General features: G+C 33.9%; 1 protein-coding gene and 2 long non-coding RNA genes across 7 annotated transcripts; 1 reads left to right on the forward strand and 2 right to left on the reverse strand.

Annotated features, from left to right (window-relative positions):
- Positions 1-5,245: 5,245 nt before the first annotated feature.
- Mf (myofilin) lies at positions 5,246-13,864 on the reverse strand. Of its 5 annotated transcripts, none has more exons than XR_011160198.1 (6): positions 13,704-13,864; positions 12,721-12,872; positions 11,194-11,445; positions 7,040-7,332; positions 6,559-6,950; positions 5,246-5,677 (listed from the first exon to the last, which is right to left on the reverse strand). XR_011160198.1 is itself a non-coding variant. In XM_069050521.1 (6 exons), exons 2-6 carry the CDS (start codon positions 12,809-12,811, stop codon positions 5,664-5,666), a joined length of 735 nt encoding a protein of 244 aa, XP_068906622.1. In that variant the 5' UTR covers positions 12,812-12,872; positions 13,704-13,864; the 3' UTR covers positions 5,246-5,663. The 5 variants fall into 5 exon arrangements, 2 of the variants coding, with proteins under 2 accessions (XP_068906622.1, XP_068906621.1); XR_011160199.1 differs by having other exon boundaries at positions 12,721-12,869; positions 13,704-13,862; XR_011160200.1 differs by having other exon boundaries at positions 13,630-13,751.
- Positions 13,865-18,087: 4,223 nt separating this feature from the next.
- Positions 18,088-33,360, reverse strand: LOC138132852 (uncharacterized). The gene is made up of 3 exons (XR_011160201.1): positions 33,224-33,360; positions 19,597-19,663; positions 18,088-19,544 (listed from the first exon to the last, which is right to left on the reverse strand). It is a non-coding gene; the product is annotated as an uncharacterized lncRNA (long non-coding RNA).
- An 85-nt stretch (positions 33,361-33,445) lies between these two features.
- LOC138132853 (uncharacterized) lies at positions 33,446-34,937 on the forward strand. The gene is made up of 2 exons (XR_011160202.1): positions 33,446-34,017; positions 34,073-34,937. It is a non-coding gene; the product is annotated as an uncharacterized lncRNA (long non-coding RNA).
- The last annotated feature ends 37,152 nt before the right edge of the window (positions 34,938-72,089 follow it).

Below are 72,089 nucleotides of genomic sequence, written 5' to 3' on the forward strand. Positions count from 1 at the left end.
AAAGGCACGACGCGATTTCCACATGTGACGCAGAAAGTTGCGCGGTTTAATCAAGGTAGTAGGTATTATTTACATTACCACACATGTTTCGAAGGTATGCTTTGTTTATTTATGTATTTCGATCATGCACGGTAAGGTAGTTGTGGGGAGCGGGAAAAACTCGTTTAAATTACCACACGTGGCATCAGGCATGTTTGTTTCTTTGTTAATTCCGATGATGTACGGCCAAATGAAGTAATAATCAGGGGGTTTCATATAAGCGGGTGAGATCTTGGGGCGTTGTGTAACACGTGGTCAGAGCGCGTGGGATGGTGAACGGTAGTCCATTTCGGGAACATTTGGCGCAAGGAAAAGCGTGTTTGGCCGAAAGTAGGCTGTAGACTCGGGGGCAGTTTGACCACGTTGCAATGAAAAACGAGAGCCTACCAAGGGGGCCTTCTGGGGTTGCCGGCATGGGGACCGCGAGGCTTCTCCATGAAGCGTGACCCTGGCCGTGGAGCTTCTCACCGCCTCGGTGGAAGGCCTCTGTTTCAACTGGTGTAGGGACCGCAAGGGTGTTTCGGAGGACACAAACCGGGGCACTGCACCCATAACGAGTTAGGTGTCGCAGGGACTTGGACGAATGCGTCGTAGTATAGTGCTTGTAACTTCCTAAGGAATTCTGACTTAAACCCTAAATAAACCGAACAAAGACCCTACTTAAAGAAATTTATTGTCATATTGTGCCTGTCAATCACTAGAGTGTCTCCGACAAATATTTTGAGTACTACCCCAGGTAATTTTTTTCTCCGAGGCCGGCTAGTGATTGACAGGTACAATATCACAATAAATTTCTTTAAGTAGGGTCTTTGTTCGGTTTATTTATGACTTAAGCCAAAATTCCTTAGGAAGATAAAAATACTATAGGTCAGAGACTCATAGATCGGGGGGCGAGAACTAGGTTAACTTCACGAGAGTAAACCACGTGTTACGCGAGGAGGTAGGAGAGCGAGAGCGTAGTATTCAGTTAGGGCCTTCATTATTGTTAATTTGAGTTTTGTTTATTCATTCTTATGTCCTGTTTGTATAAAAATTTAATGATTAGAAAAGATTATGGTGTGGCATCGTTTGTGAATGAGTTTTGGAGGTTTTACTCATCCCATTTACAGTGGTTGTTATTATTTTCATGTTTTTAGTTTCTCGATATCGTGTTGTTCATTCTTGTTGTATTTGTTGTGTTTTGTTCAATCTCATGGCTAGTGTTCATAAATTGTGTTATGTAGATATTTCTTTGTCTGCTTTACATCAAACATGAAAACGAGGTCGTATTTATTCGTATATTTGCAAATTAAATACAGGCGTCTTTCCACCAATTTATGTATTTTCATTTCGAAGTTTGTCCACCCTGCAGGTCCGCCATTTGCATCTCGAGCTAGTCTTCCGCCATTTTGTATAAAACACACAACATAGGGGTTTCCTAGGGTTTTTACCGTTTCTATGACGATCACGACTTGGCCGTTTGTTCATTTTCCCGGATTTTTATTTGATTTTTCGAATATTTGAATTTGCGCGGCAGGGTTGCTTCGACTACAAAATTCGACACTTTTAAAAATAATTAATCGTCTATCAAGTATCAAGCAGTTTTAATTTGGATATATTTTATAAGTCTGTTTTGCAATTATGTACAAGTTTCTTGATTAAATCTTATTTATTCACTTCAGCTTTCAAAATATGTCAGATTCATTTAATTAATTTTCCGTTGACCGCTTGTTAATTTCAATATTAATGAATTCTTTTGTCTAAATTATAGTGTATTAATGGACCTCATTAATACACTATTTTTCATTAATCAATAATTTTTGCGATTTTGACGTTTTGATTAAATTTTGATGTATAAACAACCTCGAACATGTATTGTTTGCACTTACCAACACTGCAGCAGGGTTTTCTATATTTTATAGCTCCACAACTGCACAATTACAAATTCACTTTTTCAAAAACCGACATTTTTGGTTATAATTCGCATGTCATATTTTTCAAAGGTAACTAGGTTTCCGTAGCAACCGTGATTTTTACGTGAAATTGAATGTGCATGGAGTTGACGTCTTCTGACACTCTTTCTGGAAAAGTGAATAGAAAGTGTTGAAAAATTTAAAAATGGCCTACCCTGAGGACAAAAAAAGAATGAAGGTATTTATAAAGTCTCATCTTTATGGAAAAAGATGAAATTGGTTTTGATTTGGCTTTAATTTCAAAATTTGTCACCAAAAAAAAAAAGTTTGCGGTCAACGAAAAATGTTTGTAATCAACTCTTTTGTTAATGGGCGATTAATAATCTCAACTATTAAAGCCACTCACTCGCTACACTCGTTCGTGCTTTAAACAGTTTCGATTATTAATCGCCTTCATTAACAAACTAGTTTATTAAATAACTATTAATAAATGATTTGTTAAAATTCGAGTTAGGAATTTCAAATGATTTCGCTAGTTCACTTTATCGTCAGCGAAGATAATAACTTTGCCGCTCGTCAGATGCCATGGCAATGAAATGACACAGCATTGTTACGATCCCCAATTGGGGGAAGGGAGGATCTCTCGCGGGAAGTCCCGGCATAGGGGTCCATCTTGCCGGAGTGAGACGAGGAGATCCGAGTAGGGGATCGTGTGGTAGACGGGAAAATGACTGCTGACTTGCCGAACAAAGTAAACCTGTGGTAAAGCTATTAACCGTTGCGATTTGTCTTTTTGGTGTCGGGCGCTAACAAGCATCATCAATCAAGTAGTATTATGTCATATTTTACTGATGTTTGACCAAAACAGTAGGGAGTAAAATAATAAGTCATAAAGCTCCACATAACAAAAACATGTTGCCAATTGTACATTAATCAAGTACCTACTCAAATTTTAACTTATAAACAATGGACAATAAAAAAAACTGTTATTATGCGTTTATTAAATCAATTTCGTTTATCGTCACAAAAATATGTATTATTTGTATAATTTGTTAAAAGTTTACACTTGAGGACATTTATGTTGAATATGTTTACAATTTCTTTTTACAATCTGGACAAATAAAATCATGATCCAAGTAAATTCGAACTTTGAATTTCGTTTTACATTTTTCGCATTCAATCTCAATAATGTCATAATCAGCTACATCACCAATTTCTCTTGTTATTGCAGAAACTGCCACGGATCCACCAATGCCTCCAGTTAATCCTCCAATGATTCCACCAACAATGGTGCCAACACCAGGAAAAATTACTGTCCCTAACGCTGCTCCGCCCGCAGCTCCTACGAGTATGTCAAATAGTTCAAGATAAGCATGCACGTTTTATAAGTGTAAAAAAAAAATAATACCACCGTAACCCCCAAGCCAGCCCCCTCCTATACCAGCTACTGTTTCCACTGTGTTACGAGTTGTTCCCATCTTATGATCTTCACGTACTGCCAATCCAGTTTGAACTGTATCAATAAACAAGGCCACAGGTAGTGCTACTTTATTAAGAAATTTACAAAATTTTGCCGTGCCTTTCGCTGCCTGCAAAAAAAATATTAAAAACAATTTAAACTGTTTAAAAAAATGGTTTGAAACCTACTGACAATCCACCAGGTGGTAGTGGAAGATGAGGATCTGTCACTCCAGAAATTTTTGAATTGATATTAATGTGATTAAAACCAACGTTTTTATGAGGTCCATCAAAACGAATTATCCAATTGTTCTTGCCCTTAACTGCCTTGTCAATAACGCTAATTGCACACGATTTGGACGGATTTAATTTAATTTTGTATGCATGACCTGCATTAGAAAGTTTGCTTCCTTTTAAGAAGTCGCTCCCAGCTTTGACACATTTTTCGGATGTTTTCTTCAGACTGTCCCCTTCTGTTGCTACAATTCCAAAATGTGGATAAGCAGACCTTTTTTACACAATTGATGACATTACAATTACATTACATTACAATTAAAATATCCAAATACAACTAATACATATTAAATAGAAAACAACAAAATGTTAACGAAAGTTGGTGTTAGTTCCAAAAAAATTCGCTCTCAAATTATCAATTTCAAATTAAATTTTACTTACAGTTATTTCCCATAATGTTGTAGTTAGTTTTCTTTTTGTACTTATTATTATTAATGCAACTTTCGGTAATGAAATCGACTATGGCATCAACCGTTTGTAACTGAAACAAAGCGTAGTGTCGTTGACGTTAATACGTACTCGTGGCAGTCTTTCCCACAGTTTCCTCGTAACTAAACCAGCAGAGGGGATTCCGGAATTCCAACCAAAAACGTTGATCCCGCGATTCATTTGGCATATTAATGTATTAATGTTAAAACAATTTTGTGGGAAATCATTTTGTAAACCTTAAAAAGGGTTGAATTATAAAATTATAAATAATTTAACAAAAAAAATAATTTCAAACAGATTCCTGTAAGTCCTAGATAGATTTCTACTATTATTCTGATGAAATGAAATATATACAATCTTTCGCCTAACTTTAGGCTTCTACTAAAAGGTAAATGACAAAATATATAGTCGTATAATTATATATAATAGATTTATAAAATACAATTTTCAAAACGAAAGGGTTCACAACCAGGCTGAAAAGGTTATGAAATATTATTACTTAGGTGTAATATTGGTTATATAATCTCGTTTTCAATTTCATGTTGCATTTTTCGTTTCAATTAAAAATTTTAAAGTCTTATCAGTAACAGCAGATAGAAGAAAATTTATTTATGTCCCATCTAGATGTACAGTCGCGGACAGAAGAAGGAGAACAAGTTAAGAAATTTAACCAAAAATTGATAGATACGTTTTCTCTGTTGTTCAAACCACATATTTCTGATACCAACTTTTGTCAGTCCTCAGAACTGACATTTTTTGCACATCTTACGTAGCAACAATAAATCACAAAAATAAAATTACTAAACAGCAAGAATACTTTCTAATGCATACCTAATACAGGGTCATTATAAATGATTGTCCCATCGCAGTTGGCATTGAAATCCACACAAATTTTGGATGTGCCGCTAGCCTCGCAATGTTAGACAAACTAGTAGACAGATTTTCGCTACCGCTGGTAGCGTCACCTACGGGCGTTACTAGTCTCATTCATGTTATGAGGCTTGCGGCACATTTAACTACGTTACCAACGCCTACTGCGATGAGATAATCGTTTACAACGACCCTGTACATACATATAAAGCTGAAGTAAGATTTATTTTTAGGAATAGGATTTAAAATACAAAAATCAACAGTGTTTTTGGTAGAATTTATTAATAACATGCCACATATAAGTAGACGATTAATTAAAATTTTAATCTGCATCTCTCGATGACCCATGTGGTTCGGTGGAATGCGAGACACGTTTTTGAAGTGACAATTGCGTGCAGTCATTACCAAGATGCAGTCGAATAAAACTATTTACAAAAATAACAATGTACTTTTTTTTTCGTTTTATGTTCGTTGTACAATTTAAGGCACATTGTGTTTGCAGAATATTTTTTTGTTTTCAAAATAAATTAAAATAAAATAAAACAAAATGAACACTTTGCAGAGACACCTGTTCATCAAAAAATAGACAAGCGCCTCAAAAGCTTTTTTGTTCAGTCAGTCGCATTTAATAGTGAGATTTTGCGATGTGCGATGGTGGCTCCGAATTAGCTTCCCTTCCTCTTAGTAGACAGCAGCTAAAAATAATTAAATCATAAAATTAGTCCGTGAAGGGTTGTTTCAATTTAAATTAAATAAACGCAACTTTACGGCCTTTAGTGTCGGCGTTTATTTCATTTAAATTGTGTTGAGCGAAGCAGTAGAAGTGCTCAAAGTGTGTCAAACATTTTCTGGATGTGTTTAATGGCGGCATTTTGCAAAATATTAGTGCAAACAATGACCAACTTGCAAAAGAAAAAATTCTAACTGGACAGCAAAAATGCCAATAGATTTAGGTTTTCAGGACGACGTAAAGTAGGTCCTTGAGATAATATGTTTAATTGGTGATTTACATATTCTCTAACTCTCTCTAGCCCATATCTGATGGAATTATGTACAAATAAAATATTTATTTTGAGAATATTTGCTATACCCAAAAAGTAAGAGCCACATGAGACATATTTTTGAATTTTGACAACTTCCATCAAAATATCCACAAACCGGAACCCATTTTCATAAGAAGTAAAGAAAATAAATGTTTTAATTTCATTTATGATATAAATTTCTGTTTTGTGTTTGAATGTGTATAATGTAAAGAATTGTTTAGTTCTTTTCTTTCATAAGAAACACATGCAAAGAATTCACTGTCTAAGCAAACCAATGAAATTTTGATTTCAAAATATTGTATTCGAAGAGAACTTTTTCTGTTAGACTTTTATTTGAAAACTGTCGATTTTGAAGTGCATTTCGTATCAGGTAAAAAGCACTTTGAATGTTCAGACATCTGTAACTGTTTAGATTTAAACACAAACATGGTTATTGGTCTAATGACACTACAATGTCTCGGACATAAGTCCAAGCAAAACGATTAGTTGAGAGAGTAAAAAATAAAAAAGGGAGAAAATGAGATTAAAGTTACCAAAAAAATTCGCTGTCCTGGTTCAAAAAGGGGAACTGTGGTCATCTGGGTCAGAGATAACGGAGCTGCTGGGGCGGGGGTTAGTTTTGGGACTTACCGAACGGCCTGATGGGGTGTTTGTCCCACAGGTACGTCCTCTTGACGGGAGATAGGTACGAGTCGCGGAGATAGAACGGGGACTTGCCCCAAGGGTTGTAGGTAGAGAAAGGCCGCAACAAAGGAGAATCCCACCAAAATGGATCACTGATAATCGAAGAAATCGGGAGGAAGGGAGAGGGATTCAGCAGGTCACGGAACAGTCTCTTACTTGGGAATAGCCCACCACGGTTGTAAATCGGCTGGCCGGCGTAGTTGAAGCCTACTTCAGACGGGCGGGGGCCCCATTCGCCAGCCTAAACAAATAAATCATACATTTGTGTGAAACTTCTTCTATTTAAGTTTGTGGTGCTTCTTCGATTTCTTGAAAGTTTTCTTTCCCTACCTTGACTGGTGTTGGAGAGAGGCTTCGTCCCCATCGAGGCCAGAGGGATGGGTAGAGTTTGTCGAGTTCAGCGAGACGGTCCAAATGGTCCAGCCAAGCGCGGTGAGGATCGTACTTTTCAGCAGCTGGTGAAGGTCTCTTGCTGTAGACCAAATAGAGAGGATAACGGCTAAAGGGATATGTGGTGTGGAAGATGCTGGGCCACTGGATGGGGTCGCGTCCTCTGACGCGGTCGATATGGTCCTGCCAGGCCTTGTCGGCATCGAATGGTCGTGGTTTCGTCACATGAAACACTACCATTAAAGTTAGGATTTCTGCATATAAGAGGTACTAAATGCGAAAACCAAACAGATGAAGCTCTAGTCATGCTTTTGGTTCTTCACACCGCTATACAGGGTTATTCACACGAGAGTACTAGCCTAACATGCATGTAACCCAACTTACATTACAGGAACCATGGTTTTTGTAATGTAATTTGGGTTGCACGTTAAGTTCGTACGGCTCGTACTCTTGTGTGAATAACCTTGCAATCTGCATAATCGTTTTAATTTATAATATTATAATAGCTGTTTGCTTTTTAAATTACACTATCCCACCTCCACCCGGCGGCACGGCAATTTTGCCGGAGTACATACACTATTACGGATATTACTATCAAGTAATAGTGCAGTGCTTATCAACATAATTACCGGCGTCTCGCCTCCGCATTTTGACTTTGTTGTGTATTATGTTCTTAAATTATAACACTATTAACAAAATAGAGATGACATTTTTCCTCACCTGTATTTACTTAAATTGATTGTTAACAATTTATGTTCGATTATTATTTTCTATTAATAACAAACAACTAGATGGGTATCTCTTTTTTTAATAACTATTCTGATCTACGTAATATCAACTTAATTAGTTAAACGTGCTAATTTTCATAAGTAAATCATTTGTTTTGTACTTTTACTTCTTATTGCTAAACAAAACAAAACTCTTTGATTTTTCTTTCATTATCGATTCAAACTTTCATCATTAATATGTGTAGAATACTTATTTAGTTGGTAGGTGTCATGTATTCATATAAGTATGTATATAAAATATATTTTATGTGAATAAAAAAATTAAAAATCAACACAATTGATTTCTTCGTCCTTGGGTATGCAACTAGATATACAGTTAATGTGTATAAAAGGACGTATATCAAGAGTCCTGTGGAACTCTATATCGAACCATTGTATCGAACTATCTCAAGTGCTGAAGCCGTCAAATCAGATGTCAACAGTCAAATGTCAAATTATTAAATCTCAGCGCCAGTTACTTGTTTTGCTTCTGATTTTGTTCGGTTTTTCTATATTCTAATTACTTTTTATGTTATAACAGGCTCTATTAGAAACGTGTCATAACCTCTGTTTTTCTATTTAGTACAACAATAAGCTACAGAGCGGCAAAAGTCAAATATATTCGAATTCCACAGGACTCTTGATCTACGTTGATCGACGTTGATCTACTTTGTGTAAAGCCGTTAAAAGGTCTTGTTTGAAAGATATTCAAGTCTTGTATAATTAATAAATCGTACTTTTGTTCCAAATGATTGTAATTTATCTTCTAAATTTAAAACGACATATGTACAATGTACATTCATAGACTATGTTGTAACATTTATTGTAACATTAATAACATTAATTGTTAATTATTTTACGAACCACGATGAATAATAATCTAAAATTAGATGGAGTTAGATTTTCTAGATAAAAAAAGCAAACGTCAAATCCTTTCAAACAATTTTTTTATGATACGTTTGCAACAAACAAAATATACTTTTTTATGTTCCGTTTTATGTTTTTAGATTTAAAAAAAATTATGTTTTAACAAATAAACCAACAAAATTAGATCAAACATTTTTTCAAATTCATACCCCATGCAAGTTAACATAGTACAATTGTTTCTATTTTAGTAAAAGAGACAAACCAGACGCATACAAACTAAAATACCTTCCATACACACTCATCTCAGTTTATTTAAAACTGTTCTTCAAATGTTTTAATGTTGTTTTTTTGAAGGACTGTGTTCAAGTAGGTAACCATTGTTATTTTATCATGTTGTTAGCACCAAACTATCTGTTAAAATTTTTGATGGTTATAAATATCTCTAGTGTAATTATTATAATGTAAATAAATCTCATTATAAAATCATGTTCGATTTTGTGAAAAACAGGATGTTTAGGCCATTACTTAAAACTTTTGTTTTCTTGAGAGATACATGATTATTGGACTAGTGGATGAATACTCGCTGTCAAGTGCTTCTCATTTATTAAATAATGCACTTTCGTATTAGTAAATTTATTTTTTTGATACTGAACCAAGAAATTCAACAAATAGTCTATCATTGTAAATTCGCGAATTTTAAAAATATTATTTTTCAAATATAATCCTTTTAAAAACTTGACTGTTTGTAGTTTACACCATTGTATCGGGTGTTCATTTAAATTTATCCTCAAAGTTGGCTCTGAAGAGTCGATTGTGAACGCACCACTCGTCACTTTGCACAGTAAAAACCATACACTGCGTTTTTTATTTCGCTGAACATACAATGTAAAATGGCTATGTTCAGTTCTAAAATGGACAAGTCAATTCATTTGAAATAGGCAACCAAACTTACAGATCCATGAATCCTATGTTCAGTAAAATAAAAAACTCACGGTATGTAAAAACACAAACAACGTAAAAAGTGATGTTAGATTTAAACAGCTGATCCGTGATCTGTAATGCGTGGTGCGTTCTGAATCGACTCTTCAACGCCAACTTTGGGGATAAATTTAAATGAACACCGATATAAATCAATGTCAATGTCACTCTAATAGTGTTTAAGTTTAAGTCTTTAAAATACGCTCTTGATTGTCAGAAATGAAAAGGAAAAGTTGCCACTCACTTGAATGTGGTAATTTACGTACAAAGAAAAATTTTGTGTAGGTATTCAATTCACTAAATGGTCCAAAAAGGGACCTTAGTACAATAGGAATATGGGTACGATTTCTATTAAGGTAAGTTCGTTCATTTTCATTTCTGAGGATTTCTTCTTAAATTTTTAAACATGTACAAAAACATGCTTGTAATACTTTTTGATGTACGATGGGAAAAAAAAACTGAAAAAATGACGTTAACAAACAACTACAAAAAAAAAAGAAAATACACATTAGGATGTTTAAATAAATTATGATTTACAAAATTAAACTGTTAATTAATCAATTATTTTTTATTTCCAAAAATCAATGTAAAGTAGATTTCATAATAGAAAAAAATTGAAATTTGGAATTGACCAGAGGCTTTGTAAATCTAATTCGGGTTTTGGTTTGGTACGACCAGTATGCAAAATGTACAAAATATTGTTAATACAATGCTGGCTAAGGCATCTAATAAGCATCAATATGTCCTTACCTCCAAGGCGACCGAGTACTTCGCGCCTCCCTCAAAAAAAGTACTTCACATATGAATCAACTTCTTTTTGTTAGCTTCCCATCGGAAAAATGACAGGTGCTTTATAAAAAAAAAATACAAAGAGAGGGAAGGTATCGAAAAAAAATAGACGTGGATCGCCCTGGCAAATGCTGGAGCGGCAGGAACGTTAAAAAGCCTTCAGCCTTGCTAAGGTGATAAAGCTATAATAAAAATTAACGTGATGTTTAGTTGATGAGAAATTCTCGAAACGAATCCGGAAATAAAAAGAAATGAAAAGGTTGTCGATTAAAGTTGACGAGCTCAAGCGTTTGCGGGGCGGCTTGGTTTTACGCTTTTTAAAACAATTTATTACTTATGTATCTTGTACATATTATAGAGACAGATTATCAAATAGTTACATAAAATAGAGTCGGTTTACATTGTTATGTACTGTGATGTACAAAAAGATCTATCTCTAGTGAAAAATCAACACAACAAGTGCGACTGCGCCGAATGGACAACAAAAATGGTTGGTGATTATTAATTTGTTTGTTTGTATTTTTGTGATAAGTGTGTTTATGTTAATTCACAATAAGTTTGAATAGTGGCGAAGCTATTTTGTATATAAGTTCATAGTTGAAGGGCACTTAGTATTAAACACAGACGATTGCATGAGGTCACAGCACAGAAGTGGGCCCTGATGGTGACGATCGGCCTACTGCTTTGACTTACCGGGCCGGTATCTGTCGAGGGAGCCATAGTTGTGGGGGTAGATGGCACGAGGAGAGTAACCGTATGTGTCCCGGTGCAAGGGGTCGTATCTGTAGCCCGGCACGTGGATGCGTTCAGCGGCATGGCTGGGGTCGTCGTAGATTGATTTGCCGAACGGCCAGCCGGATCCCAACTCCGGAAGATCGCTGATTGGGCGGAAGATGCCGCGAGGACGAGTATGGATTGGTTCGGTAGCTCTTATGTCTTGTGATCCTGGAAATTATTCAATGTCACTTATGGGAACGTGCGAAAATGTCGCATTCTTGCAGAGGATCAGCCCTAGTGCCGGCAATATTCAGAATTTTTACAAGAAATTCTGTTACGAATTCTAGGTCAAAAAATTCTGAAAGCTCCAGAAGCTCATATTTTTATTTGCAGTTGTCGGTTTTAATCAATAAACTACAATAACAACAAGCAACCTTCTTCATTGTTCCGCTAACCACACTTTCGGAACCATTGTTCTGTAGGTACATTGTACTAATTATTTATTATCTCTTTATTATTAATTATTTCCATTGTTGGTTTTATCTACTGATTCCAGCCAACAGTTATGTGACTTATGTTTTTCTTAGTGTTGCCAATTTCCAAATTTGTTTATGGGCTTGAGTCACAATGTGGAATTATTTTTAACTGATCATTTCTTAATTTTGTTTAATTTGATCTGTTTGTCGACACCGGTTGAGTCAGATTTTATTTTTGTTATACAAAAAGACAACAACCGCTTTTAACAACAGGATACATAAACAAATTCGATTTTCTATTTTTTAAATTTAAAAAACCAAAAAAAAAAATGGTTTCATTAACTTGGACCAAAATAATACTAACAATCGGCTAATAAAAGTTGTTCTTGTTCGAACTTTCCTGTTGAAAATAAACAGGTGTAAGGTGACTGGGCTATTTTTAGTTTTTTTTTTTTAATTTCAAAAATATCCTAAAAGTTTTGAAAGTATAGCAGAGTAATGATTTATTTTACTTTGAAAACTGGGTATTATGACGTAACTCAAAAATATGTATTCTACATCTGTAACCCCATTGGTAAAATTTACAAAAATCAAATATACACAGTGTTTTGTTAAAGCCACGAAACAAACAAGTTGTAGTAATTTTTAAAGCAGGCATTTTTGAAGTTGTTGATTCAGTCTCCTATGTTTCATTTGGCAATGGATACATTCATCATTAATCATTTTATGCTAAAAATAGTAAAAGAAGCTGTATTTTTAAGGCACTGGATCAAGGTTACATGTTTTAAAATATATATTTACAGTGTTGCGAATCTTTTTACTTTAAAGATTAAAATTTTAGATAAGTGTAGTTAAATAAGATTTTGAAAAATTTTTTGAAAATTATATCCGAAAATTTATTTTCGCCCAGTAACGATTAGAATTTGAGAAAGATATTAAATGTGTTAAAGAACGAGGTGTAGATGGTTTTAAACAATGGCAGCGTTCGAATGTTAGGACAGTACAAAATATATACGTGAAGGATTACCTTTGAGGGATCCGACAAAGGACTGCCAGAATTTAGCTTTTTTGGAGGCCGTCTCGTTACGGCCGATCATTTCTAAGTGATTCTTGAACATTTTGGCTGCTTTTTGGGTTCGCTGCTACCTCTACTATAGATGAAGCCTCGTCGTTCGTCTGCTGAAAAACCCAAATGGTCAAGTCGAAACCGTCCAAATAAGTGGTGTTAGCATTCGTATTAGTGCAGCGTTATTAGTAGAAGTGGTTCGTCGTTAGTTCTAAGTGATGACCGCGATGTACACGATCACGATCAGTATCCCGCAGAAGCAAGTGAAAAGCTCCACCATTTGGTGAGCTTTCGAGTCCATAGCCCACGCCATCCCGTACTAATTTGGCGAGGGCCCAGGCTCCGATCGCTTCTCCTTTACTATCTCGCGTGTGCTGATTCTATTTTTGGCCCTCGGATGCATTCTTGGAGTATGGCCTCATCGCCGTTTCGCAAACTATCCGTTTCACGAGTTTAATAATAAAAACGCGCCGGTCTCATTTGGCTCTGGTCCGGTACAGGTGGCCCAATTCGGAGACCTTGTGCGCCAAAATTGGGCCCAAAAGTGCCATCCTTGAACCCGCTATCCTCCACATTGGCCAGAACCGCGCTTACGTAATAGAAATTGAGCGTCTGGATGCGGTGTAAAATTCGCTGGTGCGTGCTCTTCCTATGTAGGGCATGGCATGCCAACGGGGGGACCAGAATAGAACGCCGAATTTAGAAACACCCCTCGTCCACTTGCCCGACGCACTACAATCGAAAATTTCAAAAATAATAAAATTTGAAAAGCTTCGACGATAGAGTTTTCGAAATTGGACCCACGAAGTCAAAATTTTGCAAAAATCGAGTTCGGACGCGACGGAAACGAGAAAAATCGCAAATACTTACTCAAACGGGTTAATAGGAGGGTTATTTATTAGGGATCACTGTGTATGGTGTGTTAGCTTCAGCACTGTACTAACCTAAGTGGCGTTATTGAACGAGTCGTGGTGAGCGACTGGTGGCGTTCGACACTGACTGCTGGTGGTTCGAGCTCGACGACGTCGTCCAGCACAGACGCCGACGTCACGACGACGGGGGCGGTGGCGTCCCGTCTCCCCCGCCTCTCGTCCGTCGCCATTCAGGGAGTATTTTGGAAAATCCGCACGTTCCGGTGGTCGATTGTTGTCGAGGTGTATTTATCGCGTTGGCCGTGTATGTTTGGCCATACGCAGGAATGGCCAGGAATAGAACATTCGGCCCACTTAAGCTAATGCCACTAATATGAGGCGAGGGAAGGTCACGTACGGATCCGCAGAAATCGGATGCGGCGGAAATGGGGTGACCGGTCAAGGGTGAGAGGGGCCGCACGTGACGGGGTTTTTTTAGTTTACCTGTTACGAGAGGTACAAATAAATGCAGTTACGTTAGATTTTTTGGCAAGGGTCGTCAAGGTTTCGCGCATTCTATTGCGGTATTTCAATGACGGGAAGCGGGGAGAAAAATTATTGTAACCGAAAATTGGGCGGATTCGTTGTTCACCGGTGATCTTTTTACAACATTTTATGCCCAATCATAAAGTACTAACGAGTGATGAGAACAGTACACTAATTTTATTTGTGTGATTACGTAGATCGTAATATGTATGAAGATTTAGGTATAAAAATGTTAAAAAATTGCACGTCCCATTATAAAGATACTAAAAAATATTAGCGTGCCGTAATGTTTGTCCCTCAAGGAGGCTAATGTTTTTGTGAGACGTTCATGTTACATAATAGAGGTTTGTTAAAAATACTCTACTTTGTAAATGCGATACATTACTTAAGTTGTGTAAATTCCATTAAAAAATAGAAAATGTGGGGAGTGTAAATGTTGAAAATAAACAAATTGAATGGTTAAAACAATTCACACAAGAATTGTTTCTGATAAATTTAGTTTTGTTCACAAAAAATACACTTTCAAATAGTACGAAAGTTTGGCTGTTTTTAGACATGTTTAAATTGAAAAAAAAAACTTTTTTAAAATGCGTTTTCAATATTAGACTATGCTCCATGGAGTCGTACTTAACAATAGAAATTATATATATTCACAAACAGAAAATTTATATCGGGTATTTTTTTAAATTTCACCTCAAAGTAGGCGTTGAAGAGTTGACTGTGAACGCACCACTCGTGTAAAAACGTAAGATTTAAACAGCTGATCCGTGATCCGTAATCCGTATAGCCCGTTCACAATCGACTCTTCAACGTCTACTTTGAGGTGAAATTAAAAAAAAACACCCGATACTTTAATCTATACAAATTTTTTATTTTCATTATGTAGATGTTAATTTTCACTTATAATATCCCTAGTGCATTGATTATTTCCGGAAATTTTTTCGAATGCAGTTCTAAAACGAGTGTTCCGCTAATTACGTTTTGGAAATGCATGAGAATAAAATTTCCGGATATTAATCAATGCACGAGGGCATATTCGGTAAGAAAATCGCAACGACACGGACATTATGCTTCTTCAATTATAAATTTTTAAATCGTACGACATTCATTAAAGACCAATAGAAAAATTAGTTCACGAGCCATAACCAAGACAACAACAAAATAAATGATTTTGATTGGCTGAAAAAATTTCCACTTATTAATTTCATGTTGGGTTAGCTAGGTGCAAAAAATTTCCAGGAAATCTCAATATTGTTATAGAAACGACACCGAATTCTGTTTTTCTATTGGCTATTTTAAGTGTCGTGCGATTTTCATATATAATATACCAAGGGACAGATATATTGCCGGAAATTTTTTCGAGCAGTCCTGACAGACGAGTGTTTGCCGCAAGAAAATTACACGAGGGCTTCAGCCCGAGGGTAATTTTGAGCGACAAACACGAGTGTTGGACTGCAAGAAAAAATTTCTGGTGATATATAGCTGTCCCGAGGTATATTCGGAAGAGAATCGCCCGAAAATTTTTTTCCCTAGGTCAATTATATCGGAAATTTTCCCTAGGGAAAATTTCCGCTTAATTAAATTGTGATTGGTTGCTATTCAAACAATTCGGAGTTGTGATTTGTCAATATAAATCATGTGACATTTGAGGGCGATTCTCTTTTAAATAATTTTAATTTCTTGAAACATTATTGTTTCAACTTAAACACTTTTAGAAATGGACGTCCAAAATTTGGGCGGGCCCCGCAGTCAGAAAAATCTACGCGTGGCCTTAATCCTACAGGAGAGTTGGGCGCGTAGGTCTAATAGGGTTTTGGTCAGTAGCGGGCGGCGGTCAGGTTACCTGCTAATTACACCTAGGAATAACAGATTTGAAAATATAGGAAACAGTGAAATGTTAGGGGGAAATATTTTATTTCTTGCTTATCTTTTCGGAGGCTATATTTATTGAAAGTAAAATAACAAAACCTAATTTATTTATCGGATAAATTTTTCAGTTTTACGAAAACTTTTTGCTTTGACAATTTTACGAGTTGAATTTGGGCATTTTTATTCTGGTTAGGCCTGAGAGCTTTAGCTCGAGGGTTTAATTTTTGAATAAAAATATCCAAATATCAACGAGTAAAATTGTCTAAAGCAATCCTTCAACTTTATTTTTCGGTGATCATTTAATTTCTTCTTCTGTTGGAGCCCAACAAGGAGATCCTTGTGCTCCTATGATTTTTAGTCTTGCCATTCAACCAATTATTTTATCTTTGGATTCTCAACTGAATATTTGGTATTTAGATGATGGAACTTTAGCTGATTACCCAGAAGTAGTTTTGCCCGACTTTAAGAAAATTTATCAAATTGGTCTTGAATTAAACTTTAACAAATGCGAGATCGTTTGCTGTTTTGGAGACACAGATTTAAAAGTCATAAAGGAATTTCAAAATTTAGCACCAGGTATTAAAATTTGTGACCAAGGAAGTTTATCTCTTTTATGCTCTCCACTCTTTGACCAAGGCTTCAAAAACACTGACGAAAGAACTATAATTACAGTCGAAAATCTTTTAAATAAAACTGAATTATTTAGCAGATACGTGGCTTATACTTTAATCAAGAACTGTCTTTTCATACCAAAATTTAATTTTTTATTAAGAACAACTCAATTTTGGAAATTTTCTAATTATGTTAATTCAATTGATTCTTCTTTAAAGTCTTCTTTAGAAAGAATACTTAATTTACATTTAACTGATTTACAATGGTGTCAGTCCACGTTATCGATTAGATTTGGTGGACTGGGAATTCGCGGCATTTCCGATATTTACCTCCCTGCTTTCCTATCTTCAGTTCATGGTGTTAAAAAGCTTGTTTCTCAATTATTAAATTCAAAGGATAATGAGCTTATTATTCACCATTATGATGAAGCTTTAGCAGTCTGGAATGTAGAAAATGAGAACGAAAGACCAACAATTCCACAATTTCAGAAGAATTGGGATAATATCAATATCAAACGAATAATTGCCAATGACTTAATCTTTAATTCACCTAGAGACTTGGCTCGTTTTAAGGCTTTGCAGAGAATCAGGATCTTAGTTACATGCAATACCTTCTCCTAATATTGTTATTCTTTTAGATAACACTTCCTTCCAAGTTTGTATTGGTTTAAGATTGGGTTGTAATCTTTTTACACCTCATATTTGCAAATGCAATGCGAAAGTTGACGAAAAAAAAAAACATCTGAACTCTCAGGTTTTGCCGCTGAAATGACTTGCAAACGCAACCATGCAAAATATAGTTCAATTATTTCGTCAAACTACATATTCAAAGGTTTAGCCTTTGAAACCTTAGGCCCTTGGTGCAAAGAAACCATCGATTTCATTAATGTCATCGGAAACCGACTTATCGCGGAATCAGACGATTCAAAATCAAAGAAATTCCCTTTTGAGAGGATTTCCCTTGCCCTTCAACGCATTATTATCGGAAATTTTTGCATTGTAAATAAAAAATGTTATGTAATTACGCTAATAAAATATTAAGTGAAATTTATCAGATATAAAAAATTAGGTCATGTTATTTTTGGCAAGATTAATTTCAGAATACAAACTTTAGCGTTAGGTAATTATTTATTTATGATACAGTTATTAAAAACACAATTATTAAAAACAATTTGAGAATCTGATAGAAATAGCAAGCGCTCTGATTGGTTGAATACGCACGTGGGAATTAATGGATGATAATATTTAATTTCTTTCGACGCACGCTTGACAATCTTAGCATAGTCACCATTTTGATATGCTAGGTAGTTAACTAACATTAAGATAAATTCTAAAGTTTTAGTATATTTATACTGTTTTGGAGGGAACTCTGCCGACTGTTGTGTATTTATCCACCCCCTGAAGATTTTCTCAAATTTGGGAATTTCCCGAACTCCAAAAAACAACTATGCTGTACTTCCAGATTTTATTAAGAATAACAAGATGAAAAGACATATGTTCTAGTGTTAGAATAGTCTTAAAAAAATTAAAAATTTTAAATTGGTTAAAAAAAATATTGATGCTAAATTTTGCTACAATTGGTGTGATCGTAAGATGGAAAACTTTAAAACAATGAGCACGTGTAGTATTTTTGGTGGCAATCATCCAGTCAAGAAAAAATTAGATTCAAGGTTAAATACAAGTGACAATTCGATAAATCGTTATTACGTCTTTGTGATCTAACAATTGAAATAATAAAAAATACAGTAATTTTTATATAGAACATTTTTGACGCCTATTAGTTGTACCTACTCCACGTGAATCCTTTAAAAACTAGAAAATACCTAAACGAATTTTTTAAAATAAAACTTTTAGTTTGTTTGCACCAAAAGTTAAATCGTCAGAAAGCATAGCGTTAGTGAATTAGTAATAAATAATTTTTGAAAATCATCTTAATCTTAGAATGCTTAGAGAAGTATAAGAAGAGGACTTTACTTTAATGTTTCTTAGATTTTATTTACTGTTGATAAAAAAAATATGAGTAGATAAAAATTGAATTTAAAATTTTATATAAATTTTCAAACACGTAGGAAGTATATCCGTTTTACATTTACAAACATCTTTAATTTATATACAAGACGCCACCGCTCTGACGCCTACTGCACCGTAAAGACGTCCAATATCGTCGAATAGCTTCCAAAAGATCTATAGTCTAGGTAGACAAATATATTTAATATTAAAAACACTAAAATTGGACGCCAACAATGTCATAAGTGGCATTCTTATGTATCTTATATATATCAAAAACTTCTTATACCTAAAGTGTGAAAGTTTATAGGTCAGAAATCTTTTGGAATGGAGCTGACAAAAATATTTAAGCTATGTAGGTGACCTACTAATAAAATAAAAATAAAATGTAAATAAAACTTTAAATTATGAACCCTTAGTGTCACGAGCAAGGAAAAAGCTAATAAGTTTAAAGAGTATTTTCTACTATTTCCGCCAAAAAAAAGCTTTAATGTGTTTTATTTTGCAAAAAAAAAAAGACGCCAAACAGTGTATTGGGCAACGAATTAAAGTTTATGGTTATGGTCTCCTCTACCTCGCAAAACTTCCTCACAACGACGTGGCATACTTTCTATTAAATTTCCAATAACCTGAGGAGCCATCTCTTTCCATTCTCTCAGAAGGATTTCCTCAACGTGTTCAAGGTTCCGGAGTAGCTGGCGTTCCTTCAAGTGCTGCCCAAGTGTGTCCCAGATGTGTTCGATTGCATTGAGGTTTGGACTGCAGGGGGGCGAATTCATTATATCAATATTGTGGGTATTGAGGAAATTTTGCACTACTCTGGCTACGTGTGGACGGGCATTATCCTGCTGCCTAATGAATTCTGGACCCATATTTTCTGCAAACGGTACCACATGTGGTTCTAAAACATTGTCTATGTACCTCCGATCAGTCATAGACCCCTCACGAATTACCACCAGTTCCGTGCGTCCATTCAAAGTTATCTCACCCCAAACCATTATGGAACCTCCTCCAAATACTCTACAAATACTCGTCCATTAACGTGATGCAAACAGAATCTGGATTCTGGACATTCTTGAAATTAATGCTTTCATTTTCATTTTCTATTGTCAAGTGACTGTCTAAAAACTGTACAAATAGTTGTCTCATACGTATTTCTTGTCCACAAAATTTTTAATATAAGAAACAGGAAAAAGTAAGATTTTATAAAAACTAAAGTGTACGATGGAAGATGTTACAAACTTGATTGTGCTGCAGCCGTTAACATGTGGCAGCGTGCAGTTCAATTCTTTTTTGTGATTTTCTGGTCTAATTGTCTCAAGACTTCCAAAATATTACTTAGTAATACTTAATTAAATCCACTCATAAATAATCAATTTTTATTATTGTCTTGGACTTGGAAGATAGAATCTTGTAGGCCTACTTTAAGGATAAAGGATGGAGTTGGTTCTTATAAGGGTAGAGTTTAAAAGATGTTTTTGATAACTTGAGAGTTGTTTTTATATTGACCTGTTAACTTTGTGTATATGACCCTTTAGACTGTAGCTCTAGATTTAGGTTTTGATGAAGATGGTTTTGCAAAAGAAGAGCGTAGATATTGACCTACGATATGTTGAAAGTCATATGAGTTATAGTAACTGCCAAGAAACTTGTATACATTTGATTAATTTCTTTTCTAAAATTAGTTTCTTGTGAAATTGCCACTGCACGATCAATTAATACTCTAGTCTACAGAGTGCGTCAAATGACCATTAAATAAACGTGTGTTGAAGACTTTAAGAAAGAACAGAAAGAGTTCTTGAGGAAAGTAGAAAATGTTTGCTTGCCATGAAACGACTTGAGTTACCAGGTTCATCTTTGTCAAAAAAAAATCCTTCTCTTATAACAGACATGTTATTGTGCTCTTCTGTTCCTGCAGGATCTCGTCACAATACAAACAAAACGTGGAAGGTTTCGACATTTGTTTTTCAGATTGGAATGAAACATGTTTTCTTTCACATCAGTAACAATGTTTGAAGGACCTTTATCTTCGTCCAAGATGTGACGCACCGTCTGAGATACCCATGGTCTCAGCTAACAACCTGTGGTCCTTCAGTATCATATTGTACATTTTACTGATGCTTTTCTTACTCATTACAGTTGATGGTCAAACATTAAGAGGGTCATCTTCAGTGATTTTGTCTTCATCTGCCAAATTTTTGATGATAAAAGGATAAACTCCTGTTTTAGTTAGGGCCATGTCCTTTTCAACAAAATATTTTACAACGACACTGTTGTCAATGTTGCCACATAGTGGTGTAGATTAGAGTCAAATAATTGCCAGCATACAACCTTCAAATTTTCTACATACTGGTCTAGTAAAATATTGTAAATAATCGTGGCTATGATCGAAGAGAGAGAAGTTTATTAATTTTACTGAATCCTACCCTGCAACTCTCACAAGTTTTGAATTATTTGTGTCTTTTTTATAGTTTATATTTAATATTATGGTAATTGTTCACTTTAGCTACTTCTGGAATTTTCGCGTTTTTTCTGGCTAGACAGCCTCAGGGCGTCTTCCTAGATCGTTTCCCACCATTCAAACCTTGTACAAATACCTTTTTTCTCTCTTGTTGGGTTTCAAGGTCGCGTCAAGGTCGCGTCAATGTCTTACTATAACTAAAGGGCAAGGAAAATTCATTTGCACAAGGTTTGAGTGGTGGAAAACGATGTAGGAGGACGCCCTGAGGCTGTCTAGCCAGAAAAAACGGGAAAATTCCAGAAGTAGCTAAAGTGAACAATGACCAATGGCAATATTATCATTATTATTACTAAAGTAAAAGCTGAAATTCATCTCCTCCGTTCTTGCATAATTCATGCGGGAAACCAGTGTTATATTTTTCACGAATCGTTTCAACTAACAAACCTTCGGCTTTCTTCGCAGCTTTTATTTTTAACTTTCTTATAAATGCGTGTAATTTTTGTGCATATGCCCGAAAACACATGCGCACAATGGCACGTTTATGCAATATAAAAGAAACATCAAACGAAAGTCGTGTACGCAATTACGTTGTGTAGCTCCTAAATTTTTCAAGCTGTTTTATGTATGCCAACAAAATTACTTCTACTGATTGCAAAACTCACAGCACGGATTTGTTTATGTTGACACATAAATAGAACCGCACGATGATATATGTAACATAGAATTCGTTATTTACATTTTGTAATAAGGCGCTTATCACGATAATTCAGCAAAATATTTTTCCACCTGATAATACCGAACGGCAAACAGAAAATAAATTACACGTCTGGTCTGACCTAAATCTAGCTCTAATTCACCAATAAATATCTGGGATATGAGCTTTACATTTTAATGAATCAGGTCACCTTAAGTGAAACGTTTTCGCCAACATTTTTTTAAATCGCGATTTTCTATTTTGACGACGAGCCATTCGACGCTTTTTACACTGCGTGAGATTAATTTTGCCAGATTAATAACTCACCAATATTAATAACGGTAGGTAAAAATATACCTGGCGGTAGAAATAGACGTGTGGTGGTTAAATTAAGAAGTGATTAAAATGCTATAAATATCGAGGCAATTATGTTTTTATACACAGTGTCCACGCGTGGGTACGCACTTGCATACACCACTAATAAATTATATTTCATACATCTGTTCGTAAAATTTTAATTTAATTTTTGGTGCATTTAATGGAAAATTTTTGACTTCTCGGCTTTTATCAATTCTGTTTACTTATCTAATTTATCTGGCTGACAACTTAAATCAATTAAAGTAGCAATAAGTTTAACAATTCACTATTCGATTATTTAATAGATATTTACGATACAAGTGGAATAAGAGCATTATTAAAAAACGCGTGCGAAATTTGCACGATGCAAAGCCGAGTTGTCTAATCGCACAAGTTTGTTAATGATCCGTTATCACACGTGTATTGTACAATATTTTATCTACAGCGGTTGGTCGCTCTGACTACTAAACTAACAAGCCTATCAACTCGGTTAGCTACATTTTAATATAAGTAATTTAAAAAAATAGTCTCAAGTATTTTAGGTAGACAAGAAAATACTAAAGAAAATATATAAACGAGCACGAAGTCTGCGACCAGCTCAAATAGAAATATCATTTATTTTATGTTATCTACTTTTTCCTATCTATTTTTACCTGTTATTAAAAACATTGAATTGGTAAAAATTGTAGTTGATGTTAAATAAATAGTTTATAATCAAAGAAATCAGAGACAGCGGGTGGGACCAACACTGAAATGAGTAACCAGGAAAACTCTAAGGAGATGGAGAAAGGAAAAAGCAGGTAAGAAAGATCATTGAGAAATATGAAACAAGTTTAAATGAAAATGCCGAGAGAAATGAGGAAACAAGAAAAAGGAACGGCCACAAAAGAACAGGAATTTTGAGAAAAAATAGAGACAGAATGAAGTGCCAGCTTTGGATAAAATAGAGAATTTGGTATCGTTGTATGCAACTGACAACTTTATAGGATTGTATTTATAGGATTATATTTTTGGGTATGAAAAATTCAGAAACCATTCTCTTGTAAGGTCTGTAAGGAAAAAAAAGCTTGTTAATAAATAGATAAGATGCACAGGCAAATTTGATTTTAATAAAAAAAGTAAACCTTATAATTTGCAATTTTCATGCTACAATATGATCAACAAAAAAACAAATAATGGGTGGCCATAGAAAACAAACTTTGTGAAAACATGCAGCGTTACTTTCACTTACCAAAATAACATTTACACGAATTTTATTTAGAAATATTGTTTTCACTCGAAAACACAAAATATAAGTGACATTGAAAATGCAACACGATAAAGGAAAAGATATTTTTTGATACCGGGTGTAATGGAAGTCCACGTAATAAATTTAACCACCAATAGGACTCGTTAAAATAAAAGTACATTCAAAAGCCTTTATTCAAACTTATCCCTCTCCACATCGTAGAGACCTTCTCAATGATCTTTTATCAACAGGATAACGCTCATCCACAAATATCAAGGATCATAATAAGCTCGTTTAAAAACTTAATCTTTCACCTTGGCCTCCTGGATGTTTAGTCGTTCTCAGCAGGCCATACAAGTTGCTTGGGACGACATACCTCAAGAAAATATTTATCATTTAAGTCGACCAACGCCAAGGCATCCCAGTAAATGCTTATTATTGTTTTAATTTAAAATCAAAATTTCCTAAATTTATTGACCTCACAGAGCGATTGCGGTGCAAAGTCTCAAATTCTAAAACAATTTGGTCCGAGCATGCATTCAGCAGTGACGTAAACAGTGCTAAATTTAAAAATTGATTGTTTTGAGAACCTTCAGCTCTTGCGATAATTTTTTTTAAAGCTAACATTAAACACATTGCTCACAGGAGAAAAGGAGCAAACCAAAATCTATACCATTGCATTTTTGCAAGGCAAAAATAGCTTTATATCCAGATAAATTATATCTGATATTACGCGCAATTACTTTATGATTCAGCTAAACTGATTTAGTTCACATTTTATGTTTGGTTTCCTAATTGGATAAAAATGGTTTCTGTCTTCTCCCCTATTCGTCATGATATTACCTTGCATCCCCCTGTCGAGGAATACTTGCTATAAATTTAGTGATGTAGGGGTACGTCAGGCAACCGACCGGAATCGAATCCGGGCCGGACAAAGTTCCGGATCATGAGATCTGATGCATGCAAACGTTCATCCTGACATTCATCTTCGTATAACCAGATCAGTGGGTCGTGTGGTAGGAATAAAAATGTAAAAAAAAAAATCAACACGCGCAAGAATTTTTGAAACATCTTCAAATTAATGGTGCCAAGATAATTTATTACGTTCGTTAAAATCGTAAACATCAGTTTTTGAACCGAAAAAAATTTAAGTGCTGATTTTTTACGGGTTTTATTTGAACTTGACATTGATGCTAAGACAAAAGCCCACGGGATTAAATATTTTCCTTTCTTGATGTAAGCTTTGCTAAAAATATTTATTTTCTAGGTTTTTGGACCTTACACTGCCAAAAACTTTAAAAATGTATTTCATTAGAATTACTCTGCAGTGTCGACATTTAAATTTTCGCGTGTTTGTCAACGGAACAATTTTCAGAACGTTTGGAGCTTTATTGAAATTAATCTTATCACTAAATTTACATTTGGTTGTTACTTAATAAACTGCAACAGAAATAAACGGAAAAACAAGTTGTCTCCTTAAAAAATTAGGTAATGCTCATAATTTGCTGTTCGTAAGGAATGTAAATGACCATTTATTTACCTGAGATGATAATCAACTGTCCTTCACCACAGGTTCATCGGCCAGAAAATGAGTACTACGACTAGATCTGGCAAATATGAAGGTTTTTTGTTCGACACTGTCAGAATTTGAGAATTTTCTCCTGTGTGAACGGATTTTGATAAATTTGACAACTTGTCAAAACGAAACGTCAAGCTAATTTTAAAGATTTTCAGCGATTTGGAGCCTTTGGGGGGCTCGTCGAACAAAAAAACGTTTTATTCAATTCGTTCTTGTGTAATTTGGGCTTTTTTGGCTGAGTGGACCTTAAAAACTCTCGTTTCACTCGAGTTTTAAACTGGCCCACTCATGCCAAAAAAAAGCCCAAATTACACACGAACTCGTTAAATAAACTACTATTTTTCAATGTTCTAAAATCGACATTATGAATAGTACTGGAACAATAACCCTTATCTCATTTTACTCCTTTTCCTTCTCTGTTGCATTGCATGTACGTGGAAAAAGCCAAAAAAGAAATGCACGAGAACGTTTAAATTAAATTTTTCTCATTTTTGCAAATTTTGTACAAATTGTTGTCTAAACAATATTTGGCAGAAGAGAATATGTAGCATAGGTATCTTCAGTGAGGATAATTTTTGGTAAGAGAAAAAACAAAACTGATCATCTTAAACTTCTTTTCAAATTTCAAAAAGATATCAGTCAAAACACGAATATGCAAGCACTCATGACAGTGATGTTAATTAATGGAAAAGTGAACAACACAGCTGCCTTCACCAAAAAAGGTAAAGTGATGAATTGATGATATATGTATCAAGTATGCACCATGATGCTACTATCAATCTAGATGTGGAAAACAATATCTGTGATTTGAAAATTACAATCTATTCGCTCCAATGACTGGACAGTTAACCAATATTTAGGCTGAATTTTCTTATTATTGATATTGTTACCGAGTAATAAGGAGCAGATAGATATTTATTACGTGAAGTAAATGCAACCCCAAACCCCCATGATTGTACATATTTATTTCTATTATTGTTATTCTACGAGTATAACAATGTAATTTTAATAAACCATTTAGTTAGCTGTTTACAACATTAAATATTAAATAATATTTACTACTATGTATTACCACATGATAGCTTTGTGACGTACGATTTCCGGCTAGACACCAACGTCATTATCCTTTTTATAGATGTCCACTTATATAAATCGTCCATTTGTTGTTTGTCACAAACGACGTATGAAAACTTGTTAACAAACTGAAAAAAAGTAATGTTCTCGAATGTGTCCAAATATAGATCGCCAGCACTGATAAAAATAAGAGACAGAGAAAAATCTATTGCTTTCAGTGAATCAAATTCGCAGACACTTCACGAATAACACTCTTTCATGTATATTTAAACCTGCCATTAGATGTATTTGGAACAGTTGATAGGATTATTTTTCCGAACCATTTATCATGGAACGCAACAGATGAACAAAAATAGTGCGACGCATCAGTGGAAAACTGTAAATTGTTATTTAAAAATTTACAAAAGTAATTCCAATGTAATGTACAACAATCTAAGTAATCCATTTTTGCAAGATCATCCAGCAGTAATTTAATAGGTTATATTGTTCATAAAAATAAGAATGTATTTTAAAAAGTTAATTTGTAGTAATATTTGCTAAAGGAGTAGACAAAAATTAAATACTTTATTCATCTAAAAGTAAATTATAATGACAATTCCACTCAGAAAATTTCAACCAATCAGTTTGTAGTATTTTGAATCATTGGACCAATTAGGAACGAATTACACCAATAATAATTTGTCATGGTCCTAAAATTATCGAAAAATTATCACTAGTAATATCCCGAGTGATAAGTAAGTACAAATAAACCTAATTCTTTTTAGAATATAAAATTAATACCAAATTATTTTTTAATTAGGACTACGCGAAAATTTGGCACTAGTGCAAATTATCGATAATTGCACTAGTGCAGTATTATCGCTGTAATTCGATCGCTATTGGCTAAAATTCAAATATTCGAGCTTTTTGATTGGCTTAAATTTTTCGAAGGAAATAGTCACATATTATATCCCAAGTGCAACATTTTTTCTGGGAAAATTTTTTGCTAATGAACGAAAACATCCATAAATGAGGTCAGAAGACCAATTATTATCAAATAAGAGCACGAGACGAAGTCGAGGGCTTTTATTTGATAATAATTGGTCTTCTGACCGAATAATTTATGGATGTTTGAGTTCATTAGTAAAAAATTTGCCGATATTAAAATTTTGCACGAGGGGTATACGGCCGATTATTTCCTGAATAGAATGAAAACAAACGCATTATTTCCAATCCTTTTTACTCAAAATAATTTATTAAAAAAAAAAATAGGTACCGACATTTTTTATCCGATTATTGCACAGTGTGCATTTTAGAGAAATTTTATCGGGTTATTTTTTGTTTTCTCGTTTTGATTGGTCAATATTTGTCACGCAATTGGTTGCTAGACACATGAAGGAAATAATCGCTGTAATCCTCTCCACCTCCCTAAAATTGTCGCTGTAATTTTCTCCTCTCCTTCCAGGTAGGAATTTCAAATGATTTAGCTAGTTTACTTTACAGCCGCTCATCAGCGGAGATAATAACTTCACGGACGCCCTCAGCGGAGATAATAACTTCACGGACGCTCCTCAGCGGAGATAATAACTTCATGGACGCTGGTCAGCTCGTTAGATGCCATGACAACGAAGTGACACTTTAGCATTATCAATGCAGCAGTCCAATGTCATATTTTACGGACGTTTGAAGAAAAACTCATTTTTGATCCACAGTAAAATTTTTGTTGTTTTCTACTACGTTAACTAACGCTTTGAGAGTCATAAGAATACGTATAAATATATACAGGCTGATTCACGTAGCCCGTTCATTAGAAACTTTCTGATTTCCCCAAATCATATTAATATGAAAATTGGTAGTTGACTGTAATCGACTACTCCAAGTTGAAATGAAATATTTTCAAAATGGTGGCACTTCCGGAAATACCGGAAATCGACTCTATCTTTATTTTTTTAAATGGAAAGACCTCATTTTGACTTCACATTTCGATTCTACGTTAAATTTTGACTTTGGAACATCTTTTTGTCAACACTTATTTGTCATCGTTTTTGACCTATGTCATCTTTTTTGCAAAAAAGCGAGGTTGCAGGGCTTCATTAACAAATTTATAACTCTTGAACCATCGGAAATAAATAATTGGTTTTTGTCTAGTTGAATTCCTAAAAACCTGGCCGATCTTTTCCGCCATTAGTAAATTTTTTTTTATGTTTCATACGCCTACTGAAATTTTTCAAAATTGCTCATCAAAAAATGTCAAAAACTTCATTTTTTAAATGGCAACCACCATTCGTGACACTAGATATAAATGTAAAATTTAATTCTAAACCTACTTTTATTAACATTATGTATGCCTATTCCCAGCCGTTTTGGCGTAATTTCGATTTTTTGAGTAAAATATTCTTTTTTTATCAAACAATTGTTTTATTTGAATTTTTATTCAAAAATCGCATGCAATAAACAGTAGATAACAACGAAATAATAAAAAATAAGCAAATTAACAAAAAAATATTTTCAATGAAATCATTTAAATGGAAATATTTTTTTGTTAATTTGCTTGTTTTTTATTGTTTTGTTGTTATCTAATATTTATTGCAATGCTATTTTTGAATAAAAATTCAAATCAAACAATTGGTTATAAAAAAGAATATTTTATTCAAAAAATTGAAATTACGCCTAAACGGTTGCAAATAGGCATACATAATGTTAATAAAAGTGGCCTTAAAATTTAATTTTACATTTATATCTAGTATCAGAAACGGTACTTGCCATTTAAAAAAATGAAGTTTTCGACATTTTTTGATTATCAATTTAAAAAAAATTGCAATAGGCGTATGAAACATAAAAAAAATGTCGTTGATAGCACAAAAAGCGGCCAAATCTCTGGCAAGTCAGTAAAGTAAAAATAAATTATTTATTTCTGATGGTTCAGGAATTATAAATTTTTTAATGAAGCCCTGCAACCTCACTTTTTTGCAAAAAAGATGACAGGTCAAAAACGATGACAGATAAGTATTGACAAAAAGACGTACTAAACTCAAAAGTTAACGTAGAATCGAAATGTGAAGTCAAAATGGGGCCTTTCTATTTAAAAAAACAAAGATGGCATCGATTTCCGGTATTTCCGGAAGTGCCGCCATTTTGAAAATATTTCATTTGAACTTAGAATAGTCGATTATAGTCAACTACCAATTTTCATATTAATATGATTTTGGGAAATCAAAAAGTTTCTAATGAACGGGCTACGTGAATCAGCCTGTATAATATAAAATATATACAGGGTGCGTCTACTAAAATTTTATATCCGAATATCTTTTTTAATTATCAATTAAGGTAAACAATATTTAGCAATATTATATTTCTCAATGACCTCTTGACATGTACTTAACAAAAGTTAACTAAACCTGCAAGGATACAGAGTTATTTGAAAAATAACCGCAGTAATTTTAATTTTTTTTGGCTTTTTCTCAGATTACGGAGTATAACATATTCAGCTGTGGCCTCTGTATCTCCCTGTATTGTTTTTATTACACTTTTACTGATGACTACGCAATAAATTAGTGTTAAAAAGAACTAATTTTCCAGCTGTGTTCAAAACAGAGTTTATGCGTAAAAAGTTGTTACGAATTTGTTTCACACATTTTTCAGCAAATAATTTAGATACGTCAATTTGACGGGGCATTGTTATCTTATTTAAAATTCTTTTACTACTGAACTATTCGGTAAAATACAATAAAAATTCAAATGGGTATGTATGTACAAACTCCGGTGTAGGTACGTCTGCATCCTAGGGATCAGTCTTTTCTGGAAAAATTTACTTAACTATTTTAAAGTAAGTTTTCAATAAAACGAATTCAAATGTTATTAATTTTATTTTTTAAACAATGAATCATGGGGTACCCGGTAGCCGGTACCCTCCTTATTTTATTGTTTTTATTTATAAAAGTGGCTATTATGGAAGTGGGTGCGTCAAGCTTAAAGAGGGGGTGAAGGTGAATAAATAATTTAAGCACATACTAAATAATAACAATTAAAATATCTGCAAAATGTGGAGGCGAGACGCCGGTAATTATGTTGATAAGCACTGCACTATTACTTGATAGTATTATCCGTAATAGTGTATGTACTCCGGCAAAATTGCCGTGCCGCCGGGTGGAGGTGGGATACGAGAATTCTGCAATAAATTCAACAATGTAACACAATTAGCAGCACAGAAAATTAAAAAAATGTCCTCAAAATAATTATAACTAAATTAGATGCTCAAAATTTATTTCGATCATTAACTTCCACACACCTTTCAATTCTGGAATAAAAACTCCTCAGTGAAGTTCTTGTTGCAGGATCATTTCATATGGATGAAATTTCAAAGACTTTAAAGTTCTAATAATCGTGCTTTGTGAGACATTCAGTGTAGCCGCTACTGCTCTTGTGCTTGTGTGTGGATTTTCAGTTACCTAATCAACAACGGCATTTTGAAAGTTAATATTTTTGGGGAGTGCATCCCATACTCGTGGCAATTCTTTAACACTGCCAGTATCTTCAAACAGCTTTACAATTTGTCTGATATTCATTTCGGAAAATTTATCATTTTCTTGACGGGCCTGAAGAATTTTTGCTGTGGCTCGATAGCACCGGTGATACTCTCCATACGTAAAATTATATTAATTTTCTCTTGCTGTGAGAACGACATCTTATATAAAAGATTATTTCAAAGATTTCACGAATTTTTTTACTTTGACGTTGTCAAATAATAAATTAATTATGTTTTTTTTTTTGTAAATCAGTAAGCCGTGAAGTATTTTTTTACGTAAATACACACTGGTGAATGAAGTCTGGAAATTGTCTTTATTTAACATTAATTTATTCGTCAATAATAAGCACTAGGATGATTATTAGGCAGAAAATCTACACAGAAACATTTGATATGCATGTTAAAAGTTATAATGTTAGAAAATGCTGAAAAATTTTTTTTTCATTAATTTTTTTCTTGAATATTCCTCTTCTGTCCAGATCCTTGTTAATTTTTGTAGTGCCTATGTAAAGAGGGCAATGCAGCCTTTATTAAGACTAAATATCATTGAGCAGTCATTTAAAATAACGAAGATATTCAAATATAAAGTTTAAGCAGACGCACCCTGTATAGTATAAAAATTTAAAAAAATTGTGTAAAATTTGAAAATGAAATTTTTATTCGTGGAATTGTCATACATTCGTGGAATTGAATACAACTCGATGGTACTAAATTGCGGGAATTTTTTCTCCTCATTTTACTCGTATTTCTTTCTTAGACAATTGTCGAAACAAATACTCGTATAATGAGATCGAAAATTTCCGGCAATTTCGTACCCTCTCGTTGTATTACTAATGATAATAAATAAAAGAATAGGTACAAAGAAAATGCATCCTACATAATATGTAAGAATACATTAAATAAAATGAAATGTGTACCTACCTACTTAATAAAAAAGAAAATCAAAAACCATATCAGTTTGTTTGCTGACTACAGTAGTTACTTCAGTAATAACGAATTTATTTTTGGGGTGCGGTTTATCAAAGTCCAATTCAGAATCATGCGGAGTGCGAGTTTTTATTCACATAAATTAGTTCGAATAGCATTTCTTGTAGGTTTCTGGTCAAAATCTCGGAAATTCTGCATTATGCTACGCAACGTACGAACGAGATGGCGCTGCCAATATCTGAAATACAAGGAAGTTAAATTAACTTCCTTGCTGAAATACAAGTTTTACGATTGCCGCAGGTACTACTTCAAAGTCAAATCTAGTTAAATTAGTTACGTTATGACAAAGTAATGCTTAATGATTAAAGATAAAATGTTACTGATTACATTTTGTTTTCATTTTTATTCATTACCTATTCATACATTAACTTTATTTTTTTTAAAGTTTAAGAAATTGTTTGCTTTATTAAAAAAAATCATAATTATTTACTGCATACAGGGTATTTCACGAGTGATAATAATGACTCCGGCGGAAAATGCAACCCACAATACAACAGGAGGAAAAGCCGGATATTTATCGCCTCCATGTCCAAGTTTACGTTCCAATGTATTGTGGGTTGCATTTTCTATTCCGCCGGGTTCATTATCACCCGTGAAACACCTACCCTGTATTATTTTTTAACATGATTACTCCAGTTCACGTAAAGAAACGAGAAAAGCTACTACAACTGCTGTTTACTTAAGTAATTTCTGTTGTTTACCATTACTTTTTACCATATTTTACGTATTAGGAGAAAATTACTGCATTACTTGACCTTCGGTTAATAACATTTTCAATAGAAAAAAATTATAATATTTTCTATTGAAATCTGAGGTATCTACGTGTAATTTGTTTAACAATGTTCTTCAGTTGCTACTAATTGAAAAGTTTTAGCTAATTATTCAATTGGCTTCTATTCACTACTGCCGTAATTTTTTAGCAAGAATTGTATGAAGAGTGACCAATGAAATAATTTTTTGCAGCAAGGACCATCGTAGGAAGAGGTTCAGTCAAGAAAATGAAATTTGAAAGCAAACTAACAAGTAATAGTAATAGAAGAAAAAGAAATAATTCAGCTAGTAGGTACTTTAACGAGAAAAAAAAAAGGCAACATTGAAAACGAAGGGTAGATATAAATAACAAGAAAAAATTTCAGAAAAATACAGAGAAAGAGCTGTCTGCAGAAAATGAGGTGCTAATATTTAAAGAAACTTTAGAAATGCATGGGGCAAAGATATATTAATGATAACAAATATGGAGTGGATGGAACAGTTAAAAGAATGTATATAAGAAGAGGTGAAATAAAATGTTTAGAAGATAAAAAAAAGTGCCACAAATACTGAAACTAGCAGAGTGATGGCTCTATGGACGGACAAAGTTAGAAAGACCATGAAAGAATGAAGGGGGAAGGTATGCATCAAGACAGAAGAAATTTTCTTTGTCGCAGATAGGAGCAGAACAAGAAGTCGAGTATTATTGGTAACTTGTTTTTTGTTATTTTTTTAAATAAAAGGTGGTTGGAAAAGGAATGTTGATTGGCAGACGCTATTAAATAATTGTAGGGCTTTGTAATTGTAATCCAGAAGTACAGGTACATAAATACCAAGTAGACAGGGAAAATGACACACCCAATTAAATTTCAGATTGATATAGATTAACACTACCCCCTACTACGACGTCGGTGTGAAACCAGCCGGTAAAAGGTACACAACTCACCGTTACGTCGGTGTCTGTGCGGTTAGTCTATTGAATAGTGCGCCGTTAATTGACGTCACAAACAAATTACCATCCCCAAAGACACACGTGGTGCCACGTGTCGGTCGTGTGCCACGCACCTACAAAGAGCGCACTCTATGAAAGAGGAGCTTTCACGACGCCGTCTGTGTCATCACATCACCCACACCCTATCTACAAACATCTGACCGCGTTCTGTGCTATACCGAGCGTTTCTGTGTCAACAATGGCGCAATGTACGTCACGACCTGTTAATGTGTGAAAAGTTAAGTCAATCGATGGGCAAATGAACATTAACCCGGACTCACCTCTCTTGTTTATTCCGCTGAGAACTGAATGACTAAAAATAGATGTGGGAATTGAAAATGTGACAAATATGTAAATACTTGGAGTGAATAAGTAAATTTGTGGGGGTTGGATGAGGTAAATATGAATCAAGATTTTGGCACTAGGTTGGTTAAAATTGAAAATTGTGACGTGGGTGGTGCAGACGTTGTCTAGAGTTAAATGACCAAAAATGGTCGGTTGCAAAGGTTGGTAGAAGTGCCCATATATGGCGCGAAGTGGAGAATCTTGATTTAAGGAATGGTGGATGGTGGATACTGGAAAAAATAAAACACACAGATAATTAACCAAGGAGGTTGGCATTATCAAATGCTTAAGAAACTGTTTTGTACCCGATGTAACTAAAACAATTATCTTTAAAAGGACAAAAAGTCAAAAACTATATTTGGTAGTTTTTCAATTTGTTAGAGTGGAGCAGAAATATTGTTACTGTATGTATCTAGATACTCGTAATCTGTCACAAAATTATCATTTCAGAAATTTCAGACGTCTGTAACATTAGGAATGATTCACAATTTCTAGAGACAAGATAAATCGGATTGAATTTCTCCAAGAATCTAGAGACATTACCTATTGCAAAAATGATTTAATAAAGTGATATTAGTTATATTATATGTATTTATAATTAATCAATTGAAAAAAAAAATTTCATTATATCGTAATTGCCCATGAACATGCAGTATTCACGCAAGTGGGAATATACCTCGGAATATACAGTGTGACGCATTAAAGATAAAAATACAGGGTTATTCACGTAAGATGATGAACCTTCTTACCAGGCAAAAATGCAACTAAAAACACAATTTATAAAATCTATCTCGATCCGTATTCCCTATTGCATTATCATAATGCAAATAAAACATAGACAGCTTTAACCGTCAGCCTGATGAATGTCAAGTTCTGACAGAAAAATTTCTCTCTCAACAAAGCATGATTTAACAACAGTAATAAGCAATTAAAATCACAAAAGTAGGATTATGTCGGTTCTGTCATTGTTCAAAAAATTTACAAATACATACTAAATATGAACGAAAAATGCAATGAGCTTTCAAACTAACAGAATACCTACATACTTGGATTTCTTATTTAATTTTTAAATACTAAAATGCAATGAAGGCTTTGTACCTAAAGTGTATTTTGGGTTGCATTTTTATCTGGTCAGACTCGTCATCTTACGTGAATAACTCTGTATATTAAGACTAGAAATTTTAATTTTTACAGTCACAGAACTTCATGAGGTACATCTTTCGAGGTACTCAACTGTAAAATCAACTTTCAACTGCGACCTCATCAACATCATGTTGGAATGTTTATTGCAATTTTTGTTCAATAAAGGATAAATTATTTATTATTTAGTTTCCTTCTTTTTTCAGCATGCGTGTAGAATCGTGGAACAACATAACTAAATGAAGACACTGCGGCGCAGGGCAGCGTATTCTATTTGAACATGCCTTAATGTTGAATCTTTTTGTATTAATTACTATTTCTGTTGCAACTAATTCTTAATATTTCAATGATGGCTTTTAAAAAATTAGACTGTTATTTTCTAATTAATCTTAGCTCCCAGAGTATTATTGTTTTGATTCTTTTATTTTTTTTTAATTAAATTTGTACGACAAATTGACCAATACCTTTTTATTTTCTTGCTGTTAACAGAAATTTGAGAATTTTTAAATGTAAATAAAATGCTATTTTTAAATGAGTTTTTTGTTCGACACTGTCAGAATTTGAGAATTTTCTCCTATGTGAACAGATTTTGATAAATGTCACCACTTGACAAAACGAAACGTCAAGCTAATTTTAAAGATTTTAAGCGACTTGGAGCCTTTAAGGTGCTCGTCGAACAAAAAAACATTGTATTCAACTCGTTCATGTGTAAATTGGGCTTTTTTGGTACGAGTGGGCCAGTTTAAAACGCGAGTGAAACGAGCGTTTTAAAAGCTCACGAGTCCTTTTCGAACATTATTGTAGTTCAGTTTTAATACACTTTTCTTAGTTTTTGATTATTTTTTTATTGTCACCGAATATGTATTGTAATTAAAATATTGATAGGTACTAATAAACGCAATAAGCTCATTATATTCAAGAGGATGGCCTATACAGCAGCAATTTAATTTTTTTTGCGATAACGGCTATAACCAAGTCCATAAACCGTCGAGATAGATTCCCACATAAACTTCCAAAACTCAGCCGTCCTCCCTTTCCTCCCTCTTTAAACGTGAAACTTCCAAGTTCTCCCATTTCCCCCGAATGCGTCACCCTTTGAAATATTGTCATGTTTGTGTTTGGTCCTTAAGTGAGCTTTGTCATCAAGAAACGCCGCAATCTGTATCGAGCTGAACGTCCGGACGTTAATCATTACTTGGAAACTAAAAGATGGTCCATATCCTGTTCTCGAGACGAACCGACTTTCCTCCGTCGAAGTTTCGTCCCGTTTCCTCGCCAAATCCAGACGTTTCGATTTTTCCGACGGCGCATAACTGCACCTAATTGAGCTTTTGTCACCTTGGAACGGGTGGAGTCCAAGGGGCGGGCGACATCCACTTCCTTCCTTCCGGTCGTCGACCAATGAGAGGAGCTTGTCAGGTGGCCATAGCAACGGGGCCGGATATTACGACAACACGTATATATGGATTTCTCCTCCCTTGGCTGGAACGGGCTCCTTGGAAAGGTTCTTATTAAGGCCATGAGCAGAACTTATGGCCGCTCGTAAATCCTGAAGGTAATCAGGCTGATATGCCGACGCAGACTCTAGACGCCTGTCTTACAGGAAATTAGCTTTTTTTGTCCTTTTTGCCTTGTTCCACCACCAATCTTGAAGCATTCATCAGACCGTCATTAGAGAGTCCATTGGAGTTAACTGTTGCTAACTGGTTCCAGTTCTTAGGTAGCGTTTTATGCAATATTAATCACATTCCTGTTGCCTGATTAATGAAAATGTGAACATACATTATGCGTTATTTGTGAAATAAAACCTATTACTTTTCTATTATTTTCATTTCAAGTAAAAGAAAATTCATTATTATATTTTTTTTTGAAGCAGAAATATATGTACCTACACGTATTTAATTCCATTAAAGAACCAATATAAAGACAGCTGAGTAGGTAATTGCCCTAGAATTACACAAAACTTTTCTTTTTCAATTTTTTTGCGTGTCAAGAGAATTTTTATACAACCCTGGTTTCAGTAATTGTCGTAAAAATAGATTCAGTTTTTATTTTTGAAATGCGTGACTAACGTTTTGTCCATAAAAAATATATATGACCAGTTGTTTAGTTTGATATAAATGTCAATGAGAATAATTTATTCTTTTAACTTTAACTTCGCGAATACAGAATAGCCAAACATTTTACCCTACGTATAACTCTGTTTCTGAGCCCGATGCCGCTAACCCATAAAATGACCGAAGCCCTGACAGATTCTAGTGCATCCAAAACATTTCACGAATAATTAATTATAAGCAGTCTAGGCCAATCTACTGGTATTAAAATTTTGCAATTCAACTTTTTGGATTTCATGTTTTCTCACTCTTACGCCCGCACACAACTTTCAGAACGAGGATGGCCAAGTTGTTAATGTGAGCCGAGCGCAAGTATCTTCCCGACGAAAGAAATTTGCATGTGCGTGTGTTAAGCGGTGATTATTATTGATTTATGACAATCCAGTTTTACGACTTACCGGCATCGAACTCAGAAACGGAGTATAGATCAATTAATATAAATACTTGCTGCAGAGGAACAAGAAAGCAAGGAATGATAAAATGACTAGTGAATAGTGTGATGACTGTGATGAACTGAAAGAACTAGAAAACAATTATTCTGTCAGAAAGAATACGATGCAGAATAGGCAAAGACAGTTGGTAAGTCAACGAAAATCGAGCCAGGAAAAAATATTATTTTAGAGTTGACAATATCAAGCAAGATTTTCTACTTTTAAGTTAATAATCGAGTAGAAATCTTGCTTTGTATTTCCTATCCAAATTCCAATGTCCAATTAACTGAAGATTTTTATTTAGGGATTAGGTAATTACAATAGCGAACTTTGATTCTTGCTGGTGGATTAATAAATAAGGTTCCATCGCTCTTGTGGGGCACATCCATTATTGTGATATGAAGATTGATTGTCTTGTCTGCAGATTGAATTTTAGACCGTTTGCGTGTCTCGGTTATTTCGGGCGGAAGTGGAAGTGCCGGATTTTATGAGCCAATCCAGCATGAGCTTACGTGATGTGCTAGCACATTACCGCTTTTTATCATATCGATATCACTTTATGTGGACGCTAATGGAAGCCACTAAAAGTACTATCGACACGTGACCATCGGGCTTTTTGTGTCACATCCGATGTGTGTATTGTTCGACGCAGCGTGGCAGGAAATCGAAGCGGAAAATATTCTTGCACATAAATACTTTTTCATTTTGTGGGAAATCACTAAAAGCTTATTATTTTGTAGTACACTTAAAATATTTTGTAAAAAAATCAATGCAGGCTGGAAAACAAAATAAGAATTAAAAGCAGAGACTATCCAGCTATTTAAAAGCATTTACAATATTATGATAATAACAATAATAACTATAATAAGTTTATTCCTTGAGAGATAAATACAAAGTGATTAGAAAGAAAAGAATTCAGGCAACCAATAAAACGACTGTGTCGAGCAAGTATACATATGTGTACGATCAAGCTAAGAAAGACGTTTCGCTAAAACAAAAGATGAGGTAGCACTCATTGATAATAATGGAAACATTCTGAAATGTATTTCGAAATTGTAAATATCTTTGTTGCTTCTTACTTATAATTAGGTTGATACATAAAAACAAACCATATTTTCTTTTAACTGTGTTAATAAATAATAAATTTACATTATTTGATCAGCTAAGTGCATTCTGTCATGAAACAAGCAAGAACAATATTTACTTTTGTCACGAGTTGAAAGACGTTGTTTCCAAACAACCCCAAATTAGTATTGTTCAAGTTTTAGCGGGGCAATTACTCAAAAACTTGGCAGCAAAACAATCTGATAAGGTGATCCACCTCGAAGCAGTAGTTGGGAAGTTGCAAACCGCCTTTATAGAAAGCGCCATCAAGCGACATAACGTTAGAAGAGACAAACGCAGACAAAGACCCCGATCCGTTCAGCTTAGTGGTCGTAAATAATGGTAAAATATTCGTCGAAGTTGGTCCGGACGTGGAAGCTAGTCGCAGTCATATTTCCGGAGCCGTTTGTGGATGCACACAAATCGGCTGTCGTGCAGAACAGCGACTCCGGTTACCCGTCTAATGGGGAGAATTATAATGTGATACGCGGGGGCATCCAGCAGCTTGCACCGCGTATCGAACAAACACCGGCACGAATATTATAATATTAAATTATTATGAGAACTAGACGAGCACCGCCACCTGCCTCTCCACTAATCACCGGAAAAACACCCCATCACATAAATGTCCTAACTGATGTCCTACAAGGATCTTGTGCAGAAGAGAGTTGCGTGGAAATTACGCTCTTAGCTTTGAGAGGGTTTTCACTTTAAAATTTTACGACACTTTACCTTCAAGTTATGCAAATTTACAATATGTACAATATAATTTATCTAATCCCGTGGGATAAATGACACTTATCCCACTCATTTGAGTGGAATAAGGAACTTCATTACCGGACGCATTGCATTACTCCACTCAGTGGGATAAGTGAGCTTCATTACCCCACTCAGTGGGATAAGTAAGTCATTATTCCACTGAGTGGTGTAATGAAACTGGCGGAAATAAATTAGATTTACCTTTTTTTTTTAATTCGGGGCGGTCTTAGATAAAATTTTGTACATAACACGTGGGCTAAAGCATATTACAGGAAACTCGTGTGATTACAGATGAACTCGGGCTAACGCCCTCGTCATCTGCAATCTTCACACTCGAATCCTGTAATATTGCTTTTATCCCACTAATTGCGTAAATAACTATTATAAGATTCTTTCTTCTCGACAATTTCTACAAGAAAAAAAAGTCTTAATATTTCTTATTTCTTACCTAGAAAAGTAGCTTTGAAAAAAAAATCATACTGTTAAATTAAGTGACATTTAAGTGACAATAAATAAATACTATCATTGATAGTGTAATTAATTGTAATTCAATTTAAATGGAAAAAGGCATAAAAATCAACCTAATAACACAGCTAAAATAATCTTGTTAATAAAATATAAAACATTTTTTACTTATAATGCTTTAACTAATATGTCAACAACAGTTTAGCTGTTTTCACAAAGTGTTTATTTGGTTGCCTACTTTACTAAATTAATAATTAAATACGACAATTATAAATTATGTAATTTAAAATAATAATAATTATAATATTATATAATATTACCACTTGTAATTTCAGCAACGGGAATAGTACCGCAATCTCTTTTTAAAAATTTAAAAATTTTGGAATTAGAGAACACATTGGTGGTTGAAATTCAAAAAGGTATATTATTATACTCATGTCATATCGTGAGGAAATTCCTTAACATTGACACAGAACATAATACACAACAAAGTCAAAATGCGGAGGCGAGACGCCGGTAATTATGTTGATAAGCACTGCACTATTACTTGATAGTAATATCCGTAATAGTGTATGTACTCCGGCAAAATTGCCGTGCCGCCGGGTGGAGGTGGGATAGGATATCTAATATTGTATTCCCGGCTTATTTTGTACAATCGTATTCTTAGTTGATCAAAAAATCTAAAATTCATATACCCACAACCAGAAAAAAATTAAATACTTAACAAGTTATCTATTTTTCTATTTCTTCATTTTATCTCAGTACATATTTCTAATCGTACTTCGTACAAATTACCAATTGTAAAAGTAAACAACAATATTAGTGTTAGATTATATAATTACAGATATGAAGCTTTTAGTTGAAGTTTGTTTTGGACAAGACAGTAATTCTGTACGTCAAGTTTATTAATCAAGATTACATGACGCCAGATTATTATTGAAGTGTCTACAAAAACTTTTAGGGAAACACAATTTAACAAAGCTTTATTACGTTCAAAATAAAGAAATACATTATAATTAGAACTAGAATTAATATATTGATTTGACTAACAATATCTAAGCGTAAATATTTGGTTGCAAATAATTACGTGTGCGAAATGAGCACTTCGCGTACTGAAAATCTGAAAACAGGCCGGGAAATTCCAATTTTGCTTGATCATTTTATAACCACAAACTTTCGGATGCACACAAAATGTTGTGTACACCTTGGCGGTGAAATCTTTTAACATCCTTGAGATTGCCTTGGTCGGCCGCAAGCGGCCTGGGCGACAATTTTTCTCTCGGTACGATTTCGCAGCCTTGATATACAAATAACCGTTCAATTCATAGTTCCTTAAATTTGATGATTACTAACGATTATGTATGGATTAACCACTCAACATGGGAATTAACTGTTTTAATCGGAGTAAACTTACCTATTTAAATTTATATATTTCAAAATCAATACTTTTATTTCAAACTACTAAAGTTGTAAACATTGTTTTCAAAGTTGCATAAGTCTATTTAAAAAAATCTTACGTACAGTTTCAAAACTGAATTGTAGCTACTTAAAATTTGAATCATTTCATACTTTTTTTTCTTGATACCATATTTTATAAAATATACAATTCAATATTTTTTTATATTAATGAATTTTATGTGGCAACTGAGATTCTCCTCAATAATAACTTAATTTAACTCTAGAAAGCACATAAATTCCTAATACAGTTGGCTTAAAAAAAAAAAACCGGGAAATGAAATTTGACCTAATGTGAATTGGAAATTTGTCAATTTATGTCAATTTGTGTCTGTTTGATAGTAGTATTTCTGACACATAAGCGCAGTTTTTTAACCAAAATTCTAAAAAGCCGTTTCAAACTATAAAAATTTAATAAAATTTGACAGAACTTTTTCTGACAGTTCCCGTTTTTTTTGAAGCCAACCGTACCTTTATTTTTCTCAATAATTAATATCTCTCAAATTATTTAACGAATGCTTATTCTTACAAATAACTGTTAGGTAATTTATTGTTTAGAACCTTTAAGACTGTAAGGGCCAGTTGCACCAACGCCAGTTAAAGTTAACTGTAGGTTAAAATACTTCGTTACTTTAGTTACCTATTGTTATAACAATGTTTTCGTATATTTTAATCTTAACTTACTTTGAAGCAACCGGCCCTTAGTTGCTTAAAAAGTGTAAATATGTATATAGAAATTTTCCGTTTTTACCAAAATAGATTAATATCTTAAAACTGTAATAAACCAAAATCTTTCTCAATACTAAATCTTATATCTGCGACCTTCGCCTCTTAACATACAATAGAATAGGTAAACCACTTCAGAGATAAAAAAAAAAGTGAAATTGTAATCACTTTTATTTCTTATGTTTCTCTTATCAATTTATAAGATAAATCATTGTACCAGATGAATTGTAATTGTATCTTATCGATCTCTACTGATAATATTTTTTCAACAGGTAGATACATTTGTGTAAATTGTTATCTCTCAACACAAAGAGCAAATACTACGCACTCATCTAAATTTTGATCATCTATCTCAAAACCTTCAAATTAAGAACCTCGTTTACTACTAATTATTGAATGCGTAACTTGAAAACTGATGATGTAATTAGATGAAGTATTTTGCAATATTTGTTTTTGATAAAAAATATCAGTCGCCTGGTTTTAAAAATCAATATTAAATCTTTAATATAAATTTATCTTCAAATACATATTTCCACATCTAGTAATATTTGTAATATTAAATGTAATGTAATAAAATTAAGTGCGCAAAAACTCAAATATTCCTTACAAAATGCTTTGAAAAAAAAAATTTCAAATTACATCTTCCACGTGGCATCTAAATTAAATATTTTTCGTTTCCGTGAAGCCAACAGTATGCAATAGTTTAAAAACAAACTTTAATTTTATATCTTTGACAAGATTAGAAGTCGTATCAGTAACAAGGCGCCACTATAAAATAGATAACACAACAAATAATTTTTTGTACACGCTCCCAAAAATAGCTATTTTACGAACAAATTTGAGTCCCTAAAATGAGTCTTTTCCGGATTCAGTCCCGAAAAATTGCCATGGCAACTTTTCCGGATTATTTTGGTACCTAAATAAAACACAATGGTTCAATACAACAATTAAACAATTTTTATTATTTATAATAAATGGCAATAATATTGTGAAAAAACTTGCTTCCATCCTCCTAACCGTTTCAACGAGGTTAAATCAAGATCAGCAACTATGCCAGAGACGCAGAATTTCGGCGGAATCAATGTACTGTATACTCTGTCGGGTTCGGTGGTTTAAGAAATGATTAATACAATTGAATGTAAAGTATAGCGGAACTTACCTTTTCATGTAAAAGGTAAATAGTTCAACATCGCATCTTCGTCTATAATTACAACGTTGTTAATTTCTTTCCATCGGATGAATGCTTCATATTCCTTTTCATAGATTTGTCTAGATTTTACTGGAAGTAAATCTAACACAATTTTCTTCGCGTAATTTTCTGGATTCTGCATTTTATACAAACAAAACGTCAAAAAATGTTCGTGTTTATATTAAACAATCTGGTTACTATGGTGGCATGGTACCTAATTAAAATTCAAAGTTCACTCTTTTCGAGAAATAATTGCTATGATCCACAATAAGAGGTTTGGATGTGTTTTTGGGAACAAAAATAACTATTTTATAAAATGAAGATATCTGAAGCTATATGTACATATTAAAAAAAAGTGTGTTACCCGCTATTACGAAGAGACATGTTAACAACGTATATTCACCCCCATAAGCCACATTAGACATATAACCCTATAAAAAAAGTCCAATTGGTTTAAATCTGTTTTTTTTTCTTCATAAGTTTCGAGTGTTTATTGTACCTCATTGAACTCAGAATATAAAATTCTTGCAGATTTGAAAAAACAAATAACCTTATATTTAAAAGTAAAAAGTTGAAGATCGCTTTAAAATTGTGTAAACCAGAAAATTGTTATGCGTAAATCAAAATGTAGTGCTTTTAACGCATTTAGATTGAGACATCCATTCAGTATAACACTGAAGCATTTATTGGTGGAAACTTATAAAATAGAAATAATCAATAAAGTTAACCAGGCACCAACTGAGCTCGAAATGTTATACAGGGTTGCTGAAAGGTATGGATATTTTCAGAACGGCTTAGCATAGCTTGTTAAAATTTGGCACACAGTTATAACTTATATTATATGTGTTTGAATTCTATCATCTAAGATTTTTTTCAATTTTCAAAAAGAGTATTTTTTGTGAATCAATGCAAGGTGACCCAAGATAAGAAAGGCCTGTTGATAAGAACCAACGAAAACATCAAGAAAGTTGTGGTTTTGGTCTTATCAGATAGAAGAATAAGAGTTTCAATGATTGTCGATGAAGTAGGGATATAGGAAGCTTCAGTATTAAAAATTTTCCATGAAGATTTAGGAATGAATAAGGTATCAGCATGTTGGATTCCAAAATTGCTTAATCCCGAACAAACACTGTGTCGGCAACACATTTGCGAAAAAAACTTGAGGGCTTTGGCTGACGACGAAGAGTTTTTTTCGAAAATTGTAACAAGAATTCATGCAGTAGGTCCACAAGGGAGCTCCACCGCCAAAGAAGGCAAGAACGCAGAATTCATCAAGAAAGCTGATGGCGACGGAAGGAATCTTACTGATTGAATACATGAAAAAATGGTCTACAATACCAGGAGAAGTCTATAAGGAAACAGTAAAAAAGTTGAAAACTGTCATACAGTAAAAAAGGCCCCTGAATTGTGATCAAAAGATTATGCTGCTTCATGACAATTGCAGAGTTTACAAAGCTCGCCAAATCCGTGAAGCAATCGACGAATCGAATTTGTAGAGATGGAACATTTAAGTACATTCATTTTTTGAAAGCATAGCCTTATTGGAATAAATATGTAACCGTTAATGGATCATATGTTGAAAAATAAAATATTACTTTTCTCCCAACTCTTCTCTTTCATAGCCAGGTAGATATGTAATATAAAAATCTCCCCTCATATCTACGGGACGGAGACTCGGTCAAAATTTGTTTGAAACATAATGATATTTATTGATTTAAGTTAATCAAAACAATCTATTCCTTAAAAATATCGTTAATCCATAAAAGCTCAAGTACCTACAAAATCCGTTCAAATATGTTTTAGTGAGTAAGATAAATGCAGATAATGGGTATTTTAAAATCAAATTTACCTATGACTGCATTTAATTAATGAGGGGGTCATTCATGAAACCCGGTAAGGCTCGATAAGACATTGCAAATTCAAAACCATGACAACTGATATTGTTGAAGCATTGTATTTGCCCTTTCGTTAACGATTTGCATATTATTAGTGCGATTCTGTTTCAATATTTAGCAAGATTGTTATTGAACAATACTGATTTTGTATAGATCCAACCAATCAACAGCTTCATATCATAGCAACTGCAACATTGTTATATTAAAACAGAATCGCACCAATTATCTGAGTTTAGTGAATCTACCCCTAAGTATTTTTTCTAACACTAATATCTTATACTGTTTCTATGGTGCATTCTTCGTCATCATCTGTACTACTATTTTCAATTAGATCGTCCAAATCCTCTGTTTCGATCAATTTCTCATCAACATTTATCCAACCAACCAACAATTTCACCAGCATCCCCTATGCTCTGGAGCTCTTCTGCTGCTTAACGGATCCTGTCTCTTAAAATATTTAAAGGAATAGAGTCTTCTGAGGTATCTTCTAAATCTAGGGCATTGTTGTTGTTAGTGGGAAATATCTTCTTCCAGCATTTTTGTACAGTTGTGGATGGTACCTTTTCCCAAGCATTGTGAAGGAGGCACACAGCTGTTTTCAAATTTAGACTTTTAAGGCATTTTACCAGGTCCTCTTCCTTGTTGGTTAAAATTTTTGATAAAAGACTTTTCCGGTAGAAAAGCCTTGTTAAGCGAATGGCATTTTGGTCCATAACAACAACGTGCAGAAACGGTGCAGAAACGCAATCCGCTTAATGGGAACGTCCGGATTATCGGGTGATCACTATAAAATATAAAATATTTCCCAGTTTTACACATATCCTTCTCTTTACTTATTTCTTTTTAATATCGTTGATTTGTTCTAAGTTACGGATTATTAGCTTCCAATTCTTAATTAATTAGTTAATTAATTAGTTATGAACTTGTTCCTATTTTGGTAGGGTTTTATTGATTCATGTGACATTTTTTCCATTTTTCTGTCTCCGTGATATAGTTTTCTTCTTATATGTACATATGTACACCTATTTGTTGTAATTCTTCATTAGGAAGATTTGAGGATTGGAATTATTTTTAATTTTCCCAGTGTATGAACCAAATACTTTTTAATTCAGAAAAACAAGCAGCATAGCTGCTTCAATTAGGCATTTTAAGCAATTTTCCTTCACTGTGAAGCTCTATTAATCTTTATTTTACACTAGGTACTCAATGTGTACTTTTCGTTTTTATATTTTTTGTATGAAATAAATTTATTCTACTTTTTTCGTTTTTCTTCATATTTTATGAGAAATTATTATGTATAAAATAAAGAAAAATATTGACTGGAATATTATTCTTTTCTGTCTTAAATCAATAAGTTTTTCTCTTCTTCGACTAACAGAATATTGACAACCTAACTATGAAAATAATTTTTCAGCTCTAATAGCTTTTGCTAACTGTTTCTACTGTCTATTGTCTACTATTTACAAAAATCTTCTAATTTAAAAAATCTTTTTAGTGGTCTCGCACTTCAACATATCCACTTCTTGCTTATCAACGAATCATAAAATCCACACACAAATTCAAAATGCTTGTATTTTGCCATTACGACTACATATTTCATTGTTTGAAATTTTTTAATCCGATACATCTATCGTGCGTCACGACATTAATAATATCCAAGATAAACGTTTTTTGGTTTGAAGCTCTCGACGTCAATTCTTCGTCAATCTGTCTAGTTCCGATCTAGATATAGATTACATGAGACGTCCCAATTCAAGCCGAACCCCTTCTCATCTCTAACCCAGATCAGGAAATCCGTGTCGATGTCATGTCGAAGCTCGCATGCGAGTTCGCTTTTCCGAAGAGGAACAGTTCTGAGGTGGTACATAATTGAAAATCAATGACGCGCACCACTCTAATTGACTGAACTAGGGTGCAGTGCATCATAAATGTTAGAGTGTAAAATCTTGTTCCGACAGACGACCGACCGGAAACCGGAAATTCAGACCGACGTCCGAATAAAGAGCGTCCACGAAAAGGGGGCGGTTGGGTTTCGCGCAACCGATCATCTTTCAGGCGGCTAATTGGCGCCGAATACGCTGAAATTTTGTTTTTCGAATACGGTTTCCTGTTTCCGTTTTTCTTATGATTTGTGAGGTTTAGGGTAATCGGGGTGGGACAGCGGAGTATCTCAATCGGGACCCTGGCGAAGGATAGGAACGGGTGAATCACTCGATTATTAAAAGTGATTGTTGCCGATGAGGACAGGTGGTAAGAGTGGAGTTGAATAGTAATTTGTTCGAAATCAGCTGGCCTTTATCGTGTTGCTTGCTCAACGAGCGATTATCGGCTATTAGGGGGTGGATGGTTCACTATTTAACAAATCGCGAGGCATCTGTTTGTTCACATTGTTTCAACAAGGGTAAAACCCCTCTCGTTCGTACATTATCATCGTTTATATCACATTTGCATTTATTGAAATATTGGGAATCGATAAATTGCGTACACCTTGCCAGGCAAGAAACTCATAACATGAAACAGTACAATTTTTAACGTGAGGGTTTGAAAAACGTTATTACTTCGAAGTACATACTTTCATAAGAGAAATAGTAAGTAATGCATTTATGTATTTGGAAGAAATGTCACAATAAGTACCTAAATTTTATACGACCTAGGTATGAAGTGACATAGAATTTTTCTTCAGCTTAAGTACCTAATTTTTTATATACGAGTATATATGTATGTCTCCCTTATCTGCTTATAACTAAATAGTTACAGAAAGATTTTGATGAAGATCATCACTAATAGTTCGACTGTTTCTTTAACTTAAGTTTTAACACACAAACCATTCACCACATTCAAGGAGGAGTATAGTAGTAAAGAAAAAGATAAGTAGAGTAAGGCCGGCCTGAGATATGACACTTGGTGGGGGTGTGCGTAGACGGAAAACAGTCGGACGAGTCCATCTTTCCTAAAATAGAGGTGCTCAACAGATTAAAAATCAGCTGATTGTTACTGTGACCGCTATTCCCTGCTGTGGCCGCTTTTGATTGTTTTGCCACGTCACAGGAATATTTTGTCCTCGCAGATTTCCCCCACCAAATGTCATATCTCAGGCCGGCCTTACTCTAAGTCGGAATATTTTTGTTGCGAGCATTCAGAGCGATTGCTTAGCAACTGTTTATAAGTGATTCTTAAGTTGAATTCGTTGATCTAAATTTGTAACAGTGACAAACAACCAATTTTTGTATGTGTGAGAGTTACAATTACAGTTACTTGCTTTAATTAGGCTAGGTTTAAATGAAGCTGTGATGAAGATTTACATCAAGATCATGATGAAGATCAAAATCAAATTTTAGATGAAGATCTAGGAGATCAAGATGAAGATTTAGATTTGAATCATGATGAAATCCACCGGGGCGAAGATAGGCCAACAGTTAGCCAGCTTATGTTTTGTGGTTGTAAAACTTACCTATTTCAAACTTATTCCTATTGCTGGAAAACTCTTTCTAGGCGTAATGTCATGAAATGAATGACTTACTTTACCATGATAGTCAGTTTTAATATTTGATTTTTTGTAATTTGCTGTGTTGCCAAAATTGTTAGTGTCATTTTCGTTATTTACTGGCCGCAATCTATTCTCTTCATTCTATAATAATCTTAAAAATAAAACCTCATTATTAACATATTTTTTCATAACTTCACGTGATAACATTTTACAGTGGGAAGCGGAATGACTGCTAAATTAGTCCCCAAGCTTATCCCCGTGGCTCAATAAGTTTACCCCAAAGTTCTCACCATTATTAAATGACTTATTTAGTCAGCAAAGTCGTGTAATAACGCTCGCACAGAGGCATTACATGCCCTTTATTAGATCTCACCACCTCTACTTTATTGCTCGACAAGCGAGGGACAACGATCTAGTGGGATCAACTGGCAATCACGATGGGTGTATACCGTGTAATACACAAGCCCTAAATAAATTATGACTCGTGCACCAAACAAATAAACGAAACAATCGATGTTGCTCGTCTTTCCGACTGGAAATGTACACTTCGAAGGGAAACGTGATAATTAATTCTTCCGTCGGGGCAATATTGAAAAAGAAAATCCCTTCTGTAGAAGGAAGGATTTGGAAAAGTTGATGATCCCGAGAAGACCGAGCTTGTTCGTGATCCACTTAGTTGAACGTCTGTCAAACGACGAATTAGAAGGGGACGTTATAGGTATATTGCTTTCATAAGTTACTCACTCCGTGTTCCAACTTTAAGTTGCTGAAGCTGAAAACGTCGAAGTTTGATTAAAATAAACTTTATTCAAAAGAACACAGTTGAATGTTTTTGTCTTTAACAGCAAAAATGTAGAAAACCATTTGTTACATATTGTCACAATAGTTTATAGATTACACCAGTATATGTAGTAATTAAGCAGTCTTTTAACACTCACTTGTGCAATGTCTTAATACCGACAGCTATAACACTGGCTTTTCCCGTTGAAGACTTTAAAAAACGAAGCTCTTTGGGTTAATTTTCCAATTCATTGCAAAAATCGACATCTTTCAGGTTATCAGGTTTATTCTTATTAACTGACTAGTTAGCTATTTCAAATCAATATTAATGTGATTAAATATTTGGTGCAAAATGTCTCCAGATAGCATGAAAATATCAAGAATGAGTATCATTACACATTTCAACCCATACCAGTACCTCTGCTGTTAAACCGGTATGACATCTCTGGACAAACTTCCAACTGCGCATCTGACTCCTTGGCTTCCTTAACTTCATATGACCATCAGATAACCACAGACATGACATCGTTGCTCAAGATAACATTATGCCCTTCTTGTGCCCATTGCTGCCTCTCGATACAAGGACATAAACCCTGTTTACTGTGTATGTCACGACGAGATACTCTCACATAGTTAATTTCAACGAATCTTATTGGTAGATGCCGAAGACGACGTTTTTCATATTCATTACATACCCTCGGACGTCAACTGTCCCCAGGAAGTGTTCTTCGTCCTTCCTCGGATCGGCTTCTCAATGCCCCTAGAACCATATCCTTGTTTCGCGTCAATTTATAGGCATTTTGACAAAACGAGAAGTCTCACTTACAAAGACATTTGTTTCCAAAGAGCAGAATTGATCTTTCCCCTCTAAATATTGTAATTATGAAATATAATGTATACAACATGTTTCACGTAAGAGTACGAGCCTGACCAACGCTAAACGCAACACAAAATACATTTCACAATGGGAACTAGATTTATTAACAATTTTAAATTGTGGTTCTGGACATCCCTATCTAACATAATCGCGGAGAGTTTTTTCACAAATCTGTGAAAAGGGGGAAATTTTAAAAAAATCAGGGATGTCCAAACTACTTTTTGTCAAAACATGATTTATTACACCTAGTTACTCATGGAAATCGAATATTGGGTTGCATTTTGAAATCGTCAGGCACGTACTCTTACGTGAAACAGGTTGTATAAAACTTTTTCTTCTTTTTTTGGCATGTAGTATAACTTTTAGGATAATCTTCAATCATATTGCAGCTGTTAATTCTGTGAAAATGTCACAGAGGATTGGATATTCAATTCACTAAGGACTAAGCACTTTTTCGCTGAAATATGTTAGCACCACAAAATATGGTATGGTGGATTGCTGGTACAAAAGAACAACATTAGCAGGAAAAATGTGAACAACAGTTTGTTGAGATTTTAATGGAATGCTTCTGATTGCTTTGTTGACACCTAAAGAGTGTACATACAGAAGAATATTATGATTCATTCATGTCAGTTTTTGCGATGTTCTATTAGGACAATGTTCCAGTTCAGAAGAACTGAATTTTCAAATGGAATAATGATATATTATTACATATAGGATAATTTATAAAATTTGGCGTTGAATTGGCGTGGAAGAGTCGAATGTGAAAACCAGTCGTCTTAAAAACACTGATTTTTCAAACTGTAGATTAAAAACACAAACAAAGTGAGGTTAGATTTTTAAACAGGTGATGAACCACTTGTCTTAAAAAAGACTGATTTTTCAAACTGTATATTAAAAACACGTAAAAAGTGGGGTTACATTTAAACAGCTGATCAGAGTTGTAATCCGGTGGTGCGTTCACAATCGACTCTTCAACGCCAACTTTGACGCCAAATTTAAAAAAACACCCGCTATATTATATGATACATTTATAGATATTTCTGGTTTCAAAATATTATTGTAAATTCTCTATTTACAGAATTTAGCCACGAATTATTACGATAACAACCAGAACTTCGTCATGGTACAGCAATGTGAATTTACTTTTACGGTATAAATATTATTTCTTTAACAAATTTCGCAATAATTTGAAATCTGCTATTACTATAAAAAACAATATCGCTATGAAGAACCATACATCTCTTCCATATCCTAATATGATTTTTCAAAATAATGTTTAATACAAAAGAATATTTATTAGAATTTACGAGAAAACCCTTAGGTGCCACTTGAACTATAATGTTAATTTTTCATTTAATACTTTTTGGTAAATATTGCCTTATCTGAAACAGTTTTTATCAAATATATAGATTAGGAAATTGCGTACAGAAAGGATCTCATATTTCTTTTCGTGTACAAGTAAGCGTCTTATTTTGTATTAGATTAGATTAGCCAAATCAACAAATGTTACCAAACAATTTCACTGGACGCATCAAGCTTCCAAAAATTCGCTCCATATTAAACAGTTTTCTCAAGTTCCTCTTACGTCACATTTATTTTTAAATTAACATGAAAAAGTGGGCGTTTGGTTTATTATTTCATGAAATTCGTTAAAATAGAAAGTGAGCGAACATGCACCAAAATTGGCACGGGTACAACGATTTTTTACAAATACATAAACATGTCAACCAACAACTCGTCAGATAAATTAAATTTTATGCACCCAGCGTGGAGACAAATTTATTCGAATTTGTTGTTTTGGTGTACGCAGTTATTACAAGTGCTCTAACAGAACGAAAGTTAAATAATGTACATTTATTGATTGTTAAAATAAAATTAAATCACGTGAATCTATTATAATATAATTACAGAAAAAAGATTAGAAAACAAATGTAATGAAGGCAATAGCTTGCAGTTTTGTTGTTGAAACTCCAGTTAGAAGATGTAGTCTTTTAACATACACATTTAGAATTTTTAGTGAAAACAGCAACAAATACAAACGGAAACCTTGAGGAACACCAGATGTGTTTTAATATGTATTAACTACAGTCCTAACCTGGTTTGATTACTAAGATAAAAAAGCAATAAAAATTATTTCTTATTTTGTTTACAAACTTTGCAATTAAAGCTATGAATGAATCTACAAATTGATTCAGGCTTCACAATGCCAGGATTTTTTCCTGATAATACATAATATTTCCCGGTATCACATCAGATCGATTCAATTCAAGAAACTTTCTTCCCCTTACAACTTCCTTCAACAATGACCCATTCCTCAAGGCAGAACATCCTGGTCCAGACAATACCTTACACGTGTTTGAATTCCAGGTGTCCGAGACCGCAAATATTGATTTTTCGGCTGACTTTTGCACGTTAAACGCCCTTCCATTCAATGGCATGACATTAAATTTTTACATAATGTTGGGTAATAGATCGTGTAATGGGGTGTAACTTGGACGCTATTCCTTGTAGACGGCGCGGAAGTAAACGTGAAAGGTTCCAAAGGAACATACGTTTCAGCCTTTAGAATTAGATTCTTATAAAGCGGCATTTTGGAAATCGTTAATGTTACCTGGACATGTTTGAATGCACCCGCATCTAAATGACCGCAAAGCGTGAATCGTGTTAATAGTATTTGGCACTGTCTTATCTCGGAGAGCGTGCCCCTCCATAAATAATATTTTTGCATATATTAAAAATAGATTTATGCATCAGAATGTGTGCCAAAAGTTTTTATTGGGATTGTTTAAAGTGAACTGAACGTCTAAATTGGACAGGAGAATAATTAAAGCGAGAAGTTGTGCCAAGAAAAATTACGGGGTGTTGTAACAAACGGAATGAAAAGGTTTAAAAAATGTATCATCAATAATTTATCTTTGGCATTTTTATACAGTTCCTTCAAGAAAATAAAATTTTAAGAACTTTACTTAAAAATTTTAATCCACAAACTAATTTACAATTATCTTGTGATCAAGAAAATAATGTAATTAGTCAATCTTGGAGATGAAACAACATGGCTGCTCTGACTTAATTAAAGTTAGATCCATCATTCGAAGGCTTTAATACAATTAATATTTGCTAAAAATTTGATATACTTTATGTTTTACACCTGTACGTAGAAACTGTAGCCTTTACAATTTATTTTTGACGTTAATTTAAATATTTTACCAGATTCTTGGCAGGCAGGTTGTTGGAACTTGAACCACGGGTGTACACATGTTTACATGAAACGTCAACAAATAATAATTTGCTAACCTTACTTTCTCGCACTACTTAGATAAAAGGACAATACATCAAAATATACTATTACATAAGTTAGTTTTCTTTACAAGATTATTATTATACAGTGAGTTTTTTTTAAGACTGGCCATAGGGTTTTGCATGCTAATTTTTCAACCCCCTGTTAACTTTTGTTCTGATGAAAATATTTAAACTATTTTTGGAACAAAGTTGGGAGATCTTTCAAACTATCGGATAGATTACAATTCAATATCCCAAACTGTCGAAAAAGTTGTGAAAAAATATTTTTTGGTACACGCTCTCCAAAATTGCCATTTTACGGATTCATTTGAATCCGTAAAATGAGTCTTTTGCGGATTCATTCCCGAAAAATTGCCATGACAATAAAATAGTATGTATACAGGGGTATACACGAGTGATAATGAGCCCCACAGAATAAAAAATGCAACCCACAATACATGTTCACAAAAAGCCGGACATTTTAATTTCAGTAGCCAGCTTTTTTCGGAAATGTAGTGTGGGTTGGATTTTTTAATCTGTCGGGCCCATTATTACTCGTAAATAACCCTGTATTATTACATTAGCAAGTAAAGAAGGTTTTAGTCTCAAAGTATTTAAAAATTACTTACTTTTTCATGAAGATAATATAGTGACGCATCTTCGTTTACAAGCACTACCCCGTTATTTTCTTTCCAACGGTTAAATGTATCATATTCTTTATAATACATGGAACGCGATTTTGCTGGAAGCAAACCCAGTTCAATGTCTTGCCTTTTTAGAAATGTCTTCAGGATTTTGAAGCATTTTAAAACTTTTCTGGTATTTTTTAAATGACAGAATTAATAAATCAACAAAACAAACTTGTTGCTATGGCTATGCTATAAGTTTTTATTTACTGTTGCTCTTTTTTGAACAACTTTACCGTGATCGCAATAGAAATTTCGTAATGAAAAGTCTTGTGAAAGGTTTGGAGAGCTATTACCAAAAAATTTTGTTTGTCACACGTACCTAAAACGTTTTTGCGGACTCATCTGCTATTCCAGACTCGGCTGTCGCCTCGTCCGGAAACAGCAACGATTCGTCCGCAAAAACAATGTTTTAGGTACTTGTAACAAAAATAACTACTTAGGGCGCCGAAATAATAGTACGTCGAGCGGCCGCCAGAGTAGCGCCATTGTCGGCTCAACCAGCACCTAACGATATCCAATTTTGGACGCTTTCGGCGCGCTAAAAAATATTTTTTTTCACAACTTTTTCGACAGTTTGGGATATTGAATTGTAATCTATCCGATAGTTTAAAAAATCTTTCAACTTTATTCCAAAAATGGTTTGAATATTTTCATCGGAACAAAAGTTAACAGGGGGTTGAAAAATTAGCATGTAAAACCCTATGGCCAATCTTAAAAAAAACTCACTGTATAATAACAAGGTTCTCCACCAATCCACAACAAAAAATTTATTATTTAAAAGGTGATCTTTATGATGTGTGGTTTTCTATTCTGTCAAATATTAATTACTAACAAGAAATACACTCAATATTCATAGAATATATCGGTTGTTCATTTAAATTTATCCTCAAATTAGGCGTTGAAGAGTCGATTGAGAACGCACCACGAATTATTACAGATTATGCATCAACTATTTAAATGTAACCTCACTTCTTGCGTTGTTTGCGTTTTTACTCTGCAGACTGATGAGTGGTGCGTTCACAATCGACTTTTCAACGAACTTTGAAGATAAATTTAAATGAATACCGATATATCAAGTGTCTTTTTAAATTTCACCTCGTAGTAGGCGTTGAAGAGTCGATTGTGAACGCACCACTCGTGTAAAAGGTAAGATTTAAACAACTGCTCCGTATAGTGCGTTCACAATTGATTCTTCAACGACTACTATGAGGTGAAATTTAAAAAAACACCAGATGTAACTAGGGATATAAAGATATAATGAAAAGAATCGTGTAAAGCCTTTGTTCGTCTGTGAAAATGATATAGTGTATGCCATAAAAAGTCTACAACTCTGTAGCAACCAAAACCGCATTAAATGTAAATATTTAAGACTGGTTAAATGCTTATTAATTAGAAAATCTTGTAGAAAAATTATAATATACTTTGTTCAACTTTCAAAGTCCGAAACATCTTGTTAGTTATAATTGTCTTAAGATAACTATTGGGTGATTTAAAATGATTGTGGATAAATATGGCAACTATGTACGAAAATTTATTTGGCAACTGTCTGGGTAGGATAGAGTTGACATTTCTTTGACAGTTCATAGTCGCGCAATTTCGAAAAGTGTCAAGTCAATGTGCAATGGTATAAAAAAATCAAATGCACGCTAATGAAATGTCATACAAATGTAAACTGTACCGCAGACAGTTGCCACTTATATTTTCGTACATAATTGCCATATTATTTATCCACAATCATTTTAAATCACCCAATATTAGTCGCTGTCATGATTCATTCGTTGGCCAATTTATATAACTTTTCACAACTTTTACGAAAATTTCAGTGTCATTGGAATTGCATAGAAATGTTATCATTCTCTTAGTTAAAAAAAATACTAATTGATTAAAATATTATGAAGAGTAATTCAAACTCTTCCGTTTTTGATTGGTAATTTTAACTTTTACAAAGTAAATTGATGACAGATGTGTCATTTCTTAACAAAAAATACGAGGACATTTTCATTTTGATCAAAACCTCCATTTCAAACTGTCAAAACAGTGGCGGACAAAACGAAATTGGCTGTTAATTGATGTCCAGAGCGTGTAATCCTCGCCATTGCAAAAGTGTGTTAAGTTTGTTATTGAAGGATTTCGTGCATTGAATGTATCAATCGCCGGCCACAATGTCACAAAATATTTGGATAAACTCGAATAAAAGCTCGCTGATCCTGATCGACAGACGGCATTGCACCGATACGCAGGGGTAGGATTATCTAAATAGATTCCCGTCTGTGTATACAGGGTTGGGACAAATTGCCTTATTCAGGATGGTTTACGGTCTCACACCTCTGTCCAGTCATCAGACTGTGACCGAACTTGGATGATTCCAGATCGACAGTCACAGTCTGTCTCTTGGACCAGGTACCTCGGTATTGATGTTAGTTCTTTTCAGAGGCAATTGAGCGTGAGCTGTCGGTCCGCCCCACGCATTTCACGCAGATTTGCTGACGTTTAGCTGGTCTTTAGCCACCACCGGAAATACCGTTTACTACCACGACTTTTACGCATTCTTCTTATTTTTCACACCCGTCGTCTTTCCGTCTCTTTGCCGGCTTCGTTTTTTGTGCAGGGTTGGTTTTACGCAACTGATTTCTGTGAGTGAGATAGAATCTTGTTTATTTTCTTTTTTACACTGAAACCAAAAAAGCTGCCAGTAGAAACATTTTGTTGGTATTTTACTGCTTTTTAATATTTTTGATTTACCTCATAACAAAAACTTTAATAAAACAAGGATAATATTGAAGAAAGAATGTTTGCATAAATAAGATGCTCTAACATCTACATATTATTCAATGAGCAGATAATGATGGCTACTTGTGAGGATGATTTTGTGTCGCGAGCCGCAGGGGAGTGGCGTAATTCATCCGCGCGAGTAATAGTCTTTATCCGCGAATAGAATACTATAAGTACTTTTTCTACGACTATGAGAAACTGATAAATAAGTTTCATTATTAGACAAACTGAAACTGACGTTTTAAAATTATTACTTTTTGTACTTAATTCCATTGCATTAAAATTTGCGATTGGATTTCATAAACTACTTGCATCAGTATTATTATCAGTGAGTTTTAAAATTATTATTCAACGGCCATGGGTAATGAATCCTGTTATCCAATGAAAAACACACACAAATACAGCATTATCCAATAGGAGTAGAAAAAAAATTCTCATATAGTGGTAAACACTGTGTATAATAAATTCTAAATCATTTCTTCAACATTGTAAAACAACAAGAATAAATTTTATCTTCATTTATCATAAATCCACCTTCATTATTGCTAAAGAATTCGTTAACAAACAAAGCACCTCATCTTAATGGTGTTTTACAGTTAATGACCACTAATTGAGAGCAATTCAATAGACAACATCCTTTTTATTCAACTGCTTGACTTCTCATATTCTTTTCGATCTTTTGAAGATCACGAACTGTTTGTTAATTTGGAAAAATTGCTCTCCATATGGCAACAAATAGTCATCAATTCATCATTTAATTAATCCATTGACTCCTATACACAAACCTAACAGGAGCCCAGCGTGATCAAGTACATAACAGACACTAAAGAAATTCATTAGTGTCGTTATCAATCACGATCAAACAAGAATGGCGTTCCGCTGAAGGATTTACTCCGAGTCTGATCCAGCTAAAGCCACAGGATATGTCTTTATTAAATGTCATAGACTCACCCTGAGCGAAAGGACAATGTGAAAGCGAGAGGGAGTGTAGGCTTGATTAAATCAACCAACTTCACCCTTTCTTGGGTAATTGGTGGTGCGGCGTGGTAAGTGAGAATATGTTTTTGTGCTGTGTAAGCATATATTGTTTCAAAACGCTCTTGTATTCTGTTGTTGAGTCCCAGTTCGGTGTTCATTTCGCCTCGCTGTATAAAGTTCTTCTTGAGCTCGTTTATTTTCATTAGTGTTGTCGTGGCAAGCCCGGCTCACCCCCTGACCGGCTACAACTTTACGGCCATCATGTAGCAGAAAGGGTGTTACGATGAAAGTAATAAGATCACGCTATTATATTATGTGTGGTGAAACGAGTTCCTCTACACTCGGCTACGAACAACTTTATTTTCCAAAGTTTTATGACAGTGACTTCTTTTGTTACTGCAAACAACTTTCAACATAAATTTGTTACAAATGGCACAAAAAAATTGTATGATTTTCTTTATGATGATAGTGCTATTACATATTTATTTTATGAAACCCGGTTTCTGTGGTATTCTAAATTACCATTATGTTCGTTGTTGAAGAAAAGAGCTGTGAGTATTTGACATATTACTGTGGACATTTTATCTAGTTATTTTTAAAGTGTCTCGAGTTCTTTCGCCTTCTTTGTGTATTCTGAAAATGACAAAACACAAAATCGCTAAATTGCCAACACAGTCATCTCCCGAACATAATCTTTATGGTCCAGTACCCATATATTAATACCATATGGTCTTCGATGTCCGCTATTGAAGTTATCAGAGTTTCGGGTTGAGTAAATCCGCGTTTCTGCGATGATAGATGGACAGCATGGAAGGGCTTATGCACCGTCATGTCCACACCATTGACTCCCGGTTCCGGTCCGTCCTTATCGTCGTCCCCGATAGGATTGACTCGTCGCTAGATAAGCTCCCTGATGTATTTATTATTATTATTATAACGAGGGAACGGCCACTCGGAAGCAATGCTGCTTTCCGCATGTTCTTTATTGAATTGAAAATATGCTCGGCCAGCCGATTCGCAATCCCTCGCAAGTCTCGAGGGGAGGACGAGAATTAACAACTACCAATTAATTCATATGGAAATTGGTATTTTTTAAACAGAGTGGCTTCTATGGGGAATCCCTCTACATATTGAATATACATTAATCTAAAATACAAGTATTAAACAAATCGGCAGTATTAATAGTAGACCAACCTAATTATGTAGCCATTAAGGCAACAAGTGTTTTATACACGATTTAATAGACCGAGATTTTTAAACTATAAAACACGTATTGTCTTCAAGGTTTTTTCTAACACTAAACATCTTATCAGAAATTTTATTAAATTCAGAAATTATTCTAAAATGTCACAATACACAAAATGCGAAGATTGCTGTGGGCACTATGGTAATAATATCAACAAATTTCGAAAAAAACAATTTTCATCAATTGCGTACGAAAGGCTGGAAGAATAAAAAAGGCATCACGGAGGTAACCGAAGATGGCATTTTGGCTTTTCTTGATATGAAGGTAAGTGTGTAGAACTTTATTGAAAAGTTAATTCACATTACGACAAACATCATTTGAAGAGAAAGAAAAGTCTTCGGTGGTGGGACGCTTGCATTGGATGAAACAGCAGAAGAAAGTAAAAATAAAATGATTGTGTCTGTTATGAAGGGCTAAAAGAATATTTAACAAAAAGAATAGAAAAAAATCAAAGGACAATAAACTGAAAAAAATCCACCAAATGTAATGTAAATGTAAATAGTAAATGTAAGTACGAAGCAGAAAAGAATTGATGAATTACAAAATGTGAGTAGATTTTTTGAATTTCACTGTAAATATTCTTTGTGGTAAAAAGATTACAGTATGAAATAGCTATTTATTATACAAGTGTCTTATAAGGCAAATAAGTCACAAAAAAAATGTTTAGCCACGAGAGCTTGCTCGAGTGGGCTAATTTTTCTTGAGTGACTTATTTGCTGTTAAGGCAGGAGTGTAATAAATAGTTTTATCCAACACCTCCTTCTGTAACAGTAAGCCTCAACAAATGATTTTATCTGAGATTCCTGATTCATATAATTCTAATTTTATGTATTAGGTGCATTTTTTGATGTTCAATAATCTTTTCGATTCTCTTTAAACTGTTTAATTATAAAAACAGTTTAATTATGGGTTCATAAGTCCACTGATTATAAAAACAGTTTAATTATGAGTTCATAAGTCCACTAGTGTTTTATAGACCTTATTATATATTCAAAATCGGCATTATTATGACTTCATAATAAACAAGTGTTGGATAAAGGAATTAAATTTAAATTTACTCACGAATATTTGACATAGAAAACAATAAAACATAGTTATATTTGGAAGATATGGACAGTATAAAGAAGTAACAAAATGGTAAAGAAGACAAAAGAAATAATCACGAAGGAAACAAATCTTAATTGAATATATATACAGAATGGCCCAGAACTGCCTCCCCAGAGAAAAAAGGGAGTATTTGGATAAATGTGATAATCTGAATTTTAAAGAAAAAAAGGCCTATCTCAAGCGATAATCGACAAAAGACATCCCAAACTTGACCAATCAGAGTTGAGTACCATCAATGTAGGACGACCGCAATTTTGCGTTGCCAGGGTTTCGAAGTCAAGTAAACTTTTCGGTGATTGTTGCGATATCAATAATTATTTTTGCTGTCCAGCAGCCTGCCCGATTTTTTTGTAATACTTGAGGACGAGCTTTTGGTATTGGTGAAATTGAAAACTTTATGTTAGCTACAGGAAAATTTATTTTAGTCATCTTGAAGCCTCTTTTACTGTCGGCACATGCCTGTTTTCTATGGGGAGGCAGTTCTGGGACAGGCTGTATACATATACGACGATTACATTGAAATATTTGAGATACATTAGGAACCGCCTGCTTGTAGAAGAAACCAAAGGGAACTCGCAGGTCTTTACGGTCCGAGAAAGACCCTAACGCGAGTTCATTTTATCACTTGCAGTGTCACGAACTAGAGAGAAGGCAGAAACTGCACTTACATTAAGTTAACACAAGAAACAAGAACAGTATTGCGCAATGATTTCTTATGGTTTTAAAACTGGTCTGACTCAAGAATACAGTTTAAGGCCTAGGATTAGCATTTGGACATGAAACATCGGTTCAAGCAACTATCTACATGTGGTTTCCAACATTTCGGAGAGGTTGCAGCTTCCTACATGACGAAGACGACCCGGGTACGTCTCTGACAGCATCAGCAACGGTCCAAGAAAACATGTCGATAAAACTAGTTAAAAATAGTGATCGATGATAATAATCATTGTACATACAAAATAATAGAAGAAGCATCGGGTCCTCAGCTACTCGTATATATATAGAAAATTTTGCATGAAGAACTGCGTACGAAAAAAAATCTTTTTCGTTGGGTTTTCTATAATTTAACGGAATAGCAAAAAGCAGAGAGGAGTTAGAAGTGTCAGCGCATCATTTCTAAAAGCGTAACAGGTGATGAAACCTATTTTCCAGTTTGACATGTCCCAACACGATTAAAAAGCTTAGTGCGGCCATTTGAAAATGATCCTGCTCCGATAACCGTCAAAAAACAACTATCGATGAAGAAAGTAATACACGTTGTATGAGTAGGTAGAGAACTTGCCTAAGCCATAAAACTAGACGGACAAAAGACAGTCGCAGCAGACTGATACATGCAAAAATGTTTGTCAGTTTGTTGTGCTCCAAGAAGTGGCTTTGAAGGGTTTAGTGCTTTACTACAGTAACGTTTCGTACCATAGGGCGGTCTATTTTCTTGTAGAAAATTACATCAAATTAATGAGACATCCACCATACACCCCCGATCTGGTCATGTGTGTCTTCTGACTGTGTTTTAATTGGGAAATGCTCTTATGCCGCTTCTCGACCGCTGATGAGATTGATGGCGCTATCAAAAAAAAAAATTGCATCGATTCCAACAAGTAGACGGCTTTACTTGTGGAAAATTCGTTTACAAGAATGCACCGATGCCGGAGAGATAGTTTTAAAGTTTCCTCGATCATTTTCTGCTATCTCAAATATTTCAGAGTGACTCTCGTATACTATTGAGAACAAGCACAGAGCAAGAAGAATGTCGCAAAAAAATTAAACGAAAACTTTTTTGTCGTAAAGTAGGTACTCGAGAAAAGAGAAGTAACTAAAAAACAAAAAGATAATATATCTATATAAAAGTTAGAACTAATTAGAAAGTAGGGGTTATTACTTATTATTAACAAGAGAATGGTAGTTTTACATTATGTTATCTTCTAATTTAAAAAGTAGAATAGTTAGAACTATCATTTCGTTTAACTGCACCCTTGTATATTCTGCTATTTGATTTATTTTTATTATTGTTTGCTGCATTTTGATTCTTCTTGATCTTCCTATACTTAATTTATTTTTGTCTTGTTGGGTAGATATATATTTTTTTCACCAAGTACTTTTGGTAGATTAATCTTTTGTTTAAATGATTTTCTGTCTTCCTTGCTCGTATGTTCATCATTAGAACCACTACTTTCTTTCATGTACTTTTAGTATTCTTCTGACTAACGTCTGTAGATATTAACTTTCTACATACTAACGGGTGTTCAAATGAAAAGTTCATCAAGTTGGCTATGACTTTTTGATGAAAGAAGATAGAGCGAAAAAGGGATGATTCCTTCTTTGACAGATGTCAGTTGTGTTTTGCGACTGTAACGTCATTTTTTGAGTTGAGTTTCGTTTTCTGTGGAATTATAATAAATCAACTACTTTGACAAGTAAACAACATTCACTAGGGTTTTAAAATGTATCGATGAAGATGGTCAACATTTTCAACATCTTCTATGATTTTAAAATTATCTTGGTGTGCATTTAATGCTGTCAACATAAAAAACATATCTAACCAAAAATTTTAGAGATTACACATCGCTGCAACTTTCATCAATTAAGAGGTTTTGTATTCAATGTTACTAAACATGTAGACAGAGACATGGGCCCCATTCCACCAACATTTTTTGAAACTTTGCACTTTGCGCTTTTCACTTTGCCGATATTGAAAAGTGCAAACCTTTTACGTTCCACCAATATTCTTAACCACTATGCAAAAAAGTGTAAATTTTTATGTATTTGCAAAGCCAATTTACTTTTCCTTTGCAAAATATATTGTTGTTGGTGGAACGCAAAGTTGTTTGGCAAAGTGTAAAGTGCATAGTATAAAGCTGCAAAGTCGTTGGTGGAATAGGGCCCTGCTCTAATTATAAACTTTTTTGATAAACTAGCACTCACATTACATATAAAATAAATTTAGTATATTTATATATTTTCTAAGACATACCTACTTCACAATGTTGTGAAAAATTCAAAGGCTACTTGATGAAGTTTTCAATTGAACACTCGATACAATATTTCTCTTACTAAACAATTCAAATCACAATGTTCTCTTTATACCGTTTTCCCTACCTTTTTTAACTTATCCCCTGCATTTCTTTTGTTTTGTTTTGGCATAACACAACGTAGGAAATCTATCCTTCCCACACATTTTGTTTGGCAAGTTCGTCAAATACATAGATATGTACAGAGTGAATAATAACAAGCTTCCTCGCCTTAGTCGCTTAATTTTTTAGAACATATTCCTTTGTATGTATTATTCATTTTTTGTTCTTTATTTTTCTCAAAATAAATTAAAAAGACCATGAGAACCGTTGAAATATATCATTTTTATTCTTATAGTAATCGGGTTTATTTCCACAAAAAATTTATTTTACGCTTAATTTTATCTTCTAATTTCTATAAACTAAAATCTCCTTAATCATCTTGCCACTTTCTGTCTTTACTATTCGTTGCTTTTGTCAACTCTGATCTTTTCCTCTTTTTCTCCAGTAAATTGATAAAGTAATGTTTCGATTAAATCGAAATAATAAGCCCTTTTATTTTTATTTTTTTCTTTCTTTAACTCTTTTCTTTAGTTTCATTCTGAAAATTCTTATGGGTAGGTAAATAGATTCATAAATTTTCAGTTTAATTTTATATTTATAACACCGAAGAATAAAACGATTCTTACAACACCCATCGTTTCCATCGTCTTTGCACAAACAAAATGTATAGCCATGAGCGGATCCGCAAACATTCCAGAAAATGTTTTGTTATCATCTGAAATAGTTCACTTTTTCTATTTAACACAACTACCCTCCCACTTCTAAACAACGGAATAAATTCAAATCCAACATTTAGGTGAACGTGGGTGGGCACCCGTTTGAAGAAGTGCGTGTGCTCTGAAGTATCACGACCGTTCATGAATGAAACCTCAGCGGTTGGTTTCTCAATGATCCACAATAGTTCCATCTCCAACAGCCTACATGAATTTCATTGATTTCGACTTGGCCAGCGATGTCAACAATAAATCTGTCACTTGACCAACTCCTCCAAATTAATAGTATTAGAAGCAGTAATGTGTTCTCCCTCTTTGTTGGACAATTTGGGCATCCCAGGTGCAAGTTTGCAAGCCTTCAGCTGACCAATTTGTTGAAGTGTCGGCAACAATCGCACCCCCGCGGACTTCCGCAGATTTGTTCATCTGCCCATTGTGTGCAGTGATTGATTCCAGATCTGACAACGGCAGGAGTTTATCCACGAGTTTCGGGATACATACTGTTATATTATGGTCGGTAAATAAAATACAGTTAGTTGCAAAAAAAAAACGGAAACTGTCAGAATAAAATTGACATATTTTTACAATTCTTTCATAGTGTGAAACCTTACGAAAGATAAGTTAGAATTATGGTCAAAATTCAATGACATTTTAAAAAATTATTTGCTAGATATTGTCAAGTAGACAATTAATTGACAAATGGACAAATAGTAGTTTATTTAACGAGTTCATGTGTAATTTGGGCTTTTTTTGGCATGAGTGGGCCAGTTTAAAACTCGCGTGAAACGAGAGTTTTAAAGGTCCACGAGTGCCAAAAAAACCCAAATTACACAAGAACGAGTTGAATACAACGTTTTTTTGTTCGACGAGTTCCCCAAAGGCTCCAAATCGCTGAAAATCTTTAAAATTAGCTTGACGTTTCGTTTTGACAAGTTGTCAAATTTATCAAAATCCGTTCACACAGGAGAAAATTCTCAAATTCTGACAGTGTCGAACAAAAAACTAAATTTACATTAGGAGAAGTTTCTTTTTTTTGCAACAACTGTACAAAAAAAAACTGAGTTTTGAAATTGCTCTCATATTAATGTTACTAAAATACATTCAATATCAGAACTAATTTGGGCAAAATCGATTTCAAATTACTTTGAAGATGTTTCATTATTTCAATTAAAATATTAATATTAAAATAAGATGATGCGCCACACAGGAACGCAAAAAACATGTCAACGAAATATGTGATAAACATATGATAAAAATGTGTTTCTTAATAATCGGCAAAAATGTTTTCGGTTCAAAACAATAAGGATCTAATGATAAAATGTTGTAGCAAAGCACGTTTTCTAATTATCTAGTAAGAAAATTGATAACAAATATAAATTCGTTATTGTTTTATCAGATTTAAATATTCTGTCAAGGACGTTGGCATTTGCATCGATTGCTGCAATCTACGTTCCATTTCTATTTCTTCTCGTCAGAAAGAGTGCAACGAGATTCTCTCCTAAATGAACGAGAATATTCCATTAGATTATTTAAGCAAAGCTCCTCATTCAATGATTCAGAAACTGGCTACCCATCCAGTGTCCGGATCACATATAACGCATGTAATGTTACGTAAAAAAAGCATCCTTCAGGGTGATTTATTATCACATTCAATCGGACACAGCAATGCCACTGACCCTCCACCGTTTCAGTAATAAAAAACTAACAAAACTCGATTGATGTTGCGTCTCCCGCTGGTCGATTTCACGCCCCGTTTTACTACTGCAATTCACTAGAAAGCATACAAAAAAAGAAAAACGACATTCCATCCGGACGAAAATTAAAGCGGATTAGCGTCCGTAAAGACCGGGAAACGGAAAAATAAATAAGAATTTCATTGGGAGCAACGGTCAATCTCTCCCCTACTTGTTTGCGCTCGAGACTAGAAAGAAGTTGTTTTTTTCTACGACGACGCAAACACTTCTTTTTTAAGAGAGAAATAACGCAGCGAGAAAGCGATATGAAAAGTTTGTATTAAAATGCGATCAAATTACAAAAGTGAGATAATTTTTTTTTAAATGACTGCACGGTGCAGTAGCATCATGAGATCATTTAAATTTATAATTAAAGTAGGCTATGACTTTTAAATTAGATTGGCAACACTGTTGACAACTTGATTTGAATTGTGACGCTTCAAAATTCAACAGAAAATATGAAACGGCGAGTTAACAGTTATATCCCAGCCGGGGAAGAACACTTTGAACATTTTCTATGATTGTCACTAAAACTGTATTATTCTCTAGTGCTTCATTTCCTTTAAATTAAAACGATTGAACATGAGAACCCTAAACGTCAACGGTGTTGCCAATCTAATTTAAAAGCCATAGGCAGCCTACTTTAATCAAAAATTTCAATGATGTCACGGTACTGCCTCTTCAGGATTCAAGTAAGTGTGGTAGACGTTTGTCCGCTACTTACTCGTATACAGATGCTTGATTGTCCTAAACATAACTCGATGAATAGTCCAGAGTCGTTTCATGATTCATTCTGCAATAAAAGGAGGCAAGAAGGTGTATTATTGAGTACAAAACTGTTGGTAGCAATGAATGAAAAGGACCACACATGGCGGTAGTCATTAGCGACAAAAATGATGAATACCTATAGAGATGAAGAGCAAATAAAAGACACATCACTCCTGCGGGGTTATTAAGCATAAGATATAAATTCCAATTTAAAATCAACAACTTCTGCTGCTGACTTGCGTTTTCTAACGATTTTTTTCAATGTTATTTTTAAACTCTTGCGGTTTATACGGTTTGTATAATAGTAATACTTCACTATTTGAAGCTATCCGAACAGCTAAATTACTTACACAAAATTAGCCTTAATGTTTGATTTTGAACGAGTACACTGAATGAAGAATTTCTTACAAGAAGAAACCTTTTATATTATTTTTTTCTTAGATGTACCCATACTTTTTCCAAGAATATTGTAGTTACAACTAAATTTTAAAAAAGGATGAGCTATTCTCTAAGTAATAAAATTTCCTTTTGAACAAATTCTAATACTCATACTACAGCTGAAATAGTTATTTACGAACCGAGTGCGAGAAGACATTTTTAAAATGTCTTCGACCATCGAAGTTTGTAGAATATTTTATAATCAGATAATGAATATGCCCATTTAACATTAATAAATGAACAATTTCGAAAGTAAGAAACAGCAATGAATGTGTTCTGTTCATTACAATAAAGTAATAAACCATCGTCAAGAAAATAAAGCTAAAATAAAACTTAAACATCAAAATCTAACCTCACAATTTTTGCCAGTCTGTTTACCTCTAAAAGGGCACGTGTTTGCAATTTCCATTGAAATAACAAATTTTTGGTGTTTATTAACTGATTACTGATTAGCTGGGATAAAACGAATATAAAAAACGAAAACTCAACTGAAAAGCTCGAACAAAATGTCAATGTCAGAAGTGACATTTAATACCAAATTAAAATTAGGCATCTGTTTCAAAAAGGCGGCACAATAATATTTTTTGCCAAAGCTGGCTTGACCCGACAGTAATTCGTAGATATCCCATAGATATGGTAAATAAAAAAGGCAAAATTTGCAAATAGAGCAGCTCGATAGACTTATTACAGTTGTTTGCAACATCTGCCAGAAATATTAAATGATTTGAATTTGAATTTCAGTTAACTGAGATACAATCGGAAAGGAATTATTCATTCAAATTAACATTAATTGTCACAATTTCAGTTATGCCAGTTTTCATATAATGAATTAAGAAACTTTCTTACTTCCAAAACAATTTTTTCAACTTTTATGGTTGTATCACAAAGATCGCAAATGCTGAAGCATTTCAACTGTGAAAAAAAGTCGTCATGATTAACATGAACTAATGACATCATATTTGGAACGTATGTCTCAAGCAAGCATTAATTTAATTTTTGTTTTTATCACTTGACCCAAATAAACAGTTATCTCAGTAATCCAGTACCAGTTAACGGCAGTTCACTATAAGAATTATGATTTTTTTTAATATTAAAACGTAAATTACGATAAGAATAATACCACGAGTTTGAACAATCTGATTTGATTATATCATTGTACAAAACACATTCTCCTCACTGCAAGTGAGTGAGTCAGAAAGGCAGGGGCAAAAATGAGCACTTGTATCCCCCTGGCTTTTATACATTATTTTTTTAATGTATTGTTAGAACGTTAAATTGTATCACACACTAGAAGAACTAGCTAGAACTAGCCCATTTTTTTTCTTTTATGCTATCATACTTTGCGTTATAAACTAGGCAAAAATGAATAGGGAATTTTCCATTTTTGAATTTTTTATAAATACATTTTAAAATTTGTAATGAAATGTGTTATACTCAATTTCATATAAATGTGCATCTAAGCAAGCCATGAAAATCTGATTTTCTGTTGGTAGTAAAGCTAAAGCTAGTGACTTTGACTTTCAAAGTTGCTTGCTCTGCGCGAACCCGATTTGACTAATTTTTCAGTTTTTGTCCATTTTAACATTGCTGATTTCAAAAGCAATGTTACGTCTTTTTACTGATTAAATTAAAATAATTCTTATTTGTTTTTGTCTTTGTATTTTTACCAAGTAAAGATTTATTGGACATGACCTTCATAAATGTGACTTTTGTAATGTAACTAAATTAAAGGTGCTTTTACAAATGCACAGCTCACTTGATGAACATTTATATGAAATCAGTTATAGAAATACCGTGCGATCCAAAAGTCTTTCTATCAAGTGGGTCATGATAGTGAAAACGAATGTCGTTGGGCTGCAGCATATTTGGCGCATATTTAAATGAAAATTAAAAATATGTTTTTTGTTCGACACTGTCAGAAAGGTTTTAAGCGATTTGGAGCTTTTAAGGGGCTCGTCGAACAAAAAAACCTTGTATTCAACTCGTTCGTGTGTAAATTGAGCCTTTTTGGCACTCGTGCCAAAAAAGGCCCAATTTACACATAAACTCGTCAAATAAACTACTATTTTTTAACGTCCGTCAAAAAAAGTGCAAGTTTTTTCGTTCGTTTGCATTCATAAAATATGTGATTTTTTAATCGGTCAAGAAGCTTTAAAAAAAGTGCCATAGCGGTTCATTTTTGCACGCATTTTGCGTTAAAAAAAGTGCCGTAGCGTGTCATTTTTTAACGCAATTATAAAATTTTTCACTTATTATATCCCAAGTGCAAAATTTTTTATCGGAAATTTTTCTGCTGATGAACGAAAACATCTATAAATGAACGAATAACACAGGCCTGCAAAACAAAACTTTTTAATCGATGTTTTGATTTTGATAACTGATATTGTATAACATTGGAGCCCTGATTACAAAAATACAATTCATTTTTTTGTATCACGTCAGGTTTTTTCACAATTAACAAAAAAAATTAAGCAATTTATTTAGGAAAATAAGATGTTTATAATAATTCTTGGTTAATAATCTAACTAATTTTTTTATTCCTTATGAGAATGGCATCTTTAACGCTTTGTGAGGAAACTTCTTTTAATTGATTGCCTGCTGTATATTTTTTTTGGGTACATGGCGCTGTAACATCCAGCAAGAGTCTACCATCATTGATACGCTCCATCTTCCTTGATATCACCTCTCCATTTGTTTTATATCTTGGTCAAGACGTTCCCCTTGTTCCTCTCTGACAGCACCAAGATTTTTAGGAAAAAGATTTAAGTGCGAAAAGAGGAAATTCACTTTCAAACTCATATTACATCCCAAGATGTGAAAATTTTTAAACATGATTCTTACAATATTTTCGTAGTCTTCATCTTTGTGATTTCCAAGCAATTTTTCTATGACGTTCTTAGATGCCGTCCAGGCATTCCTTTCAACAACATTCATACAATTTTGAAAATCATTACCTTTGTACAAAGATCTTATTTGAGGTCCTAACCTCTTTTCATTTGGCATTGGAGAGATCTGGTAACTTTGTACATTAATACTTGAAACATTGTCCATTTTTATCAAGAGGCTTTACAAATTGCTTCATCAAACAAAGTTTGATATGCACTGGTGGTACCTAATACTACTTTTTTAGGATACAACTAAATTATTTTTTATTATTGCTTCCCGGTACAAGTCTAGTTCTTAAAGACCACTTCTTTTGAGTCCAATGCTTGTCTCGTGCCCGGCAGTTCCACTCGCAAATAAAACAAGGAAATTTCGAATATCCATATTGTTGTCCGATATTACAATATCGAAATTTTGAAATAATTCATTCATTCTAGGTGAACATTTCAATTTTAAGAAAAAACGATTTGTGAAAAAACTAGACATGATAGCGCAAAACCAAAATCATTTTCGTAATCAGGGGGTCGAAATTGTTCAAAAACTGTCAATTTTGTGCAAACATCGAAATCAGTGCAGGCTTGTGTAATTTATGGATGTTTGAGTTCATTAGCAAAAAAATTTACGATATTAAAATTTTGCACGAGGGGTATACGGCTGATTATTTCCTGAATAGAATGAAACCAAACGCATTGTTTCCAATCCTTTTTATTCAAAATAATTAAAAAAAAATCAGGTACCGACATTTTTTATCAGATTATTTCCTTCATGTGTTTAGCAACCAATTGCGTGACAAATATTGACCAATCAAAACGAGAAAACAAAAAATAACCCGATAAAATTTATCTAAAATGCACATGTGCAATAATCTGATAAAAAATGTCGGTACCTGATTTTTTTTTTTAATATTTTAAATAAAAAGGATTGGAAATAATGCGTTTGGTTTCATTCTATTCAGGAAACAATCAGCCATATACCCCTCGTGCAAAATTTTAATATCATTCATAATTAGTAGTATTTTTAACGAGTTCATATGTAAATTGGGATTTTTTTGGCATGAGTGGGTCAATTTAAAACGCGAGTAAAACGAGGGTTTTAAAGGTCCACGGGTTCACACAGTAGAAAATTTTCAAATTTTGAGTGTCGAAAAAAATTGTTATCTAAAGTTACGGGCCCCAAAATTTTTTTGTATGCAACTCGTTAGTAAAGTATCTTTCTTTTACTCGTAAAAAAAGTATTACTTTACTCACTTGTTGCATAAATAACTATTATTAGTCTGTCCGTATCCTTTCTCCTTTGATATTTTTAATTTCACATTTTTAACTTACCCAATCAAAGGTGGGTAAGTTATTGTGATCGGTCCAAAATTTCGAATTGCTAATTTCATCAGATCTTTACGTTTTGAGGTCCCCTGAACGCGTTTATGAAGTTTTTAGAATGATGTGCGTTTGTGCGTCTCACTTTTCGTTCTCCCACGATTACTCAAAAACGCTTCGACCGATTGCTTTCAAATTTGACCAACACAAACTTACCCGTGGTCTCTCGAGTTAAAGCTTTTGTTATTAATCGGACCACGGGGGGTGGAAGAGGGTGGGGGTAGGTCGAAAAAATAATAAGGGAACATGGAAATTTGACTTTACCGTTTGAAAGACCATGTATTTTTATGTCGGAAACGATGTTTGCCATTTGCGGATTTTTCCAAAACGGCGGACTTATAAAGTTATTTACGTCTTCATAGATCGACGGCGATAACTGCTGAAACTTTTAACAAAATAATCTCGGATCTTGCCTTTGGAAATAACTCTGTAATAGTGACTACCGAATAGAGTTTGGTGTCAGTCCGACTACGAGGGGTGGAAGAGGGTGGGGGTTGCTCGAAAAAATGATGAGGTGACATGGAAATTTGACATCACCAGTTGAAAGGGCATGTGTTTTTATGTTAAAAATGATATTTACTATTTGCGAGAATTAGAAGACGACTTATGTGGGTTAACACGGACAAGGTAGGTATCTCGGGTCAATTCAGATTGGTTTAAATTGATGTCGGGTAAGTTACTAGGCCGGATCTTCGACTCGGCTCCATCCCAATTTATTTTATTTATCATACATTACACTGGAGGTACATATGTATAAAGAATTCATAAAATCATACAAAGTAGGGAGCCAATAAAAGAAATTACTGTGAGTAAAAAATAAAAGCTCTTCACAAATACCAGAAAGTAATATGTAGTTATTTATGCAACGAGTTTCTCTGTAAATTGGGCTTTTCTAATTGCCTGAGGGACAAGATTAAAACACGAGCGTAGCGAGGGTTTTAAGGCCTCGAGGGCAATTAGAAAAGCCCAATTTACCCAGAAACGGGTTGCATACACAATTT

The sequence above is a fragment of the Tenebrio molitor genome, chromosome 6, assembly GCF_963966145.1.
Source record: "Tenebrio molitor chromosome 6, icTenMoli1.1, whole genome shotgun sequence".
NCBI classification, from domain to species: domain Eukaryota; kingdom Metazoa; phylum Arthropoda; class Insecta; order Coleoptera; family Tenebrionidae; genus Tenebrio; species Tenebrio molitor.

Excerpts from the sequence above, each read along its gene's own strand:
- Mf (XM_069050520.1), bottom strand. The coding sequence starts at position 12,811 with ATGTTCAAGAATCACTTAGAAATGATCGGCCGTAACGAGACGGCCTCC. Across the intron at positions 7,333-11,193 it reads CCTCGACAGATACCGGCCCG|TGTTTCATGTGACGAAACCA; the intron begins GTAAGTCAAAGC and ends CTTTAATGGTAG. Across the intron at positions 6,951-7,039 it reads TCTCTCCAACACCAGTCAAG|GCTGGCGAATGGGGCCCCCG; the intron begins GTAGGGAAAGAA and ends TTATTTGTTTAG.